The 72,089-nt window shown below is 38.0% G+C and overlaps 2 protein-coding genes across 2 annotated transcripts; both read right to left on the reverse strand.

The window, feature by feature from the left end:
• Positions 1-5,607: 5,607 nt before the first annotated feature.
• On the reverse strand, positions 5,608-8,342 carry LOC140239185 (uncharacterized). The gene is made up of 4 exons (XM_072319065.1): positions 8,253-8,342; positions 7,327-7,494; positions 6,400-6,567; positions 5,608-5,829 (listed from the first exon to the last, which is right to left on the reverse strand). The coding sequence occupies exons 1-4, from the start codon at positions 8,340-8,342 to the stop codon at positions 5,608-5,610; spliced, it is 648 nt and encodes a 215-aa protein (XP_072175166.1).
• A 1,339-nt stretch (positions 8,343-9,681) lies between these two features.
• LOC140239186 (uncharacterized) lies at positions 9,682-33,368 on the reverse strand. The gene is made up of 17 exons (XM_072319066.1): positions 33,279-33,368; positions 32,130-32,297; positions 31,020-31,187; positions 29,908-30,075; positions 28,221-28,388; positions 27,289-27,456; positions 26,324-26,497; positions 25,086-25,253; positions 24,160-24,327; positions 23,215-23,382; positions 22,283-22,450; positions 15,152-15,319; positions 14,210-14,377; positions 12,738-12,905; positions 11,611-11,721; positions 10,468-10,635; positions 9,682-9,693 (listed from the first exon to the last, which is right to left on the reverse strand). Exons 1-17 carry the CDS (start codon positions 33,366-33,368, stop codon positions 9,682-9,684), a joined length of 2,571 nt encoding a protein of 856 aa, XP_072175167.1.
• Positions 33,369-72,089: the final 38,721 nt, after the last annotated feature.

The raw sequence follows: 72,089 nt of genomic DNA on the forward strand, positions 1-72,089 counted from the left end.
ATCATAAGAAATAGGGCAATAAGTTTTATTAACCAGGGAAACAATAGTATGCATTACATAAATTTGGCGAATTATCACACGAATTGTCGACTTAATAAAAACGAGAATACATGTAATTGACAACTTATAGGCCCTACTATATCTCCAGAGATGAACTTTAAACAGCAAGGCACATACCAGGGAAAGAAAGTTATGATTATTTGAATGAATTCATTAATGAGGCCAATTAATAACCGTTGTAAAAGTACACACTCGCATACAGAGGTTTCAAGTTCGATTATTATGATCATTGTATTAGCTCATAGATAAAGTATTATAAATTCTGCGTGATCGTTCGTTGGAATTATTTTTTTTCAGCGCGATTTGTGCGTCACATCAATCACCACTTCATGAAATGGAGGGCATGTATCAAACGAAACTCGCTGGTCATGCAATCGATAGCCTTGGTCAGCTCACTATTATTGCGTAATTCTAAAGCCCTCACCGCTTGACCGCCGCGCGCACCATGCTTTGTTTTGTCTTCAATGGGGTCAAGAGCAATGCCTCATTAGCATACACCCTAGAAACGGAGGTGGAGTCTCAATCGGGCAAGAACAATAGGTGCGAAACGCAACGCAAAGGCGAGCGTTCGAAAAAAATGTAACCAAAAAAATTGTCTCAGAAAAACTGTGATTTGGGACACTTGTACTCATTTTTACACGCTGAAATTTTCTGTACAAACAGATAAAACATCAAGGAATCAAAATCCGTATAAAAAAATTTCGACCCGAGCACTGCTTCCCCTTCATTTGCGGCTCATTACGGGAAAACTCGCCGTGCGACTTATGACTCATTTTGTCGGAGCGCCACACACGTGATGCGCTCCGTCGGAATGAGTCAAAAGTCGCAAAAAATGAGATCGTAGTTATGCCTATATGTGAATTCTACAGACACTAAGCTTTACACTGATATGTAATACAACTCATTTGGACATCCCTATGGATCATAGAAACGAATACATGTATTATCTACGCTTATGATGTCAGTCCATTTTCTAAATAACGGAGAAAATCGCTCTTAAAGTTCGGGCTATGTTCAAGCTAACAACCTGTTTCTTTCACTATAGACGAAACAATACAACAGTCCTGCTTAGCGACGGCGTTTACGCTCAATCGCACGCACTACCGTATACGGCATAGCTTGGATGTGTAAGATGGCAAATGACCCAATCGCAGGACAGGTCTATCATTAACTATTCTAACCAATACGGCAGCCCGAATGTGAACTGAAGTGCGTTTGTGTCCGTGCCGCTGCCGCCGCATGAATGAGTCGGTAAGCGTTGTGTGTCGGCTGCGGTGACTTAGTTGCCGCAAGTTTGTAACTCACAAACAATAGGAAACAGTAGAAAGAAAGAAAGAAAGAAAGGCACGCAATGCGTATTACAACAAGCGTCTTTTAGCGAGGGCCTTGATCGCTTCCATTCTCCTCCCATATTGTTGTCAGTGGAAACTAAAGGACATGCGTTTAGCAAGTACCTATAGTCCATGGGCCAAGACCCGAAAAATGGGTTGTTGGTACCACTCGAGGTGGCAAAACCTTTTTGGTGTCATTTTGTTTGTCGGACATAGATACGCTTATCAAGCTATGATAGCATTTCCAAATGAGTAGCTTAGTCATAATAAATGAATTTTAACCAATTTGGTTTCGTTTTTATATCCCTATACTTCTGAATCGAAACTAACCGCTATACAAAGAAGAGCACTGCCTTCTGTATGTCCACAGGTGTTCTGTTGTAAACGCGATGCGCTTAGTCTTTATTCAAGGCAGCGAAGGGAATATCCAAAGGGTTATGATGTCCACAGCTGTCACGCGGTGCAATGCGCTTAGTCTTTATCTAGAACAATGTACCGTTATCATATCTAAAGTTCCTAATAAAAGGGATTATCTATACTGTTTTTATACCACCCTCTCAACAAATACATCAATTATAAACAAAAATCACTCTGTTCATTTACAACATTATCAATTATAATGTATTGTAGTGTACCGGTACATTGTTTTTGCATAATATTTCATTGTTTGAATGGAAATAAAGCGACATTGGAATGGTATTAGCGTTTTCACCGTAGCGTTTTCAGCGGAAAATGATAAATAATTGCTTTGTTGTTGTTGTTTTTAGATAAAGGGATATACACTGTTTTATAAGCTTTGGATATTCCCTTCGCCGTCTTGAATATTAGACTAAGCGCCGTGGATATCATAACCCTTGGATATTCCCTTCGCTGCCTTGAATAAAGACTAAGCGCACCGCGTTTACAACAGAACACCTGTGAACATACAGAAGACAGTACTCTTCTTTGTATAGCGGTTGGTCTCGATTCAGAAGTAGAGGGATATAACAACGAGACCAAATTGGTTTAAAATTAATTTACTATGACTAAGCTACTCATTTGGAAATGCTATCATAGCTTGATAGGCATATCTATGCCCGACAAACAAAATGACACCAAAAAGGTATTGCCACCTCAGATGGTACCAATATCTGGCCTGGCCCATGGACTACTAGAGTGAATAGAACCTGAGAACCCATTGTAGGCGGGGATACAAAAGACAGCATCAATAGAGGTAGTTAATGAAGTTAATTAACGATAGTCGTCTTTTCAGATCGTGTTCTTTGCGTGTACTAAAACCCTCTAATAATGCACATGGTGTAATGTTGCAGAGCATCAACGACTGCTTTCGTGCCTGCTCTGCTGCAGCTGTATACAGCCGTAACATTCTGAATTCCCGCCATATTAGGCACATTTCCCTTATAGGCGTTGCGTCTACATTATCTATCGCTTTTATCGCGCTTGCCAAAGCTGCACACAATTTATACTATACGTATCAGAAGCAAATGTTGATGTATAGGCCTAACAGCTTCATGTTGGTTTTTTTTTATAATTATGATTGTATCATATTAATTTGAAATTATAGTGCTTCTTATTCTCGGTCACTTTTATGATACCATAGCATATAAAGAACCATTAACTTGTAGCTTAAACCTATCTTTATTTTTGTTTATTATTATTATTTTTTTTATTTTTTTTTACAGAACACCACATTTACAGTTGCAATCTTTCTGCATTTGAGAAGTTGAGTATAGACCGATAGTCATATTTACAATTATATTCGGAATTAATGCTTTAAAGGCCGTCGTCGTATCGTTTTGTATTCACAAATCTTATACTGAAATAAGTGATTGCTTGATTACTTTCGGGTAAAGGAACCACCGGAAAAGGAACGCATTTATCTGTTTATTTTTTTTTCTTAACGAACCTAAGCTAATAGCGAACCATATGAATTGTGTGATCTATGAACCTTCAGAATAATCAATAACCCCCCCCCCCCAACAAAAGGAAGCATTTCGTAGTGCGTCTCAGTACTCCTGTGTTTGTTTTTAAGGATGTGGCTTCTCTTTATGATTGCGATTGATGTTCAACTATTTCTTTCCCGCAAGCTTGAAAAAGAAGAAGCTAAAATTCAGGCAAGGAGACGAGTTTTCTTCCATAAGATACAATCATTAAGACATACATTTATTCCCAAAAGTTGTGTGATTGCTTATGCGCTAAAGAATTTTGCCCATTATATGCATCAGGCACTAAACAAAACAGTTGAAATCTACTGAAAATTGAACTTCGTTTCCTTTCATCTTTTTTTTTTTTTTTTGGTTTGTAATTTCATTTCCATTTCAAGCGGGGATAGACGACTAGAAATTAGTTTGTCTATACTGGTGGGAGACATTAGTGTTCCAGTACATACTCCGCATTTAAACAGTTGTCATATTTTCGTAGTCATAATCAGATAATGGACACGTGATATATCATAAAAATGAAAATACAAAACAACGAACACGTCATATGTACAAACATTATTAGCTTCAATGAATTATACTTACCTGAAATATTCTGCATAAAAAAAAAACACGTGTGCCAATTAAACAATATCAAATTAAACAATATCATAGAATTAATAGAACACACAGCGATATCATGCACGGCAGATCAAATCAAGTTCAGTTGGTGAGAAAGCTCATTGAAGTTATAAAGTTGACTTATTTACGTTTTCCTTTCTATTTATGAAAACAGAATTACATTGTATATCTATTGAAGCGGATTGTCTCTGTTGCAAACTATTGCCAAAGATGGCATTGTTAATCTTCTGAGCAAATCCGAATCCTTAAAGTACTGTAATTTTTGCTTGAATTGATAATGTAATAACCCATATGACTTTATAAAGGACTCGCAAATTTAAAGTTTCAAACCGAATACTAAAACATTACATTGTACACGGTCTATTTCAAAAAATCATTTGAATGCGTTGTGTTAGCATTTAATAGCATCAATCTGCCTTTTATTTTCCGTACGTAAAGCGCACAAAAACGTAACCGACATTACCAAATACAGTGGAATGCCTTGTACGGCGTGATATTATCATTAGAAGTATATCCCATTCCTTTTACTTTTCTTTGCTTGAAGCAGTAGTCAAACCATGTGTCATTTTCGAAGCGACATCACTTGGGAATTAGAATGTATGAAGATGATCGTTACTCGTGTATTTCGCGCTATTATTATAGCATTTGCATTTTCCAACTGTTATTGACAGTATTTTGTTACTGTATGCTTACGATTACGAATGTCGGTTATCAATTCAAAAGACTAGTTCATCAATCGAACAATAAAGGTAATAGTTGTGTTGAAAGTAGTTCGGTACAAGTTCAAAACGCAATCGAAGTCGTCGTCACAGGGTGAACTAATAGCTCTCTAAAAAACTTGTTTAGGCCGTAAAGATTGGCGTATGCAATCTTTGTAGAAAGTTTTGACTGAGGCCATCTTTTGAGTATTTTGAGAAATTATATGAAGATTTTTTTTTAAATTATGTAAAGAATTAGTTTGATTTTGACTATGAGAATAAAAAGGCGCGGTTACCTCAATCATGTCGTAGTTCGATTAGGCATGATGGGTAAAGTGAATTCATGACTTGTTGAGAGAGAGAGAGAGAAGAGAGAGAGAGAGAGAGAGAGAGAGAGGCCAAGCAAGAGGCAATAGGCTACTTGTTCATAATGCCCACCGACAGACACAAACAAGGTATATCACAGCTAGTAGACGCTTATAATTGACCATGTCAGTTACGCTGGGGTCGCTCATAACACACAAAGGGCCTCCATGGAACACGTCAATTTCTATATGTGGGACAGTACAATATTTTCGCGATTTCGTGCCGAGTAAAGGAATGATATCCTTATGATTTCTGCTGGCGCGCGCTGCTGACCCATCAAATCATCACGTTACACCTTAGGTATCATCTTATAGCTGGATAATAATTTTCCTTTTACATGGTATGCGTTCGTTAGTGCCCTACAATGAAAAAGAAGACTCTTTGGGGAATTTTAGACGAGTATGTGAACCCATTATTTCCGGGACATCGGTAATGAATTAGCCATGCACGAAGTCGATGACCTTTCATGTCGCTCTTGGAAAATTTAAACAATATTGCATTCAGGTTTTAACCTTAACCTGTCAAATAAAAAAAAAAAAAATCATGTGAAAACGTAATTCAGTGATCATGATCTGCGGGGTCAACTCGAGGTCACCCGTGCGAGAACTTGGATATTCTACTAGACGGGGTTTTTCGGCTTGCCGACTGACTGGCAATAAGCAAGCAAGGGTTTGAAGCTCCTTGGCGCAAGTAACAAGCCTTTCGTATTGTCGGGAATCGTCTCATTTCACGCTTGCGCTGAAACTGTCGGCCGGGGAATGGCGCATGGACTCGCACGCGGTATACACCTGATACACACGTACCGTGTAAGCACTGCGGGAACCAGGGAGGTGAGATGGGATCATGCGGGAACCAAGCACTGGCGGCACGGGGCCGTGCGAAATCGCACCCAAAAGCCGCACGGGTCCGTGCGCCCGACCCGCACGGGACCGTGCGCCAGACCCGCACGGGTCCGTGCGACAGCGTGCGAGGGAGTATGGATCCGCACGCAGGCGTGCGGATCTGCACGGGGGCGTGCAGATCCGCACGGAGGTGCACGACTACGCACGGGTGCGTACAGGGGCGCACGGAGCCATACGCTCCCGTGCGAGATCGCACGAACCTGCACGCAGCCGCACGAAGCGACCCCGTGCGCAGTGCGTGCGGGAGTAACATAACATAATGGTCTGACTGTACATATCTAGTACTTTCCTAAGACTATGTAATATGGCAATGCATTTAGAGAAACAAATTATTCTTTATAATCCAACAGGGCGAAAACATCGTTTTGCATCTCAGTAATGTCTGTGTTTGTTCTTTTGTTTGTTTGTTTTTTGTGTGTGGGTGTTTTATATTGCAGAAATATTTCCCAGTCATTGGAAATCAAGCAAAGAAAGAACATACCTTTGCTCCTGCTGCTGATGTATCAAGGCCAAGAAAGAAATCGTCTGCTATATTGACATCGAAAAGCTCTAACGTCTCAAGGTTTGGCATGGTGCAGATACTCTTGGCGTAAGCCTTTGATGCAGCAGGGGAGATGTCAGGTCCAGCACGGTGTGTTATTGATTTAAGCTTTGCCGCAAAATAAAAAAAAAAAGAAATACATCAATGATATGACCATTACAAAAAGATATGACCACATTACTCTGACAAGTTCTCCTATTCCCTCACTGGCTCCCCAAACATAAACGTATCAGCTTTAAAAATCCTCCTTATTGTTTGCAAGATATTGTAATAATCTTGCCCATCTTTTCTTAAAGATTTGATTTCCTTCTGCTCATCAACTTCAACCCGTTCTCTCCGTTCTTTCTCCACTCTCCACTTATCACGTGGCCCCCGAAACTATACCCGCAGCGGCTACGGCAATATGTTTTTTTTTTCTGTTATTTCCCTACCTTTGTGCAATAAACTTCCTATCTATATTCGTAATGTAAGTGTTCACAAGTTCAAATCATTGTTGGAAACTTATCTGTTTACTCAATTCTAATTTTGTTGTTGTTGTTATTGCTGCTGTTGTTAAATCATATGCACATAATGCTGTACTTTACCTCATTTTTTAAAAACATCAGTATTACGCACCATTCAAGGAATCAACTTTAGTGTCATTACTAATCTAGTATATACATATCTAGTACTTTCCTAAGACTATGTAATATGGCAATGCATTTAGAGAAACAAATTATTCTTTATAATCCAACAGGGCGAAAACATCGTTTTGCATCTCAGTAATGTCTGTGTTTGTTCTTTTGTTTGTTTGTTTTTTGTGTGTGGGTGTTTTATATTGCAGAAATATTTCCCAGTCATTGGAAATCAAGCAAAGAAAGAACATACCTTTGCTCCTGCTGCTGATGTATCAAGGCCAAAAAAGAAATCGTCTGCTATCTTGACATCGAAAAGCTCTAACGTCTCAAGGTTTGGCATGGTGCAGATACTCTTGGCGTAAGCCTTTGATGCAGCAGGGGAGATGTCAGGTCCAGCACGGTGTGTTATTGATTTAAGCTTTGCCGCAAAATAAAAAAAAAAGAAATACATTAATGATATGACCATTACAAAAAGATATGACCACATTACTCTGACAAGTTCTCCTATTCCCTCACTGGCTCCCCAAACATAAACGTATCAGCTTTAAAAATCCTCCTTATTGTTTGCAAGATATTGTAATAATCTTGCCCATCTTTTCTTAAAGATTTGATTTCCTTCTGCTCATCAACTTCAACCCGTTCTCTCCGTTCTTTCTCCACTCTCCACTTATCACGTGGCCCCCGAAACTATACCCGCAGCGGCTACGGCAATATGTTTTTTTTTTCTGTTATTTCCCTACCTTTGTGCAATAAACTTCCTATCTATATTCGTAATGTAAGTGTTCACAAGTTCAAATCATTGTTGGAAACTTATCTGTTTACTCAATTCTAATTTTGTTGTTGTTGTTATTGCTGCTGTTGTTAAATCATATGCACATAATGCTGTACTTTACCTCATTTTTTAAAAACATCAGTATTACGCACCATTCAAGGAATCAACTTTAGTGTCATTACTAATCTAGTATATACATATCTAGTGCTTTCCTAAGACTATGTAATATGGCAATGCATTTAGAGAAACAAATTATTCTTTATAATCCAACAGGGCGAAAACATCGTTTTGCATCTCAGTAATGTCTGTGTTTGTTCTTTTGTTTGTTTGTTTTTTGTGTGTGGGTGTTTTATATTGCAGAAATATTTCCCAGTCATTGGAAATCAAGCAAAGAAAGAACATACCTTTGCTCCTGCTGCTGATGTATCAAGGCCAAGAAAGAAATCGTCTGCTATCTTGACATCGAAAAGCTCTAACGTCTCAAGGTTTGGCATGGTGCAGATACTCTTGGCGTAAGTCTTTGATGCAGCAGGGGAGATGTCAGGTCCAGCACGGTGTGTTATTGATTGAAGCTTTGCCGCAAAATAAAAAAAAAGAATACATTAATGATATGACCATTACAAAAATATGACCACATAAATCCACTTCTCCAATTCCCTCAATGGCTCCCCATACATAAACGTATCAGCTTAAAAAATCCTCCTTATTGTGTACAAGATATGTAATAATCTTGCCCATCTTTTCTTAAAAATTTGATTTCCCTTCTGCTCATCCACTTCAACCCGTTCTCTCTCGTACCGTTCTTTCTCCACTCTCCAGTTATCACGTGGTCCCCGCACCTATACCCGCAGCGGCTACGGTAATATTGCTTTTTTTCTCTTATTTCCCCGTCTCTTTGCAATAAACTCCCTATCTACATTCGTAATGAAAGTGCTGACTAGTTCAAAATTAATCATTGCGGGTTTTCTTTCCATCCCTTTATCATCTCATTCGCATTACGTGATTGTGTCCCATATCAACCTATGTCATAAACGTATAAAGGTGAAAATTATAAACATGAAATACTTTGCTAAGACTATGTAACATGGAAAGAAAATAACTATTTTTTTTTTAGTCCAACACGGCGAAATATCGTATCTCAATCACGTGTTTATTTAGTTGTTCGATAGGGCTTTTTCTGGTATTTCCCCATCTCTTTGCAATAAACTCCCTATCTACATGAAGAGCTTGTTTGCAAAAACCGATAAGTCCATATTTGCCAAATGGAGATATTTGCGATTAAAGGTCAAGAAAAATAAAGAGAATAATAAGAAAAATGTTGCTTCTTTTGATTTAAAGAAAAATGTATTATTTTGTACTTTATGACAGAGATCGTACTTCAAAATCTTCAAAAATGAACTTATCGGTTTTTGCAAACAAACTCTTCATATATATTCGTAATGACAGTGTTGACAAGATCAAATTCTTGTTGAAAACTTATCTGTTAACTCAATCCTTATTTTGTTGTTGTTGTTGCTGCTGTTGTTATATTATACGCACATAATGCTGTACCTTAGCTCATTTTTTTCCCGGATCAATGCGCTTAGAAACATCAGTATTACGTACCATGTAAGGAATCAACTTTATTGCCATTTATAATACATGATACATTCATAAAGCGGATCAAAAACACATACTTCCATGTGCGCTGTATAATTCAGATAAACAATCAATATTATAGACATAATGATTAACACAAAAAAAGGTTATAAATATTCATCTTAATGATGGAAGACGGACAAAGCGGGTTTTCTTTATATCCCTTCATCATCTCATTCGCATTACGTGATTATGTCAGATATCAACCTGTCATATTATACGTAGAATGGTGAAAACGATAAACATGGTAATACTCTGCTAAGACTATGTAACATGGAAATAAACAGACTATTCTTTTTAGTTCAACACGCGGAAAACATTGTTTAAGTATCTCAATCACGTGTTTGTTTGTTTGTTTGTTTTGTGTTCCTGTTTTTTTTTTTTATTGCAGGAAGGTTTCCCATGCATTGAAAACCAAATGAAGAAGATACATATACCTTCGCTCCTGCTGCCGATGTACCATAGTCCCTGCACCTACCCGCAGCGACTACGGTGATAGGGCCTTTTCTGTTATTTCCCCATCTCTTTGCAATAAAATTCCTATCTATATTCGTAATTAAGTGTTCACAACTTCAAATCATTGTTGAAAACTTATCTGTTTACTCAATCCTAACTTTGCTGTTGTTGTTGTTGCTGCTGTTGTTATATCATATGCACATAATGCTGTACCTTAGCTCACTTTTTTTTCCCCCCGGATGAATGCCCTTAGAAACATCAGTATTACGCACCATATAAGAAATCAACTTTAGTGTCATTACATATCTATAGTATCTATTTATCTAGTACTTTCCTAAGACTGTGTAACACGGTAATGCATTTAGAGAGACAAACTATTCTTTATAATCCAACAGGGCGAAAACATTGTTTTGCATCTCAGTCATGCCTGTGTTTGTTCTTTTGTTTTTCTGTGTGTGTGTTTTTTTATATTGCAGAAATATTTCCCAGTCATGGGAAATCAATTAAAGCAAAGAAAGAACATACCTTTGCTCCTACTGCTGATGTATCAAGGGCAAAAAAGAAATTGTCTGCTATCTTGACATTGTGAAGCTGTAACCTCTGAAGGCTTGGCATGGTGCAGATACTCTTGGCGTAATTCTTTGATGCAGTGGGGGAGATGGCAGGTCCTTCCTTGTGTTGTATTGATTGAAGCTTTGTAGCAACATAAAGGAATACGTCCATATGACCATTAATAAATAAATATATAATAATCTTGCTCATATTTTCTTAAAGATTTGATTTCCTTCTGCTCATCCACTTCAACCCGTTCTCTCCGTTCTTCCTTCACTCTCTAGTTATCACGTGATCCCCGCATACCTATACCCGCAGCGGCTACATAATGGTGATAGGGCTTTTTCGGTTACTACAGTATTTCCCCATCTCTTTGCAATAAACTCCCTATCTATATTCGTAATGATGGTGTTGACCAAGTTTAAACCATTGTTGAAAACTTATCTGTTTACTCAATCCTAATTTTGTTATTGTTGTTGTTGATGTTGCTGTTATATCATATGCACATAATGCTGTATCTGTCCTCATTTTTTTTCTGTATTAATGCACTTATGTAGAAACCTCAATATTACGCGCTAAGGAATCAACTTAAGTGTCATCAATAATAAATGCTACATTCATAAAGCTTATAATAACGCATGCTTTTATGTGCGCTGTACAATGGAGATACAAAATATAAACAAACAAATGAATAACAAGTATAACAATCAATCTAATACATACAATAATTAACAAAAAGGGTTATGAATATTTATCTTCATGATGGAAAACGGGAAAAAAACGGGTTTTCTTTCCATCCCTTCATCATCTCATTTGCATTACGTGATCGTGTCCTATATCAACCTGTCATAAATGTAGAAAGGTGAAAACTATAAACATAAAATACTATGCTAAAACTATGCAACATGGAAAGAAACAAACTACTAGTATTCTTTTTAGTCCAACATGGCGAAAACATCGTTTAGTATCTCAATCACGTGTTTGTTTGCTTGCTTGCTTTTTTAATTGCAGGAAGGTTTCCCATGCATTGGAAACTAAATGAGGTAAAGAATTTACCTTCGCTCCTGCTGCTGATGTAACAAGGGCAAGAAAAAAAAAAACATCTGCTATTTTGACTTTGTATAGGTGTAACGTCTGAAGGTTTGGCATGGTGCAGATACTCTTGGGGTAGGACTCTGATACAACAGGGGACATGTCAGGTCCGCAAAGGTGTGTTATTGATTGAAGCTTTGCAGCAACAAAATATAAGGAATACATTAATGATATTCTTACAACAAGATATGACCACATTACTCCATGCAGTTCTCCAATCCCCCCACTGGCTCCCCATACATCAACGTATCAGCTTTAAAGTTCTGCTTATTGTTTACAAGACATGAAATAATCTTGCTCCATCTTTTCTTAAAGATTGATTTCCTTCTGCTCATCCACTTCAACCCGTTCTCTCCGTTCTTCCTCCAGTCTCCAGTTATCACGTGGCCCCCGCACCTATACCCGCAGCTGCTACATACGGTGATAGGGCTTTTTCGGTTACTACAGCATTTCCCCATCTCTTTGCAATAAACTCCCTATCTATATTCGTAATGATGGTGTTGACCAAGTTTAAACCATTGTTGAAAACTTATTTGTTTACTCAATCCTAATTTTGTTGTTCTTGTTGTTGCTATTGTTATACGTATGCACATGATGCTGGTACTTTATACTGGTACTTTATACCTCTTAGAAACGCCAGCATTACGCGCTATATAAGGAATCAACTTTAGTGTCATCAATAATAAATGCTACATTCATAAAGCGCATCAAAAACACACGCTTCTTTTATTATGCTCTGTACAATTCATATACAAGATACAAACAACCAAATGAATAACAAGTATAACAACCAATCTAATACATACAATAATTAACAAAAGGGGGTTATGAATATTCATCTTGATGATGGAAGACGGAAAAACAGGTTTTCTTTCTATTCCTTTATCATTTCATTCGCATTACATGATCGTGTCCTATATCCACCTGTCATAAACGTATAAAAGGTGAAAGCTATAAGCATGAAATACTTTGCCAAGACTATGTAACATGGAAAGAACCTTTCTTTCTCCAACACGGCGAAAACATCGTTTAGTGTCTTAATCATTGGTTTGTTTGTTTTTTTGTTTGTTTGTTTTTGTGTTGTTGTTTTTTTATTGCAGGAAGTTTTACCATGCACTGGAAACAAAATGAAGCAAAGAAGCTGCATATACCTTCGCTCCTGCTGCTGATGTAAAGAGGACAAGAAAGAAATCGTCTGCTATCTTCACATTGACAAGCTCTAACGTCTCAAGGTTTGGCATGGTGCAGACACTCTTGGCGTAGGACACTGATGCAGCAGGGGAGATGTCAGGTCCCTCCTGGTGTACTATTGATTGAAGCTTTGCAGCAACATAATATAATGAATACATTAATGATATGACCCTTACAAAAAGGTATGACCACATTACTCTAGTTCTCCAATTCCCTCACTGGCTCCCCATACATAAACGTATTAGCTTTAAAATCCTCCTTATTGTTTACAAGATATATAATAATCTTGCCCATCTTTTCTTAAAGATTGGATTTCCCTTCTGCTCATCCACTTCAACCCGTTCTCTCCGTTCTTCCTCCACTCTCCAGTTATCACGTGGTCCCCGCACCTATACCCGCAGTGGCTACGGTGATAGGGTTTTTTCTGTTATTTCCCCATATCTTTGCAATAAACTTCCTATCTTTATTCGTAATGAAAGTGCTGACAAGTTCAAAATTAATCATTGCGGGTTTTCTTTCCATCCCTTTATCATCTCATTCGCATTACATAATGGTGTCCCATATCAACCTGTCATAAACGTATACAAAGGTGAAAACTATAAACATTAAATACTTTGCTAAGACTATGTAACATGGAAAGAAACAAACTATTTTTTAGTCCAACACGGCGAAATATCGTTTAGTATCTCAATCACGTGTTTATTTAGTTGTTCGATAGGGCTTTTTCTGGTATTTCCCCATCTCTTTGCAATGAACTCCTTATCTGTACATATATATTCGTAATGACAGTGTTGACAAGTTCAAACCATTGTTGAAAACTTATCTGTTCACTCAATCCTTATTTTGTTGTTGTTGTTGCTGATGTTGTTATATCATACGCACATAATGCTGTACCTTAGCTCATTTTTTTTTCCCCCGGATCAATGCGCTTAGAAACATCAGTATTACGTACCATGTAAGGAATCAACTTTATTGTCATTTATAATACATGATACATTCATAAAGCGGATCAAAAACACATACTTCTATATGCGCTGTACAATTCAGACAAACAATCAATATAATAGACATAATAATTAACCAAAAAAAAAAAAAAAGGTTATAAATATTCATCTTAATGATGGAAGACGGACAAAGCGGGTTTTCTTTATATCCCTTCATCTCATTCGCATTACGTGATTGTGTCCCATATCAACCTGTCACATGCGTAGAAAGGTGAAAACGATAAACATGGTAATACTTTGCTAAGACGATGTAACATGGAAAGAAACAAACTATTCCTCTTAGTTCAACACGCCGAAAACATCGTTTACTATCTCAATCACGTGTTTGTTTGTTTGTTTGTTTGTTTGATTTGTGTTGTTTTTTTTTTTTATTGCAGGAAGGTTTACCATGCATTGGAAACCAAATGAAGCAAAGAAGATGCATATACCTTCGCTCCTGCTGCTGATGTACGGAGCGCAAGAAAGAAATCGTCTGCTATCTTCACATTGACAAGCTCTAACGTCTTAAGGTTTGGCATGGTGCAGATACTCTTGGCGTAAGACTCTGATGCAGCAGGGGAGATGTCAGGTCCCTCCTGGTGTACTATTGATTGAAGCTTTGCAGCAACATAATATAAGGAATACATTAATGATATGACCCTTACAGAAAGATATGACCACATTACTCTAGTTCTCCAATTCCCTCACTGGCTCCCCATACATAAACGTATTAGCTTTAAAATCATCCTTATTGTTTACAAAATCATTTTTTATGTAATAATCTTGTCCATCTTGTCTTAAAGATTTGATTTTCTTTCTGCTCATCCACTTCAACCCGTTCTCTCCTTTCTTCCTCCACTCTCCAGTTATCACGTGGTCCCTGCACCTACCCGCAGCGACTACGGTGATAGGGCTTTTTCTGTTATTTCCCCATCTCTTTGCAATAAACTTCCTATCTATATTCGTAATGTAAGTGTTCACAAGTTCAAACCATCGTTGAAAACTTATCTGTTTACTCAATCCTAACTTTGTTGTTGTTGTTGTTGTTGTTGCTGCTGCTGTTATATCATATGCACATAATGCTGTACCTTAGCTCATTTTTTTTTTCCGGATGAATGCCCTTAGAAACATCAGTATTACGCACCATACAAGAAATCAACTTTAGTGTCATTTCTTATCTAGTATCTACATATCTAGTACTTTCCTAAGACTGTGTAACATGGTAATGCATTTAGAGAAACAAACTATTCTTTATAATCCAACAGGGCGAAAACATCGTTTTGCATGTCAGTCATGCCTGTGTTTGTTCTTTTGTTTCTTTTTGTTTGTGTGTGTTTTATATTGCAGGAATATTTCCCAGTCATTGGAAATCAAGCAAAGAAAGAACAAACCTTTGCTCCTGCTGCTGATGTATCAAGGGCAAAAAAGAAATCGTCTGCTATCTTGACATTGACAAGCCTTAACGTCTCAAGGTTTGGCATGGTGCAGATACTCTTGGCGTAAGCCTCTGATGCAGCGGGGGAGATGGCAGGTCCTTCCCAGTGTTCTATTGATTGAAGCTTTGCAACAACATAATATGAGAAATACATTAATCATGACCATTACAAGAAGATATGATCACATTACTCCAGTTCTCCTATTCCCTCACTGGCTCACCAAACATAAACGTATCAGCTTTAAAAATCCTCCTTATTGTTTACAAGATATGTAATCATCTTGCCCATCTTTTCTTAAAGATTTGATTTCCCGTTTGTTCATCCACTTCAACCCGTTCTCTCCTTTCTTCCTCCACTCTCCAGTTATAATAATAATAATAATAATAAACCATTTTTATAGAGCGCAAATTACATTCAAGTCTCTAAGCGCTTTTAGAAATGAGAAAAGACAGATTATACATGTGTAAGAACACTCAATACAAAATAGAAAATTACATAGCAACTTAAAACACATCATTAAACAATTTACAGAACAATGGTTACTTTACAAACAAATGAGACTTCAATAAAGACTTGAACTGATCTAATGATGAACATTCTCTGATATCATTGGGGAGCTGATTCCAAAGTTGAGGCATTGAATATTGAAATGATCGTTGACCGCATGACTTAGTCGATACATTAACCGGTTTTAACAATTGTTTGGTGCTTGAGCCAAGTTGTCTGGAAGGTTGATATTCTTGGAGGAGCTGTTGCAAATAATGAGGAGCTAACTGATGTTGACATTTATATGCAATTACAAGTAACTTATAAACTAACCTATCTTTGACTGGCAACCAGCGCAACTGGTGTAATATTGAAGAAATAGAGTCATATGTGTGAGTTTGGGTAACCAATCTTGCAGCTGAATTTTGAATTCGCTGCAGTCTACCTAACATTGAATCTGACAAACCATATAACAATCCATTACAATTATCAATTCTACTCATTACAAAAGCATGTATAAGCCGTTCAGTCGCACATTGATAGAGATAACGTCTAATTGAACCAATTCTTTGTAGTCCAAATGACGCTGTACGACATATACTGTTAATATGATCAATCAAAGTCAGTTGATCATCAAAAAGAACCCCTAAATTGCGTGCACATCTAGCAGGACGAAGAATAAACTCATTGAAAGTTATCGGAGGAAGCAAACTCCTTTTCCTGAAACGTGAACATATATGAAGCAATTCAGTTTTTTCTTCATTGATTGAGAGGCTGTTTACTGAAGACCAATCAGCTATTGCACGCAAACATTCCTCCAGTTTTGGAATAATCATTGGCCAATCCCCTTGTTTTCCTGTAGCATACAGTTGAATATCATCTCATGGGCGTCACCACGTCGGGTGCGTTGGGTGCGAACGCACCCCCCTTCAGACCCCCCCCCCAAAAAAAACCAAACAAACAAAAAACCAAAAAAAAAAGAACCCCAAAAACAAACAAACAAACAAACAAACAAACAAACAAACAAACAAACCTTAAGTCTGCGAGCGAGCTCAACGCCGGACCCTAAGTAATTATGATTTTTTTTTTAATCTACTTTTCTTTTCTTTTTTTTTGCATCGGGGACAAAAAAAAGAAAAAGAAAAGAAAACCGTGGGCAAAAACAATTCGCACCCCTGGTTCTGGCAGCACTGATTTTATACATATCTACTAGTACAAGTGTATTCTATACAGTGTTTAGATAGATTTTGGACATCCTTCCAATGCTTGGTCACTTCGACGCCACCTCGCTGGTCATACCTCCCCCCAGTCATGAACATAAACCGACACCCTTGACTACCAGTGACGGATCCAGGGGGAGGGGCCCACCGGGCGTCCCCCCCCCCGCCCCCTCTTCATTTCCAAAGCGAAAAAGTATAGCTACAAATGACAGTTTTTGGATTGTAAAATGTTCAAATTTTCAAGCTCGCTCGCTCCGCTCGCTCGCATTTAAATTCTCCTGATATTGCTGCATACCAGTAATTGCCAGCAGTTGCGCCCGGCGCGCCCCCCTTAATTTCGAAAGCACAAAAGATATAGCTTCAAACGGCAGTTTTTGGACTGCAAAATGTCAAATTTTTCAAGCTCGCTCGCATTTAATCTTTATGCAATTCCCCTGATGTTACTGCCAGTAATTGTCTGCAGTTGCGACCGGTGCGCCCCCCTAATTTCCAAAGCGAAAAAATATAGCTACAAACGGCAGTTTTCCTACTGTAAAATGTCAAAAATTTTCAAGCTCGCTCGCACTGAATCGTTATGCAATTCACCTGATGTTGCTACCAGTAAAATCCAGCAGTTGCGCCCGGTGGCATGCGCTCCATCCCACCCCCTTTAATTTCCAAAGCGAAAAAATATGGCTAAGAACGGCAGTTTTTGTATTGTAAAATGTAAAATTTTCAAGCTCGCTCGCATTTAATCGTTATGCAATTCACCTGATGTTGCTGTCAGTAATTGCCGGCAGTTCCACCCGGTGCGCCCCCTCCCATAATTTCCAAAGCGAAAAAAATATGGCTAAGAACGGCAGTTTTGGGATTGTAAAATGTAACATTTTTAAGCTCGCTCTCTTCGCTCGCTCGCATGTAATCGTTATGCAATTCACCTGATGTTGCTGCCAGTAATTGCCAGCAGTTGCGCCCGGGTGCATGCGCTCCATCCCCCCTTAATTTCCAAAGCGAAAAAGTATGGCTAAGAACTGCAGTTTTTGGACTGTAAAATGTAAAAATTTCAAGCTCGCTCGCATCTAATCGTTATGCAATTCACCTGATGTTGCTGCCAGTAATTGCCAGCAGTTCCGCCCGGTGCGCCCCCCTCCCTTGATTTCCAAAGCGAAAAAATATGGCTAAGAACGGCAGCTTTTGGACTGTAACATGTAAAATAATCGTTATGCTCTCCTTATATTGCTGCCAGTAATTGCTAGGAGTTGCGCCCGATGCGCCCCCTTAAATTCGAAAGCGAAAGCGAAAATTTTTTTTTTTTTTTTTTTTTTTTTTTTTTTTTTTACTGTAAAATGTCAAAATATTCGAGCTCGCTCGCTCCGCTCGCTCGCATTAATTGTTATGCCTTTCTCCTGATGTTGCTGCCAGTAATTGCCGGCAGTTGCGCCCGGTGCGCCCTCCCCCTTTTATTTTCAAGGCGAACAAATATAGCTCCAAATGGTAGTTTTTTTACTGTGAAATGTCAAAATTTTCAAGCTCGCTCTCTTCGCTTACTCGCATTTAATCGTTATGCCATTCACCTGATATTGCTGCCAGTAATTGCCAGCAGTTGCGCTCGGTGCCCCCCCCCTTAATTTCCAAAGCAAAAAAAAAAAAAAAAAAAAAAAATATGGCTTCAAACGGCAGTTTTTGGACTGTAAACTGTCTAAATTTTCAAGCTCGCTCGCTCCACTCGCTCGCATGTAAGCCATTCTCCCGATATTGCTGCCAGTAATTTGTCGTTTCACACCGTCATTCCATAATTTGTTTATAGGGAGACAACCCCCTCCCACAACCTCCCCCCCCCCCCCCTTGTTTGTTCCGCTTGTTCTGGCTCGGTCGCGTTCATGACATCAGTGTAAGAATTATTATTAGAAGTTTATTTGAATTACACCATTTATAGGCAAATTGTTCAATAACAATTTACTTCAAAATGCACTGATACCTGAATCAAGTGGGACTGTTTCAAGTCGATAAAACACGCAAAATACCTGCATCAAATTGCACCATTTACAACATCAAAATGCAAAAAGTGCTCACCGTGGGAGGGGGACACTCCCTCCCACATCCTCCCCCTCGCTCACTCCTCTCGCTCTTGCTTGGCCGCGTTCATGATATTCAGTGTAAATATTAAAACAGGAAGTTTATTTGGATGATACTATTCTATAGGCAAGTTGTTCGATAATTATCTACATCAAAATATGCTGCTTTACTTTAAACAAATGGGACTGTTTCAAGTCGATAAAACAAGCAAAACACGCATCAAATCCCCCCTCGGTCTCTCGCTCGGGCTCGGTCGCGTTTATGACATCAGTGTAAGAATCAATACAAGAAGTTTATTGAAATGATATAGTTTATAGGCACATTGTTCAACAACAACTTCCAACAAAATGTACTGCTACCTTAAACAAGTGGGACTGTTTCAAGTCGATAAAAACACGCAAAAGGCCTGCATCAAATTGCACCATTTACAACATCAAAATGCAAAAAGTTCTCACCGAGGGAGGGGGGGGGGGACAACAGACATTTTCACACCCTCCCCCCCCCCCTTGCTCGCTCCCCCGCATACTAACAGCCCCCCCCCCCAAAAAAAAAAAAAAAAAAAAAAAAAAAAAAAAAAAAAAAAAAAAGAAAGATGAAATCCTAGCTACGCCGGTGCCCTTTCCCCGCTTGGTTTCCCTCAAAAACAGTCAAGGTCTAGGGATTGAGAGCTTCCTGTATTCCAAATGTCTGTCCAAAAACAAAAAAAAAAAAAATCTCGTTACATTAGGGTCGAAACGCACCCCCCTTGAAAAAAAGCTGGTGACGCCCCTGCATCTGCATAGATTGCATGACCAAAACCAAAGTAAGTTATCAAATCTTCCACTGGTGATACATACATAGTGAACAGAATCGGCCCCAGCACTGAGCCCTGCGGAACTCCATATCGAAGCAAGCAGCTGCTGCTGCTGGTCGACGTCTGCCCGTCGATGACGACAGACTGAGAGCGATTAGTGACGTAAGATTCGAGCCACTGAAGTGCTGTGTCACGAAAACCAAATCTGATATGAAGCCGATGGATTAAGGTGTCGTGACATATCGTGTCAAATGCCGCAGAATAATCCAGCATTAAAAGAATAGCTTCTAGACCCTTATCGATAGTAAGAAGAAGATCATTGGACACCCCAAGTAAAGCTGTTTCCACACTGTGATTTCTACGATACGCAGATTGCATGCTGGCATTCAAGCTGTTTTCCTCGGTGTATGACTGTATCTGTAAAACAACTGCACGTTCAACGGTTTTAGACAGGAACTTCAGATTAGCAATTGGTCTGTAATTTTTCATGTCTTCAGCATCCAGGTTATTATTCTTTAAAAGCGGCTTCACATGGGCATGCTTGAAGACATCAGGATAAACACCTTGTTCAAATGACATGTTTATAACCCGAGCTATGATGGGAGCAAGCTCTTCTCTACACTTTTTCACGAGACATGTAGGGATGGGATCAAGTGCGCAGGTTGATGATGGGCTTCCCGATCTGCCTCGTTATCCATATGAAAATTGAAGTCTCCGGTAATGAGGAGTCGAGCCGGATCTGACACAAGCCGTTCCAGATATGATGAAAATTCCTGTATAAATAGTGAAGACGTCAGCTGATGACTCTGAGTTCTCTGAGGTCTGTACACAACTACCAGTCGAAAAGGAATTCTCCGAGGTCCAGAAATCGTAAGATCTATATGCTCAAAGATTCCCACTGCCCTTGATTAATATGATGAACTTTCAGACTCTTATGTATGCATACACCCACACCACCTCCATGTCGACCAATCCTGGGAATGTGTAGCAGTGTATGTGTGGGAAGAGTGGCCATTAGATCAGCTGTACAGATATTATCACGCTCATCTCCACACAGCCATGTTTCAGTAAGGGCAAGTATCTCCAATTTTTTTTAGAGATGATGAGATCACTTATGATACCAGTTTTGCCTTTTATGAAACGAGCATTCCACAATCCAACTTGGCATTTGGGATCATTGTCTCTAAGGCGCAAGTTTTGTTCATTGGTCAAACATCTTGACCGTCTACATCTGCCCCCTTTACGGCCTCGTCTGGTTTTTCTTACATGAATACCCAATGATCTGATAGTTACTAAAACTGTATCATTCACACCATAATTTCGGTAACGAAAATCCAACAATTCTTCACGCGAGTAGATTCTGTCTTTATGACAAGTACCTGTGGATTGTTGTGACCCGTGGCATGTGGAAGCATTATCACCCAAGCCTCCATTTCCAGACTCGGGCCCTGGGTTAGTTTTAACATCGCCAGATTTTAAAAGTTCAAGTTGAAAGGTGCAGTCACAGTTGCTGTAGTAAGGAATCCTCTTGCCATAAAAGGTATTGCTTCTCCTTACAGTAGCACAGAGAGAGTCTGAAATCTGAACAATGGGGGTGCTAAGTAGTATGAATGGTGTATCAAGCTGTTGTCCAGCAATGAATAGCTTGATGCTTGCTAAGAGGACAAGACAGCACAAAGCCCTCGCTGAAGTGAATGTTCCAGGCATAGTCAAGTTGGCTGAGATGGTATGCTTGGTGGTATGCTTGACTGACTGAGAGCCTCCTGTGCACAAAAATGGATGCAGCACTTACCCACTCAGCAGTACAGTTTCCATTTCCAATTTCCACATAGATCACCAAAACAGCAACATGTCATGGTCCAAAACTTGTCCTGCTGAATCCTTGACATTAGAATATAATGCCCTTCAGAAATGATCAGAAGATGAGTGTGAAGTTCAAGAATATTGAAGTGAAAAATGAGAGGGGGTGGAGAGCTGCTGTTACGCGCTCACCCACTTAAATGTAGTTATCACGTGGTCCCCGTACCTATACCCGCAGCGACTACGGTGATAGGGCTTTTTCTGTTATTTCCCTATCTCTTTGCAATAAACTTCCTATCTATATTCGTAATGGAAGTGTTCACAAGTTCAAATCATTGTTGGAAACTTATCTGTTTACTCAATTCTTATTTTGTTGTTGTTGTTGTTGTTGTTGCTGCTGCTGTTGTTAAATCATATGCACATAATGCTGTACCTTACCTCATTTTTACCCCGGATTATTGCGCCTAAAAACATCAGTATTACGCACTATACAAGGAATCAACTTTAGTGTCATTACTTATCTAGTATCTATTTATCTAGTACTTTCCTAAGACTATGTAACATGGTAATGCATTTAGAGAAACAAACTATTCTTTATAATCCAACAGGGCGAAAACATCGTTTTGCATGTCAGTCATGCCTTTGTTTGTTCTTTTGTTTTTGTGTGTGTGTGTGTTTTATATTGCAGAAATATTTCCCAGTCATTGGAAATCAAGCAAAGAAAGAACAAACCTTTGCTCCTGCTGCTGATGTATCAAGGGCAAAAAAGAAATCGTCTGCTATCTTCACATTGAAAAGCTTTAACGTCTCAAGGTTTGGCATGGTGCAGATACTCTTGGCGTAAGCCTCTGATGCAGCAGGGGAGATGGCAGGTCCCTCTTGGTGTGTTATTGATTGAAGCTTTGCAACAACATAATATGACGAATACATTAATCATGACCATTGCAAGAAGATATGACCACATTACTCCAGTTCTCCTATTCCCTCACTGGCTCCCCAAACACAAACATATCAGCTTTAAAAATCCTCCTTATTGTTTACAAGATATGTAATCATCTTGCCCATCTTTTCTTAAAGATTTGATTTCCCGTTTGTTCATCCACTTCAACCCGTTCTCTTCGTTCTTCCTCCACTCTCCAGTTATCACGTGGTCCCCGTACCTATACCCGCAGCGACTATATACGGTGATAGGGCTTTTTCTGTTATTTCCCTATCTCTTTGCAATAAACTTCCTATCTATATTCGTAATGGAAGTGTTCACAAGTTCAAATCATTGTTGGAAACTTATCTGTTTACTCAATTATTATTTTGTTGTTGTTGTTGTTGCTGCTGCTGTTCTTAAATCATATGCACATAATGCTGTACCTTACCTCATTTTTACCCCGGATTATTGCGCCTAAAAACATCAGTATTACGCACTATACAAGGAATCAACTTTAGTGTCATTACTTATCTAGTATCTATTTATCTAGTACTTTCCTAAGACTATGTAACATGGTAATGCATTTAGAGAAACAAACTATTCTTTATAATCCAACAGGGCGAAAACATCGTTTGGCATCTCAGTCATGCCTGTGTTTGTTCTTTTGTTTTTCTGTGTGTGTGTGTTTTATATTGCAGAAATATTTCCCAGTCATTGGAAATCAAGCAAAGAAAGAACAAACCTTTGCTCCTGCTGCTGATGTATCAAGGGCAAAAAAGAAATCGTCTGCTATCTTGACATTGACAAGTCTTAACGTCTCAAGGTTTGGCATGGTGCAGATACTCTTGGCGTAAGCCTCTGATGCAGCAGGGGAGGTGTCAGGTCCCTCTTGGTGTGTTATTGATTGAAGCTTTGCAACAACATAATATGACGAATACATTAATCATGACCATTGCCAGAAGATATGACCACATTACTCCAGTTCTCCTATTCCCTCACTGGCTCCCCAAACATAAACGTATCGGCTTTAGAAATCCACCTTATTGTTTGCAAGATTTGTAATAATCTTGCCCATCTTTTTCTTAAAAATATGATTTCCTTCAGCTCATCAACTTCAACCCGTTCTCTCCGTTCTTCCTCCACTCTCCAGTTATCACGTGGTCGCCGTACCTATACCCGCAGCGACTACGGTGATAGGGCTTTTTCTGTTATTTCCCTATCTCTTTGCAATAAACTTCCTATCTATATTCGTAATGGAAGTGTTGACCAAGTTCAAGTCATTGTTGGAAACTTATCTGTTTACTCAATTCTTATTGTTGTTGTTGTTGTTGTTGTAGTTGTTGTTGTTGTTGCTGCTGTTGTTAAATCATATGCACATAATGCTGTACCTTACCTCATTTTTACCCCGGATTATTGCGCCTAAAAACATCAGTATTACGCACTATACAAGGAATCAACTTTAGTGTCATTACTTATCTAGTATCTATTTATCTAGTACTTTCCTAAGACTATGTAACATGGTAATGCATTTAGAGAAACAAACTATTCTTTATAATCCAACAGGGCGAAAACATCGTTTGGCATCTCAGTCATGCCTGTGTTTGTTCTTTTGTTTTTCTGTGTGTGTGTGTTTTATATTGCAGAAATATTTCCCAGTCATTGGAAATCAAGCAAAGAAAGAACAAACCTTTGCTCCTGCTGCTGATGTATCAAGGGCAAAAAAGAAATCGTCTGCTATCTTGACATTGACAAGTCTTAACGTCTCAAGGTTTGGCATGGTGCAGATACTCTTGGCGTAAGCCTCTGATGCAGCAGGGGAGGTGTCAGGTCCCTCTTGGTGTGTTATTGATTGAAGCTTTGCAACAACATAATATGACGAATACATTAATCATGACCATTGCAAGAAGATATGACCACATTACTCCAGTTCTCCTATTCCCTCACTGGCTCCCCAAACATAAACGTATCGGCTTTAGAAATCCACCTTATTGTTTGCAAGATTTGTAATAATCTTGCCCATCTTTTTCTTAAAAATATGATTTCCTTCAGCTCATCAACTTCAACCCGTTCTCTCCGTTCTTCCTCCACTCTCCAGTTATCACGTGGTCCCCGTACCTATACCCGCAGCGACTACGGTGATAGGGCTTTTTCTGTTATTTCCCTATCTCTTTGCAATAAACTTCCTATCTATATTCGTAATGTAAGTACTCACAAGTTCAAATCATTGTTGGAAACTTATCTGTTTACTCAATTATTATTTTTGTTGTTGTTGTTGTTGTTGCTATTGTTACCATATGCACATAATGCTGTACCTTAGCTCATTTTTTCCCCGGATTATTGTGCCTAAAAACATCAGTATTACGCACCATACAAGGAATGAACTTTAGTGTTATTACTAATCTAGTATCTACTTATCTAGTACTTTCCTAAGACTATGTAATATGGCAATGCATTTAGAGAAACAAATTATTCTTTGTAATCCAACAGGGCGATAACATCGTTTTGCATCTCAGTCATGCATGTGTTTGTTCTTTCGGGTTTTTTTTTTTGTGTGTGTTTTATATTGCAGAAATATTTCCCAGTCATTGGAAATCAAGCAAAGAAAGAACAAACCTTTGCTCCTGCTGCTGATGTATCAAGGGCAAAAAAGAAATCGTCTGCTATCTTGACATCGTAAAGCTGTAACGTCTCAAGGTTTGGCATGGTGCAGATACTCATGGCGTAAGCGTCTGATGCAGCAGGGGAGATCGCAGGTCCAGCACGGTGTGTTATTGATTGAAGCTTTGCAACAACATAATATGAGGAATACATTAATGATATGACCATTAGAAAAATATATGACCACATTACTCCAGTTCTCCAATCCCCCCAATGGCTCCCCACACATACACGTATCAGCTTTAAAATCCTCCTTATTGTTTACTAGATACATGTATGTAATAATCTTGCCCATCTTTTCTTAAAGATTGATTTTCTTCTGCTCATCCACTTCAATCCGTTCTCCGCGTTCTTCCTCCAGTCTCCAGTTATCACGTGGTCCCCGCGCCTCTATTCGAAGCGGCTACGGTGATAGGGCTTGTTACTTGTTATTTCCCCATCTCTTTGCAAAAAAAAAACAAAACAAAAAAAAACAAAAAAAAACATACAAACAAACAAACAAACCAACAAACAAATAAAAAACTCCCTATCTATATTCGTAATTAAACTGTTGACCAAGTTCAAATCATTGTTGAAAACTTATCTGATTATTCAATCATAATTTTGTTTTTCGTGTTGTTGCTATTGTTATATAGTATGCACATGATGCTGGTACTTTATACCTCATATCTTTAGGGATTAAAGCCCTTAGAAACGTCAGCATTACGCGCTATATAAGGAATCAACTTTAGTGTCATCAATAATAAATGCTACATTCACAAAGTTTATCATAACGCATGCTTTTATGTGCGCTGTACAATGGAGATACAAAATATAAACAAACAAATGAATAACAAGTATAACAATCAATCTAATACATACAATGATTACCAAAAAGGGGTTATGAATATTCATCTTGATGATGGAAGACGGAAAAACAGGTTTTCTTTTCATCCCTTCATCATCTCATTCGCATTACGTGATTGTGTCCCATATCAACCTATCATAAACCTATAAAGGTGAAAACTATACACATGAAATACTTTGCTAAGACTATGTAACATGGAAAGAAACAGATTTTTCTTTTTAGCTCAACACGGCGAAAATATTGGTTAGTATCTCAATTACGAGTTTGTTTATTTGTTTGTTTGTTTTTATTGCAGGAAGGTTTCCCATGCATTGGAAACCAAATAAAGCAAAGAAGATGCATATACCTTTGCTCCAGGATCTGTTGCCGATGTAACAAGGGCAAGAAAGAAATCGTCTGCTATCTTGACATCGTAAAGCTGTAACGTCTCAAGGTTTGGCATGGTGCAGATACTCTTGGCGTAAGCCTCTGATGCAGCAGGGGAGATGTCAGGTCCAGCACGGTGTGTTATTGATTGAAGCTTTGCCGCAAAATATAAAAAAGGAATACATTAATGATATGACCATTACAAAAAGATATGACCACATTACTCTGACCAGTTCTCCTATTCCCTCACTGGCTCCCCAAACATAAACGTATCAGCTTTAAAAATCCTCCTTATTGTTTGCAAGATATGTAATAATCTTGCCCATCTTTTCTTAAAAATTTGACTTCCTTCTGCTCATCAACTTCAACCCGTTCTCTCCGTTCTTTCTCCACTCTCCAGTTATCACGTGGCCCCCGCAACTATACCCGCAGCGGCTACGGCAATATGGCCTTTTTTTTTTTTTTTTTTTTTCTGTTATCTCCCTACCTCTGTGCAGTAAACTTCCTATCTATATTTGTAATGTAAGTGTTCACAAGTTCAAACTATTGTTGGAAACTTCTCTGTTTACTCAATTCTAATTTCGTTGTTGTTATTGCTGCTGTTGTTAAATCATATATGCACATAATGCTGTACCTTACCTCATTTTTCCCCGGATTATTGCGCTTAAAAACATCAGTATTACGCACCATACAAGGAATGAACTTTAGTGTCATTACTAATCTAGTATATACATATCTAGTACTTTCCTAAGACTATGTAATATGGCAATGCATTTAGAGAAACAAATTATTCTTTATAATCCAACAGGGCGAAAACATCGTTTTGCATCTCAGTCATGCCTGTGTTTGTTCTTTTGTTGTTGTTGTTGTTGTTTTTTTGTGTGGGTGTTTTATATTGCAGAAATATTTCCCAGTCATTGGAAATCAAGCAAAGAAAGAACATACCTTTGCTCCTGCTGCTGATGTATCAAGGCCAAGAAAGAAATCGTCTGCTATCTTGACATCGAAAAGCTCTAACGTCTCAAGGTTTGGCATGGTGCAGATACTCTTGGCGTAAGCCTCTGATGCAGCAGGGGAGATGTCAGGTCCAGCATGGTGTGTTATTGATTGAAGCTTTGCCGCAAAATAAAAAAGGAATACATTAATGATATGACCATTACAAAAATATGACCACATAAATCCCCTTCTCCAATTCCCACACTGGCTCCCCAAACATAAACGTATCAGCTTTAAAAATCCTCCTTATTGTTTGCGAGATATGTAATAGTCTTGCCCATCTTTTCTTAAAGATTTGATTTCCTTCTGCTCATCCACTTCAACCCGTTCTCTCCGTTCTTTCTCCACTCTCCCGTTATCACGTGGCCCCCGCAACTATACCCGTAGCGGCTACGGCAATATGTTTTTTTTTTTTCCTGTTATTTCCCTACCTCTGTGCAATAAACTTCCTATCTATATTCGTAATGGAAGTGTTCACAAGTTTAAACCATTGTTGGAAACTTATCTGTTTACTCAATATTAATTTTGTTGTTGTTATTGCTGCTGTTGTTAAATCATATGCATATAATGCTGTACCTTACCTCATTTTTACCCCGGATTAGTGCGCTTAAAAACATCAGTATAACGCACCATACAAGGAATCAACTTTAGTGTCATTACTAATCTGGTATATATCTAGTACTTTCCTAAGACTATGTAATATGGCAATGCATTTAGAGAAACAAATTATTCTTTATAATCCGACAGGGCGAAAACATCGTTTTGCATCTCAGTCATGCCTGTGTTTGTTCTTTTGTTGTTGTTTTTTTTTGTGTGTGTGGGTGTTTTATATTGCAGAAATATTTCCCAGTCATTGGAAATCAAGCAAAGAAAGAACATACCTTCGCTCCTGCTGCTGATGTATCAAGGGCAAAAAAGAAATCGTCTGCTATCTTGACATTGACAAGTCTTAACGTCTCAAGGTTTGGCATGGTGCAGATACTCTTGGCGTAAGCCTCTGATGCAGCAGCGGAGATGTCAGGTCCAGCACGGTGTGTTATTGATTGAAGCTTTGCCGCAAAATAAAAAAAAGGAATACATTAATGATATGACCATTACAAAAATATGACCACATAAATCCACTTCTCCAATTCCCTCAATGGCTCCCCATACATAAACGTATCAGCTTTAAAAATCCTCCGTATTGCGTACAAGATATGTAATAATCTTGCCCATCTTTTCTTAAAAATGTGATTTCCCTTCTGCTCATCCACTTCAACCCGTTCTCTCCGTTTTTTCTCCACTCTCCAGTTATCACGTGGTCCCCGCACCTATACCCGCAGCGGCTACGGTAATATTGCTTTTTTTCTCTTATTTCCCCGTCTCTTTGCAATAAACTCCCTATCTACATTCGTAATGAAAGTGCTGACTAGTTCAAAATTAATCATTGCGGGTTTTCTTTCCATCCCTTTATCATCTCATTCGCATTACGTGATTGTGTCCCATATCAACCTGCCATAAACGTATGAAGGTGAAAACTATAAACATGAAATACTTTGCTAAAACTATGTAACATGGAAAGAAAATAACTTTTTTTTTTTTTTGGTCCAACACGGCGAAATATCGTTTAGTATCTCAATCACGTGTTTATTTAGTTGTTCGATAGGGCTTTTTCTGGTATTTCCCCGTCTCTTTGCAATAAACTCCCTATTTACATATGAAGAGTTTGTTTGTAAAACCCGATAAGTCCATATTTGCCAAATGGAGATATTTGCGATTAAAGGTCAAGAAAAATAAAGAGAATAATAAGAAAAATGTTGCTTCTTTTGACCATAACTTCACAAGTGTACCTTTATATGTAGTGACCAACGGTTATGACAGAGATCGTACTTCAAAATCTTCAAAAATGGACTTATCAACACGCCGAAAACATTGTTTAGTATCTCAATCACGTGTTTGTTTGTTTTGTGTTCCTGTTTTTGTTTTAATTGCAGGAAAGTTTCCCATGCATTGAAAACCAAATGAAGCAAGAAGATACATAATACCTTCGCTCCTGCTGCCGATGTACCATAGTCCCTGCACCTACCCGCAGCGACTACGGTGATAGGGCTTTTTCTGTTATTTCCCCATCTCTTTGCGATAAACTTCCTATCTATATTCGTAATGTAAGTGTTCACAAGTTCAAACTATTGTTGAAAACTTATCTGTTTACTCAATCCTAACTTTGTTTTTGTTGTTGCTGCTGCGGCTGTTGTTATATCATATGCACATAATGCTGTACCTTAGCTCACTTTTTTTTTCCTCGGATGAATGCCCTTAGAAACATCAGTATTACGCACCATATAAGAAATCAACTTTAGTGTCATTACTTATCTATAGTATCTATTTATCTAGTACTTTCCTAAGACTGTGTAACATGGTAATGCATTTAGAGAAACAAACTATTCTTTATAATCCAACAGGGCGAAAACATTGTTTTGCATCTCAGTCATGCCTGCGTTTGCTCTTTTGTTTTTCTGTGTGTGTGTTTTATATTGCAGAAATATTTCCCAGTCATTGGAAATCAATTAAAGCAAAGAAAGAACATACCTTTGCTCCTACTGCTGATGTATCAAGGGCAAAAAAGAAATCGACTGCTATCTTGACATCCTCTAGCTCTAACCTCTGAAGGTTTGGCATGGTGCAGATACTCTTGGCGTAAGCCTCTGATGCAGAAGGGGAGATGGCAGGTCCCTTCCTGTGTATTATTGATTGAAGCTTTGCAGCAACAAAATATAAGGAATACATTATTGATATGACCATTAATAAATATATATACATATATATATAATAATAATCTTGCTCATATTTTATGAAAGATTTGATTTCCTTCTGCTCATCCACTTCAACCCGTTCTCTCCGTTCTTCCTTCACTCTCCAGTTATCACGTGATCCCCGCATACCTATACTCGCAGCGGCTACATATGGTGATAGGGCTTTTTCGGTTACTACAGTATTTCCCCATCTCTTTGCAATAAACTCCCTATCTATATTCGTAATGATGGTGTTGACCAAGTTTAAACCATTGTTGAAAACTTATCTGTTTACTCAATCCTAATTATGTTATTGCTGTTGTTGATGTTGCTGTTATATCATATGCACATAATGCTGTATCTGTCCTCATTTTTTTTTCTGGATTAATGCACTTAGAAACATCAATATTACGCGCTAAGGAATCAACTTTAGTGTCATCAATAATAAATGCTACATTCATAAACTTATGATAACGCATGCTTTTATGTGTGCTGTACAATGGAGATACAAGATACAAACAAACAAATGAATAACAAGTATAACAACCAATCTAATACATACAATAATTAACAAAAAGGGGTTATGAATATTCATCTTGATGATGGATACGGAAAAACAGGTTTTCTTTCCATTCCTTTATCATTTCATTCGCATTACATGATCGTGTCCTATATCAACCTGTCATAAACGTATAAAAGGTGAAAACTATAAGCATGAAATAGTTTGCTAAGACTATGTAACATGGAAAGAACCTTTCTTTCTCCAACACGGCGAAAACATCGTTTAGTGTTTCAATCATCGGTTTGTTTGTTTGTTTGTTTGTTTGTTTTTGTGTTGTTGTTTTTTTTTTATTGCAGGAAGGTTTACCATGCACTGGAAACAAAATTAAGCAAAGAAGATGTATATACCTTCGCTCCTGCTGCCGATGTACAGAGGGCAAGAAAGAAATCGTCTGCTATCTTGACAACTTCAAGCTTTAACGTCTGAAGGTTTGGCATGGTGCAGATACTCTTGGCGTAAGCCTCTGATGCAGCAGGGGACATGTCATTTCTTTCCCAGTGTGTTATTGATTGAAGCTTTGCAGCAACATAAAAAGGAATACATTATTGATATCACCATTAAAAAATATTACTAAATAATCTTGCTCATATTTTCTTAAAGATATGATTTCCTTCTGGTCATCCACTTCAACCCGTTCTCTCCGTTCTTCCTTCACTCTCTAGTTATCACGTGATCCCCGCACCTATACCCGCAGCTGCTACATACGGTGATAGGGCTTTTTCGGTTACTACAGTATTTCCCCATCTCTTTGCAATAAACTCCCTATCTATATTCGTAATGATGGCGTTGACCAAGTTCAAACCATTGTTGAAAATTTATCTGTTTACTCAATCCTAATGCTGTTATTGTTGTTGTTGTTGCTGCTGTTATATCATGCACATTATGCTGTATCTTACCTCATTTTGTACGGATTAATTCACTTAGAATCATCAGTATTACGCGCTATATAAGGAATCAACTTTATTGTCGTTAATAATAAATGCTACATTTCATAAAGCGCATCAAAACACATGCTTCTTTATGCGCTGTACAATTCAGATACAAAATACAAACAAACAAATATGAATGACAAGTGTAACAATCAATGTAATACATTCAATAATTAACATAAATGGGTTATGAATATCTATCTTCATAATGGAAAACGAAAAAAAAAACAAAAAAACGGGTTTTCTTTCTTTCCCTTCATCATCTCATTTGCATTACATGAACTTGTCCTGAATCAACATGTCATAAATTTAGAAAGGTGAAAAGTATAAACATAAAATACTATGCTAAAACTATGCAAAATTGAAAGAAACAAACTATTCTTTTTAGTCCGACACGGCGAAAATATCGTTTAGTATCTCAATCATCTGTTTGTTTGTTTGTTTGTTTGTTTGTTTTTGTGTTGTTGTTTTTTTCAGGAAGATTTACCATGCATTGAAAACCAAATGAAGCAAAGTAGAAAGATATACCTTCGATCCTGCTGCTGATCTACAAAGGGCAAAAAAGAAATCGTCTGCTATGTTGACATTCAGAAGCTCTAACGTCTGAAGGTTTGGCATGGTGCAGATACTCTTGGCGTAAGCCTCTGATGTAGCAGGGGAGATGGCAGGTCCGCAAATGTGTATTATTGATTGAAGCTTTGCAGCAAAATAATATAAGGAATACATTGTTGATATGACCATTAATATATATATATATATATATATATATATATATATATATATATAATAATAATAATAATAATAATAATCTTGCTCATATTTTCTTAAAGATTTGATTTCCTTCTGCTCATCCACTTCAACCCGTTCTCTCCGTTCTTCCTTCACTCTCCAGTTATCACGTGATCCCCGCACCTATACCCGCAGCGGCTACATACGGTGATAGGGCTTTTTTGGTTACTACAGTATTTCCCCATCTCTTTGCAATAAACTCCCCATCTATATTCGTAATGGAAGTGTTGACCAAGTTCAAGCCATTGTTGAAAACTTATCTGTTTACTCAATCCTAATTATGTTATTGTTGTTATTGTTGTTGCTGTTATATCATGTGCACATAATGCTTTATCTGTCCTCATTTCTTTTTCCGGATTAATGCACTTAGAAACATCAGTATTACGCGCTAAGGAATCAACTTTAGATTCATCAATAATAAATGCTACATTCATAAAGCTTATGATACCGCATGCTTTTATGTGTGCTGTACAATGGAGATACAAAATATAAACAAACAAATGAAAAACAAGTATAACACTCAATCTAATACATACAATAATTAACAAAAAGGGTTATGAATATTTATCTTCATGATGAAAAACGGAAAACACGAGTTTTCTTTCCATCCCTTCATCATCTCATTTGCATTACGTGATCGTGTCTTATATCAACCTGTCATAAATGTAGAAAGGTGAAAACTATAAACATAAAATACTATGCTAAAACTATGCAAAATTGAAAACAACAAACTATTCTTTTTAGTCCGACACGGCGAAAATATCGTTTAGTATCTCAATCATCTATTTGTTTGTTTGTTTGTTTGTTTGTTTTTGTGTTGTTGTTTTTTTATTGCAGGAAGATTTACCATGCATTGAAAACCAAATGAAGCAAAGAAGAAAGATATACCTTTGATCGTGCTGCTGATGTACAAAGGGCAAAAAAGAAATCGTCTGTTATCTTGATATTGTGAAGCTCTAACGTCTGAAGGTTTGGCATGGTGCAGATACTCTTGGCGTAAGCCTTTGATGCAGCAGGGGAGATTTCAGGTCCATGACGCTGTGCTATTGATTGAAGCTTGGCAGCAACATAATATAAGGAATAAATTATTGATATGATCATTAAAAAATATGTATATAATAATCTTGCTCATATTTTCTTAAAGATTTGATTTCCTTCTGGTCATCCACTTCAACCTGTTCTCTCCGTTCTTCCTTCACTCTCCAGTTATTACGTGATCCCCGCACCTATACCCGCAGCGGCTACATACGGTGATAGGGCTTTTTCGGTTACTACAGTATTTCCCCATCTCTTTGCAAAAACTCCCTATCTATATTCCTAATGAAAGTGTTGACCGACTTCAAACCATTATTGAAAACTTATCTGTTTACTCAATCCTAATTGTGTTATTGTTGTTGTTGTTGTTGCTGTTATATCATGTGCACATAATGCTGTATCTGTCCTCATTTCTTTTTCCGGATTAATGCACTTAGAAACATCAGTATTACGCGCTAAGGAATCAAATTTAGTGTCATCAATAATAAATGGTACATTCAAAAAGCTTATTATAGCGCATGCTTTTGTGTGCGCTGTGCAATGGAGATTCAAAATATAAACAAACAAATGAATAACAAGTTTAACAATCAATCTAATACATACAATAATTAACAAAACGGGTTATAAAAATTTATCTTCATGATGGAAAAAGAAAAAAAAAACGGGTTTTCTTTCCATCCCTTCATCATCTCATTTGCATTACGTGATCGTGTCCTATATCAACCTGTCATAAATGTAGAAAGGTGAAAAGTATAAACATAGAATACTATGCTAAAACTATGCAAAATTGAAAGAAACAAACTATTCTTTTTAGTCCGACACGGCGAAAATATCGTTTAGTATCTCAATCATCTGTTTGTTTGTTTTTGTGTTGTTGTTTTTTTATTGCAGGAAGATTTACCATACATTGAAAACCAAATGAAGCAAAGAAGATATATATACCTTCAATCGTGCTGCTGATGTACAAAGGGGAAAAAAGAAATCGTCTGCTATCTTGACATCCTCTAGCCTTAACCTCTGAAGGTTTGGCATGGTGCAGATACTCTTGGCGTAAGCCTCTGATGCAGCAGGGGAGATGTCAGGTCCTTCCCAGTGTTCGATTGATTGAAGCTTTGCAGCAACATAATATAAGGAATAAATTATTGATATGACCATTACAAAAAAAAAATATATATATATAATAATCTTGCTCATATTTTCTTAAAGATTTGATTTCCTTCTGCTCATCAACTTCAACCCGTTCTCTCCGTTCTTCCTTCACTCTCCAGTTATCACGTGATCCCCGCACCTATACCCGCAGCGGCTACATACGGTGATAGGGCTTTTTCGGTTACTACATCATTTCCCCATCTCTTTGCAATAAACTCCCTATCTATATTCGTAATGGAAGTGTTGACCAAGTTCAAACCATTGTTGCAAACTAATCAGTTTACTCAATCCTAATTTTGTTATTTTTTTTTTTTTTGCTGTTATATCATAATATGATATAACAGCAATGCATTATGCACATAATGCTGTATCTGTCCTCATTTTTTTTTTTTCCGGATTAATGCACTTAGAACCATCAGTATTACGCGCTAAGGAATCAAGTTTAGTGTCATCAATAATAAATGCTACATTCATAAAGCTTATCATAACGCGTGCTTTTAGGTGCGCTGTAGAATGGAGATACAAAATATAAACAAACAAATGAATAACAAGTATAACAATCAATCTAATAATACAATAATTAAAAAAAGAGTTATGAATATTTATCTTCATGATGGAAAACGGAAAAAAACGGGTTTTCTTTCCATCCCTTCATCATCTCATTTGCATTACGTGATAGTGTCCTATGTCAACCTGTCATAAATGTAGAAAGGTGAAAACTATAAACATAAAATACTTTGCTAAAACTATGTAACATGGAAAGAAACAAACTATTCTTTTTAGTCCAACATGGCGAAAACATCGTTTAGTATCTCAATCACGTGTTTGTTTGTTTGCTTGCTTTTTTAATTACAGGAAGGTTTCCCATGTATTGGAAACTAAATGAAGTAAAGAAGTTACCTTCGCCCCTGCTGCTGATGTAACAAGGGCAAGAAGAAAAAAACATCTGCCATTTTGACTTTGTAAAGGTGTAACGTCTAAGGTTTGGCACGGTGCAGATAGTCTTGGGGTTGGACTCGATACAACATGCAGGGGAGATGTCAGGTCCGCAAAGGTGTGTTATTGATTGAAGCTTTGCAGCAACAACATTTAAGGAATACATTAATGATATGACCCTTACAACAAGATATGACCACATTACTCCATGCAGTTCTCCAATCCCCCTATTTCCTCCCCATACATCAACGTATCACCTCATTGTTGAAAACCTATCTGTTTATTCAATCCTAATTTTGTTGTTCTTGTTGTTGCTATTGGTATATCATATGTACATGATGCTGGTACTTTATACCTCATTTCTTTCGGAATTAAAGCCCTTACAAACGTCAGCATTACGCGCTATATAAGGAATCAACTTTAGTGTCATCAATAATAAATGCTACATTCATAAGCGCATCAAAAACACATGCTTCTTTTATCATGCGCTGTAAAATTCATATACAAGATACAAACAAACAATGAATAACAAGTTTAATAACCAATCTAATACATACAATAATTAACAAAAAAAAGGATTATGAATATTCATCTTGATGATGGAAGACGGAAAAAACAGTTTTTCTTTCCATTCCTTTATCATTTCATTCGCATTACGTGATCGTGTCCCATATCAACCTGTCATAAACGTATAAAGGTGAAAACTATATCTAAACCATGAAATACTTTGCTAAGACTATGTAACATGAGAAGAAACAGACTATTCTTTTTAGTCCAACACGGCGAAAACATCGTTTAGTATCTCAATCATCTGTTTGTTTGTTTGTTTTTGTGTTGTTGTTTTGTTTTTTTATTGTAGGAAGGTTTACCATGCATTGAAAACCAAATGAAGCAAAGAAGATACATATACCTTCGATCCTGCTGCTGATGTACAGAGGGCAAAAAAGAAATCGTCTGCTATCTCGATATCGTGAAGCTCTAACGTCTGAAGGTTTGGCATGGTGCAGATACTCTTGGCGTAAGCCTTTGATGCAGCGGGGGAGATGGCATCTCCAAAACGGTGTGCTATTGATTGAAGCTTTGCAGCAACATAATATAAGGAATACATTATTGATATGACCATTAAGATATATGTATATAATAATCTTGCTCATATTTTCTTAAAGATTTGATTTCCTTCTGCTCATCCACTTCAACCCGTTCTCTCCGTTCTTCCTTCACTCTCCAGTTATCATGTGATCCCCGCACCTATACCCGCAGCGGCTACATACGGTGATAAGGGCTTTTTCGGTTACTACAGTATTTCCCCATCTCTTTGCAATAAACTCCCTATCTATATTCGTAAATGGAAGTGTTGACCAAGTTCAAACCATTATTGAAAACTTATCTGTTTACTCAATCCTAATGTTGTTATTGTTGTTATTGTTGTTGTTATTGTTGTTGTTGTTGTTGTTGTTGTTGTTGCTGTTATATCATATGAACATACTGCTGTATCTGTCCTCATTTTTTTTTCCGGATTAATGCACCATCAGTATTACGCGCTAAGGAATCAGCTTTAGTGTCATCAATAGTAAATGCTACATTCAAAAGCTTATCATAACGCATGCTTTTATGTGCGCTGTACAATGGAAATAAGAGAATATAAACAAAAAAAATAATGAATAACAAGTATAACAATCAATCTAATACATACAATAATTAACCAAAAGGGCTATGAATATTTATCTTCATGAAGGAAAACGGAAAAAACGGGTTTTCTTTCCATCCCTTCATCATCTCATTTGCATTACGTGATCGTGTCCTATATCAACCTGTCATAAATGTAGAAAGGTGAAAACTACACATGAAATAATATGCTAAAACTATGCAACATGGAAAGAAACAAACTATTATTTTTAGTCCAACATGGCGAAAACATCGTTTAGTATCTCAATCACGTGTTTGTTTGTTTGCTTTTTGTATTGCAGGAAGGTTTCCCATGCATTGGAAACTAAATGAGGCAAAGAAGATACCTTCGCTCCTGCTGCTGATGTAACAAGGGCAAGAAAAAAAAAATCTGCTATTTTTGACTTTGTATAGGTGTAACGTCTGAAGGTTTGGCATGGTGCAGATACTCTTGGGGTAGGACTCTGATACAGAAGGGGAGATGTCAGGTCCGTAAAGTTGTGCTATTGATTGAAGCTTTGCTGCAACAAAATATAAGAAATAAAAAAAAAAAGTGATTGAGATACTAAACGATATTTTCGCCGGGTTGGACTTCAAAGAATAGTTTGTTTCTTTTCATGTTACATAGTCTTAGCAAAGCATTTCATGTTTATCGTTTTCAACTTTATACGTATATGACAGGTTGATATGGGACACAATCACTTAAAGTGAATGAGATGATGAAGGGATGGAAAGAAAACCCTCTTTTTTCGTTTTCCATGATTAAGATAAATATTTGTAACCCCTTATTGTAATACTTGTTATTCATTTGTTTGAATTTTGTACCTGAATTGTACAGCGCATATAGAAGCATGTGTTTTTTTAAGCGGTTTATGAATGTAGCATTTATTATTGATGAAACTAAAGTCGATTCCTTATATAGCGCGTAATGCTGACGTTTATAAGCGCATTAATCCGGAGGAAAAAATGAGGTAAGAAACAGCATCATGTGCATATGATATAACAATAGCAACAACAAAATCAACACGAGACATGAAAACTCGTCACATTGAGGACGAGTTAGGTGATACGCTTGTGGTCATCAGATGACGGTCATCTGTGATCGACAAAGAAAAGAATGTGATATAGGCACCTTGAAGTTATATTGAGCGTGCATGCGAAACCGTTTCTGTAACCACTCGGCCACGGGTCATCCACGGAAATGGTAAGACAAAAAAAAAAAAAAAACAATGTATAGATATAACAGGGGGAAAGTCAATGCCCACTCAACTAACGTGGCCTGGTGAACATCTATTGCATTGCTAGACGGAGAAGCGGCCCTGTAACGACTGAGGTCACTATGCCATTTCTGGCAACTTGGGAAAAATACGTCCCGCAGACATAAAACCTATAATCGGCTGGTTTTGATACCTTGCTTTTAATCACAATTTTCAGTGTAATGACGTCATCAAATTACAAAGCAATGACATCGTCTTGAAAGACAATTGTTCAAAGTACAACACCCTCAGTCGTCGTCATTACATACTATGATCGGTTTGACAAAGTCAACCTGCAAAATGTTGCTGCAGTCGAAGCAATGTGGTCTCCAACACACAAAAAAGAGGGATATGGCGTGTGTGTGTGTCTGTGTGTGTGTGTATAGGTGCGTTTATATACGAACGTGATTTCTACATGGACGAATATGTAATACAAAATTGAAGAAAAAAAAGTAAAATAAAAAAAAAATGTTTCGTGATCTTGTGGGGTTTGAACCCGCAATCTCACGTCTCTGAGACGGCGCCTTTAACCACTCGGCCATACGTCTCGACGAGAAAATATGGGGAACGTAAACTTATGTATGTGAAAGATACATGGGGAATCGTTTTGTCCACATTCCATTTTCATTTTCAGTTTTAAACTGCAAAATTGTCAATCTGATGAGGAGATTTAAAAGAATAAAATGCATGATTACTGCAGCTTATTGTCTCAGCTACAACATATTAAAGTTTCAGAGGAAATGAAGCAAAATCAGCTCAGATAAAGGTGCTTAAACGTTGTTAAGTCAATTGATGCTTTTAAAAAAAATCACCTCCCATAGACAATACACGTAAACTTGTCCGATTTTGCGTGTTTACCTTTAATCACAATTTAAGGTATGATGACGTCATCAAATATCAAAAGCATGGCATGGACTTAAAAGGCAAATGTTCAAAGTACAACATATCTGAATTTGGGATAATATTGAGCTTAAACAACAGAGATACGAGCAAATGAATGTCAGAAACAGTACCTTAAAAAAATTAATTCCACTTTTTTGATTTCAGATGACGATATGATGACGTCATATTGTAATTATGGAAATAATGATACTTGAAACGTTATTTTCAATTCATATGCTTTTGTAATATGCAATAAAAACATAGGGTCACCTGACGTTTTAAAGAGCTATGGCGAAATAAACAAAGACATGTTTTTTCACTATATTTGCACATAGATGCGCACGCGAAATTTCAACTTTGACGCCAGTGCATTGCTTTGTTATTTGTCAAAATCGATCAGAAATCAATGGATATTGTTACTCAAAGTATCAGGAATCCAGATCAGTCAAAAAATGTGCATTTTCATGTTACTGACGCGCTGTGCGCGCGAAAATGCGCGGACGGACGCGCACGCGCAAAATTGTTTGAAACGCTTAAAATTGTCTGAAACTTCGAGATTTCCCATTGGAAAGTTGTTTTGAGCCTTTTAAATGTTTGACGCGCGCTTACGCGTCCTAGATGACGTCCTAGGTAATTAGCATCAGAGAAAGAAAGATAGAGCGTGACCTGAACTTTACGTCCACAAAAACTGATACAGAAAGGACCTTTAGTTATGAAGTTATGATCGATCATGTAACATGGTCCGAAAATCACAAAATGGCGCCTAGATGACGTCATAGATACGTTACTGTCATGAAAACCTTATTGTGGCTAGATATTGTCATGAGACATGTTGACTGAAAATGTCATGTTACTCCGTAATGTCATTCTTGAGATATTGACGACACAAAATAGGCCAGAAAGAAAGAAGAACGAGACATGAAAACTCGTCACATTGAGGACGAGTTAGGTGATACGCTTGTGGTCATCAGATGACAGTCATCTGTGATCGACAAAGAAAAGAATGTGATATAGGCACCTTGAAGTTATATTGAGCGTGCATGCGAAACCGTTTCGTAACCACTCGGCCACGGGTCATCCACGGAAATGGTAAGACAAAAAAAAAAAACAACAACAATGTATAGATATAACAGGGGGAAAGTCAATGCCCACTCAACTAACGTGGCCGTGTGAACATCTATTGCATTGCTAGACGGAAAAGCGGCCTTGTAACGACTGAGGTCGCTATGCCATTTCTGGCAACTTGGGAAAAATACGTCCCGCAGACATAAAACCTATAATCGGCTGGTTTTGATACCTTGCCTTTAATCACAATTTTCAGTGTAATGACGTCATCAAATTACAAAACAATGACATGGTCTTGAAAGACAATTGTTCAAAGTACAACACCTCAGTCGTCGTCATTACATACTATGATCGGTTTGACAAAGTCAACCTGCAAAATTTGCTGCAGTCGAAGCAATGTGGTCTCCAACACACAAAAAAGAGGGATATGGCGTGTGTGTGTGTCTCTGTGTGTGTATAGGTGCGTTTATATACGAACGTGATTTCTACATGAACGAATATGTAATACAAAACTGAAGAAAAAAAAACAGTAAAGTAGCTAAGTATTTTGTTTCGTGATCTTGTGGGATTCGAACCCGCAACCTCACGTCTCTGAGACGTCGCCTTTAACCACTCGGCCACACGTCTCGACGGGAAAATATGGGGAACGTTATGGACTTGAAAGACATTTGTTCAATGTATAACACATTCATCGTACGTTGTCAGTTTGCTATTGACATGACGATCTATCACACGAATATGAGGCAGGCACTAGTACCTGTATGAAATTATTATAGGCATGGTTATCAAATTGCCTTAAAATTTCCTTATAATTGCCTTATTTTTACACACAGTTATGCTATCCCTTTAAACTCGTCACAGTTTAATTAGAATCATTAACATCATACATTAGTACCATATTCAGTTCCATAGCTGATTACGTTTGCTAATCAATTAAGATTAATTGTCTAGAATGTGTCATATGGCCAACCTGTATACACACGTATATACACACACACAATGTTAAATGTATGTATCAAACATCTGTAACACAACTTTGAACTAACTGTAGGAATTATCGCTGCACTTATCATCCATACTTTTTATCACTATCTGAAACTCCACAAAAACCACTAATTGACAAATAATCATCAATACAGAAGACTGAATACCTTTTTTACAATGTATAGCTTGTTACATGTATAAATCAGCACAAAGTAACCACGACTACATTGTGTTACTAAATTGATATGAACAAATTTCATGTTGTTACAATATACTATATCAGTTTGAAAAGCCCAGCCTCCAAAACTATGATTTTGAAGCAATCGAAGTAATGCAGTCTCCAACGCAAAACAAAGGTATACTGTGTGAGTGTGTGCGTACAGGTGTGTTTACATGGAAACGTGATTTCTACATGGACGAAGGTGTAGTACTCCATTGAAGAAAAAAAAAAGTAAAAAAAAAATATTATTTTCTTTCGTGCTCTTGTGAGGATCGAACCCGTACGTGTGTGCAACCTCATGATTTCTGACACCACGCCTCTAACCGCTCGGCCATTCGTCTCAACGAGAAAATTAGAGGAACGTAAACTTATGTACGTGAAAGATGAATCAGGAATCGTTTCGTCCGCATTCCATTCTCATTTTCAGTTTTAAATTGCACAATTGTCAACCTCATGAGGATATTTCAAAGAATAAAATGCATGATTACTGCAGATTATTGTCACAGCTACAACATACTTAAGTTTCAGAGGAAATGAAGCAAAATCAGCTGAGATAAAGGTGCTTAAACGTTGTCAAGTCAATGCATGGTTTCTAAAAAAAATCACCTCCCATAGACATAACACGTAAACTTGTCCGATTTTGCGTCTTTACCTTTAAACACAATTTAAAGCATGATGACGTCATCAAATTTCAAAACTATGACATGGACTTGAAAGGCAAATGTTCAAAGTACAACATATCTGAATTTGGGATAATATTGAGCTTAAACAACAGAGATACGAGCAAATGAATGTCAGAAACAGTACCTTAAAAAATTTAATTCCACTTTTTTTATTTCAGGTGATGATATGATGACGTCATAATGTATTCATGGAGATATTGATGCTTGAAACGTTATTTCCAATTCATATGTTTTTGTAATATGCAATAAAAACATAGGGTAACCAGACGTTTTAAAGAGCTATGGCGAAATAAACAAAGACATGTTTTTCGCTATATTTGCACATAGACGCGCACACGAAATTTCAACTTTGCCGCCAACGCATTCCTTTGTTATAGGTCAAAATTGATCGGAAATCAATGGATATTGTTGCTTAATGTATCAGGAATCCAAATCTGTCAAAAAATGTGCATTTTCATGTTGCTTACGCGCACTACGCGCGAAAATGTGCGGACGGACGCGAACGCGCGAAACGCTTAAAATTGTCTGAAACTTCGAGATTTCCCATTGGTAAGTTGTTTTGAGCCTTTTAAAAGTTTGACGCGCGCGTACGCGCGCGTAATAATGTCCTAGGTAATTAGCATTAAAATGTAAGATAGAGCGTGACCTGAACTTAATGTCCACCGAAAATGATACAGAAATTACCTTTATTTATGAAGTGATGATCGATCATGTAACATGGTCCGAAAATCACAAAATGGCGCCTAGATGACGTCATAGACATGTTACTGTCATGAAAACCTTATTGTGGCTAGATATTGTCATGAGACATGTTCCCTGAAAATGTCATGTCATTCTGTAATGTCACTCTTGAGATATTGATGACACAAAATTGTCCAGAAAGAAAGAAGAACGAGACATGAAAACTCGTCACATTGAGGACGAGTTAGGTGATACGCTTGTGGTCATCAGATGACAGTCATCTGTGATCGACAAAGAAAAGAATGTAATATAGGCACCTTAAAGTTATATTGAGCGTGCTTGCGAAACCGTTTTTGTAACCACTCGGCCACGGGTCATCCACGGAAATGGTAAGACAAAAAAAAAAAAAAAACAATGTATAGATATAACAGGGGGAAAGTCAATGCCCACTCAACTAACGTGGCCGTGTGAACATCTATTGCATTGCTAGACGGAAAAGCGGCCTTGTAACGACTGAGGTCGCTATGCCATTTCTGGCAACTTGGAAAAAATACGTCCCGCAGACATAAAACCTATAATCGGCTGGTTTTGATACCTTGCCTTTAATCATAATTTTCAGTGTAATGACGTCATCAAATTAATAAACAATGACATCGTCTTGAAAGACAATTGTTCAAAGGACAACACCTCAGTCGTCGTCATTACATACTATGATCGGTTTGACAAAGTCAACCTGCAAAAGTTTGCTGCAGTCGAAGCAATGTGGTCTCCAACACACAAAAAAGAGGGATATGGCGTGTGTGTGTGTCTGTGTGTGTGTATAGGTGCGTTTATATACGAACGTGATTTCTACACGGACGAATATGTAATACAAAGTTGAGGAAAAAAACAGTAAATAGCTAAGTATTTTGTTTCGTGATCTTGTGGGGTTCGAACCCGCAACCTCACGTCTCTGAGACGTCGCCTTTAACCACTCGGCCATACGTCTCGACAAGAAAAGATGAGGAACATTATGGACTTGAAAGACAGTTGTTCAATATATAACACATTCATCGTACGTTGTCAGTTTGCTATTGACATGACAATATATCACACAAATATGAGGCAGGTATTAGTACCTGTATGAAATTATTATAGGCATGGTTATCAAATTCCCCTAAAATTTCCTTATAATTGCCTTATTTTTACACACAGTTATGCTATCCCTTTAAACTCGTCACAGTTTAATTAGAATCATTAACATCATACATTAGTACCATATTCAGTTCCATAGCTGATCACGTTTGCTAATTAAGATTAATTGTCTAGAATGTGTCATATGGCCAACCTGTATACACACGTATACACACACACACACACAATGCTAAATGTATGTATCAAACATCTGTAACACAACTTTGAACTTACTGTAGGAATTATCGCTGCACTTATCATTCATACTTTTTATCACTATCTGAAACTCCACAAAAACCACTAATTGACAAATAATCATCAATACAGAAGACTGACTTAAAGGAATAATGCAAATACCTTTTTTACAATGTATAGCTTGTTACATGTGTAAATAAGCACAAAGTAACCACGACTACATTGTGTTACTGAATTGATATGAACAAATTTCATTTTGTTACAATATACTATATCAGTTTGAAAAGCCCAGCCTGCAAAATTTTGCAGCAGTCGAAGTAATGCAGTCTCCAACGCAAAACAAAGGTATACTGTGTGAGTGTGTGCGTATAGGTGTGTTTACATGCAAACGTGTTTTCTACATGGACGAAGGTGTAGTACTCCATTGAAGAAAAAAAAAGTAAAAAAAAAAAAAATAATTATTTTCTTTCGTGCTCTTGTGAGGATCGAACCCGTAGGTGTGCAACCTCATGGTTTCTGAGACGACGCCTCTAACCGCTCGGCCATTCGTCCCAATTTATCTTTGCAACTGTATATTGATCGAATCCACGCTGCCACTTGTGAGAAGTTGAATAGCGCCATCACAAGTCAACCAGTCACGACAGTATTATTATACATTTAAGTTTCGCACTCGGTCTTCAGGACAGCCGTGTGGCGTAATCGCTTAGCGCGCTGAGTGTTCATAATGCCATACCGGAAGGAGAGAAGTTCGACTCCCGCAGGATTTTTCCCGTTTTTTCTTTTTCTTTTTTTTTTCGGCAATTCAGCTTTACTCCGATGTCATTTATCATATTATTTTATTAAGTGTACGTAACCCGTGAACACGGCTGCTCTATTTCCCTTGTTTTGTATTGGAGTTTGGACATTGGGTTTGCTTTATTAATTTTGTCACACTTAATGTTGTAAATTGCCCCTTGTTACAGTGTCCCGCTTGCCACCTTTCGTTTGCTCTTTCCTTTTCTCTTCATTGGCTCTTGTTATATTGTAACAGGATAGGTAGGAACATGTACGTCTAGATAACTGGCAGGAATGGGAGCTGAATTGATTAATTCTAGTCCAGGTGTATGGCGTCTCGCTCATCTCTTTGAAATTTCAGGTTGTCATAAATGGAAGGCATCACTGTTTAGTAGTAGTAATGAACCTTTTCATGTTGTAAATGATATAAAGATATGAATTTCACATCCAATCTTCGGGACAGCCGTGTGGCTTTATAGTCGCTTAGCGCGCTCCATGGTCATTGTGCACTACCTTCGAGACCCGCAGGACGCTATTATTTTTTTTTCTCTCTCTAACTCAACTGGAGCACGAATGGCAACTGAATAGATTAACTCTAGGCCAGGTGTATGGCGTCTCGCTCATCTCTTTGAAATTCCAGGTTGTTATTGTTTGACCCAAGAACGGAATTGTACACAGGTTTTATGTTGCTATAGAGGTATCTTGTGCCACATGAGTAGAAGGCATCACTGTTTAGTAGTAGTAATGAACCTTTTCTTGTCCCTCCATGTCAATTATAGTGTGTTTAAAGGGGTTGTGTGTCTATCTGCTAAAGAAAAGGAAAAACTTATTTTCGTCATGGCTGTTTCTCTATACGTAGCCGTAGGTGAGGAGTGTTGTTGGTATCTGAGCAGTGAACAACAGAGCATCAGGCTAAAATCCCCCTTAGTTATACGCGCTAAGCGTTCAATTTGATATCATCTTTATTTATGTAGTCAATCACTGCTAATGAAGTTACAGAATTATGTTATGACACATTGCACTGAAAGTTTGTAAAGCAAAGTTTATGGACAAGGCAAGCAATTGTACATGAATAATACCATTGATTTCAGAGGGAAATTATGGTATACCTAAATGTAAGGGTATCATTGCTTTGGAATTGCTGAGACAATATCTTGGCACGAGGGCTTCCACTTCTAATAACTGATCCCTTTGAAGATGTGTCGGTCACGGGTGATCGTCATGATTCATCTTTCACGTAGAAGCTTCCGTTCCACACTCTTCGTTCGAGAAGACTTACCATCATACTTCAAATTGTGATTAAAGGTAAAGACTCAAAATCAGACAAGTTGACGTGTTATGTCTATGGGAGGTGATTTTTTTTTTAACCATGCATTGACTTGACAACGTTTAAGCACCTTTATCTCAGCTGATTTTGCTCCATTTCCTCTGAAACTTATGTATGTGGTAGCTGAGACAATAAGCTGCAGTGATCATGCATTTTATTTTTTTTCAAATCTCCTCGTCAGGTTGATAATTTTGCAGCTAAAAACTGAAAATGAGAATGGAATGTGGACCAAACGATTCCTGAATCATCTTTCACATATAAGCTTACGTTCCTCATATTTTCTCGTCAGGACGTACATGGCCGAGAGGATAAAGGCGACGTCACAAGAGACGTGAGGTTGCACACGTACGGGCTCGAACCCCATAAGAGCACGAAACAAAATACGTATATCTTTTTTTTATGGAGTATTCACCTTCGTCCATGTAGAAAGCACGTTTTCATGTAAACGTACACACACACAGGCACACACACATACACACACACACACACACAATATCCCTTTGTTTTGTGTTGGAGACCACATTGCTTTGACTGGCAACTTGGACTTGAAATTACAAAGTGAAGATGACTCTTAAAAGACAGCATGGCCATGCTTGATTTTTTTTAACAATATGAAGACCTATTGGTAAATATTCATTCACATATCATTTCCAATCAACTTACTTGGACACGGTGACACCACACGAAATTTTCAATTGGTTGCATGACAGAAACAATTTCATCTGAATTATGTAGGACTGTATAAAGAATTGGACTTCACGAATATTTCTCAATATTTCTTCAAGTCGCAACTTAACATTATTTTCGCTGTCGATCACTGAAAATGAGAATGGAATCTGGTCGAAACGATTCCCGATTTATCTTTGCAACTGTATATTGATCGAATCCTCGCGGCCACTCGTGGGAAGTTGAATAGCGCTATCAGTCACTTTACGTATATCGCCAAAAAACTGAATATCAATGTAAATTTGTGTTGTGTATAGCATACATAGATAGATTTAAGTTTCGCACAGGATCTTCGGATCTTCCGTGTGGCAGAATCGCTTAGCACGCTGCGTGTTTATAATGCCCGACCGGAAGGAGAGAAGTTAATCGAGTCCCGCAAGACTTTTTCCTTTTATTTCTTTTTTCTTTTTTTTCAGCAGTTCAGCTTCACACTGATGTCATGAACACAGCTACTCTATTTCCCTTGTTTTGTATTGGAGTTTGGAGGTTGGGTTTGCTTCATTAATTTTGTCACACGTAATGTTGTAAATTGCCCCTTGAAACAGTGCCCCGCTTGCCACCATTCGTTTTCTCTTTCCTTTTCTCTTCATTTGTTCTTGTTATACTGTAGCAGGATATTTAGGAACGTGTACATTTACATAACTAACAGGAATGGGAACTGAATTAATTAACTCTAGTCCAGGTGCATGGCGTCTCGCTGATCTCTTTGGAATTCCAGGTTGTTATTGTTTGACCAAATAACGGAGTTAAAGACAGGCAGGGAAGGAAGTGACTTGATATTGCTTCATAATGAGGAATTTTGGGCAACACCTTTCCAAGCGTAGTGATTATGACGGGGTTCTCTGTCGTTTATTTTCGTCATGGCTGTTTCACTAGTTTAGCCATAGGTGACATATGTTGTTGGCATTTGGGAGAATAGAACAGATCAGTACCAAACTGGAATAGCCCTATAAGTAATGTGGTAAGCGTTCAATTTTTTGCATTATCTTTCTTCTTCAAAGTCAGTCACTACTGATCGAAATACACAATAATATGACACGTTCCATTGGTAGTTTAGGAAAAGGGAGTTAATGCACGATGCAATGATAAATGTGCTACCATTGATTTTAGAGACGTCGTTGTGGTGTGGTACTGGTGATGGTAAGGGAACCATAGATTGCTTTTAAAGTAATGAGACAATCATTGGACCTTTGCATCAAGACCGTATTCCCATCTAGAATATAATGCATGTTCGTGCGGAGTTTTTTTTTTTTTTTAATCCTGACGTGGACATTTTCTTTTCCTTGTTTTTAATTTAAGAATGTTATATCTAAATTTGTTTCTTTCCCCTAACATTTTTTTTTGTTGGATATAAAGTTGGACGTTCCGTGACCGAGTAAAAGAGCAGCGATTTAGTTACAGTTTCAATGCATCTTGTTTACCATCTTCTCTGACATTAAATTGATTGTTTTTAGATTTGACATTTGTCTGTCTATAAAGCAATTTGCCTGTTTATGCTCATAAAACACTGCTATAACAACTAATACATTTGCTTCACTTGTCACACGCAATGATGTGGATTGCAGTTGTGCATGCATTTTTTCTTTTGCTACCTCTCGTTTTTCTCTCCCCTTTTCCCTCATTTTGGATTTGTTATACTGCAGATGGGAATGATTACAATGACATAACCCAACTTGAAGTAGGAATGAGAACTGAATAAATTAACTCTAGGCCAGGTGTATATAGCGTCTCGCTCATCTCTTTGAAATTTCAGGTTGTCATTGTTCGATCAACGGAGTTGAAGACAGGCTTTATGTTGCTATAGAGGTATCTCGCTCCACATGAATGGAATGCATACGCTGTTTAGTATTAGTAATGAACTTTTTCATGTCCATCCCTGCCAATAAAAGTGTGTTTGATGGGGTTTTGTGTCATTGTGCCTATGAGAAAGCAAAGTTTTATTTTCGCCATGGCTGTTTCTCTATGCGTAGCCGTGGGTGATGGGTGTTGTTGGCATCTGGCCAGTAAAGAACCGAGTATTATGCTATAATACCCCCCTCCCCCGGTTAGGTTCTAAGCGTTCAATACGGTGATATATCTTTCTTCTTTATTATGTCAATCACTGCTGATGGAATTACAGAATTATGTTATGACACGTTTCACTCAAAGCTTAAAAAACAAAGTATATGCACGATACAAGTAATGGTGCATGAGTCCTATAGGCCATTGATTTTAGATGAGAAATTATGACATGCCTATAGTAGGATTGTCATTGATTAGGAATTAATGAAACGATTAAGCACACCTTCCACTTCTAACTGTCCCCTATGAATGTGTGTCGATCATGTGAGATCGTCATAAATTATCATTCACGTATAAGCTTACGTTCGAAGTGTACTCTTAGTTGGAGGAGACCTATAGTTACATGGTTAAAGGCGATGTCTCTTTCGCTGGAGCCGTACGTTTGGCCCGTTTTTCTTTTGCCCTTTTCTCTTTAATTGAGATATCACTTTCGTCCAGGTATAAATCACATTCTCATGTAAACAGACTCACTTGCTCTATATCCCTTGTTTTGTATCGGAGGCTTCATTGGATTTACTGCTTGTAAATCTCACAGGCTTGTATATAGCTGTAAGAGCTCTTTGAACTGATCACTATGATAGCAAGATGAGAGGGAGTCATATTGGTTATGTAAATAATGGTCAAAGGTCATATTTTAAAAGGCCACTGTTAAAGCCAGGGTGGTTATAAACACTTAATTGTCATGTTTTATTTGTACGTGCCGAGGATCACTTGGATCCCGTTTACAGTGCGAGGTTCGGCCGCGGCTCGGCCGCGCCGAGACCGCCTTCATTTCGGTGTAAACGCGCAAAAGGCCAAATGCGGGGCCAAAATGGCCTCGCATTAGGCCACGCTAATGTGGTCTCGGCCGCGGCTGAGCCGCGGTCGCGCCCGGCCTTTTTCTCAGTGTAAACGCAAACTGGGCTAAATGCGCGGCCAATTTTATTGTGGCTTCCAAACACTCGCCTGTACTATTTCGCTATTCAGGATATTAACCACTTCAACGTCGAAAACTAGTATAGTTTAAGGTGGTTTTGTCCTGCAAAGGATTTTCTCCTTCGGCAAAGGCCTTTGCCCGAACGACGACTTCGTCGCCACGGAATTCAGTTGCCAAAGGATCTGAAAACCAGACAATACCAAATTGCGTTTGTTTACAAGTAGAGCGCCACTACGACAAAATATTGAAAGGTTTGAATCAAAAGCGCGGCCGAGCCCGGCAGTGTAAATGGACTAAATTGCGGGGCTCGGCCGCGCAATTGAGGCTCAAAAAGTCCTTAAATCGACTTAGTCGTACACGCACAGAATTTCCACATAGTTTGTGTGACAGAAAAACAAATGTGATCTGAATAATAAATGTAGGCCCCCAAAATAGTTCAACTAAGTATCTCATTATAACTTCAAGGTGCTATATTACATTCTTTTCTTTGTCGATCACGGATGACCGACATCTGATGACCCCAAGCGTATCACCTAACTCGTCTTCAGTGTGACGAGTTTCATATCTCGTTTTTTTTTTATTCTTCTTTCTTTCTGGACAATTCTGTGTCGTCAATATCTCAAGAATGACATTACGAAATAACATGACATGTTCAGTCAACATGTCTCATGACAAAATCTAGCCACAATAAGGTTTTCATGACAGTAACATATCTATGACGTCATCTAGGCGCCATTTTGTGATTTTCGGACCTTGTCACATGATCGATCATAACTTCATAACTAGATGTCATTTCTGTATCATTTTCGGTGGACATGAAGTTCAGGTCACGCTCTATCTTACTTTTTAACGCTAGTTACACAGGTCATCATTACGCGCGCGTAAACGCGCGTCAAAATTTTAAAAGGCTCAAAACGACTTCCCAATGGGAAATCTCGAAGTTTCAGACAATTTTAAGCGTTTCAAACATTTTCTCGCGTGCGCGTCCGTCCGCGCAATTTCGCGCGCAGAGCCCGTAAGCAACATGAAAATGCAATTTTATTGACTGATTTGGATTCCTTATACTTTGAGTAACAATATCCATTGATTTCCGATCGATTTCGACCTATAACAAAGGAATGCACTGGCGTCAAAGTTGAAATTCCGCGTGCGCGTCTTTCTGCAAATATAGTGAAAAAACATGTCTTTGTTTATTTCGCCATAGCTCTTTAAATCGTCCGTTGACCCTATATTTCTATTGCATATTACAAAAGTATATGAATTGTAAATAACATTCCAAGTATCAATATTGCCAGGAAAACGCGATGACGTCATCATATCGTCATTTTAAATAAAAAAAGTGGAATTGATTTTTTGAGGTACTGTTTCAGACATTCATTTGCTCGTATCTCTGTTGTTTAAGCTCAATATTATCCCAAATTCAGATATGTTGTACTTTGAACATTTGCCTCTCAAGTCCATGTGATGGTTTTGAAATATGATGACGTCATCATACTAGAAATTGTGATTAAAGGTAAAGACTCAAAATCAGACAAGTTTACGTGTTATGTCTATGGGAGGTGATTTTTTTTTAAACCATGCATTGACTTGACAACGTTTAAGCACCTTTACCTCATCTGATTTTGCTCCATTTCCTCTGAAACATACGTATGTTGTAGCTGAGACAATAAGCTTTAGTAATCATGCATTTTATGTTTTCAAATCTCCTCATCAGGTTGATAATTTTGTAGTTTAAAACTGAAAATGAGAATACAATCTGTACAGAACGATTCCCAATTTTTCTTTGCAACTGTATATTGATCGAATCCACGCTGCCACTTGTGAGAAGTTGAATAGCGCCATCACAAGTCAACACATTCACGACAGTAAGTTTCGCACTCAATCTTCAGGACAGCCGTGTGGCATAATCGCTTAGCGCGCTGGGTGTTCATAACGCCTTACCGGAAGGTGAGAAGTTCGACTCCCGCAGGACTTTTTTCCGTTCTTTCTTTTTCTCTCTCTTTTTTTTTTTTTTTTTTTTTGGCAGTTCAGCTTTACTCCGATGTCATTTTTCGTATTACATCAAATGTACGTAACTCGTGAACACGGCTGCTCTATTTCCCTTGTTTTGTATTGGAGTTTGGAGTTTGGGTTTGCTTCATTAATTTTGTCACACTTAATGTTGTAAATTGCCCCTTGTTACAGTGTCCCGCTTGCCACATTTGGTTTGCTCTTTCCTTTTCTCTTCATTGGTTATTGTTATACTGTAACAGGATAGGTAGGAACATGTACGTTTAAATAACTTGCAGGAATGGGAGCTGAATTGAATAACTCTGTTCCAGGTGTATGGCGTCTCGCTCATCTCTTTGAAATTCCAGGTTGTTAATGTTTGAGCCAATAACGAAGTTGTAGACAGATTTTATGTTGCTATAGAGGTATTTTGTGCCACATGAGTGGAAGGCATCACTGTTTAGTAGTAGTAATGAACTTTTTCATGTTGTAAATGGTATAAAGATATAAATTTCGCATCCAATCTTCGGGACAGCCGTGTGGCTTTATAGTCGCTTAGCGCGCTGCATGGTCATTATGTACTACCTTAGGACGAGATGTTCGAGACCCGCAGGACGCTATCATTTTTTTTTCTCTCTCTTTCTTTGTTTTTCTTTTGGCAGTTCAGCTTTATTCCGATCGGCGATGTCATTTATCGTATTATCTTATCAAGTATACTACCCCACGACACACAGTCACTCAAGTTCCCCCCCCCTTTTTTTTTTGTCGGAGGCTGGAGGTTGGATTTGCTTCATTTATCATACGTATTGTTTAAATTGCCCTTGGTACAGTGCCCCACTTGCCACCTTTCCTTTTCTCTTTCCTTTTCTCTACGTTTGTTCCTGTTACACTGTCACAAGACAGGTCGGAAAATAACTTACATAACTCAACTGGAGCAGGAATGGCAACTGAATGAATTAACTCTAGGCCAGGTGTATGGCGTCTCGCTCATCTCTTTGAAATTCCAGGTTGTTATTGTTTGACCCAATAACGGAGTTGAAGACAGGTTTTATGTTGCCATAGAGGTATCTTGTGCCACATGAGTAGAAGGCATCACTGTTTAGTAGTAGTAATGAACTTTTTCATGTCCCTCCATGTCAATTATAGTGTGTTTAAAGGGGTTGTGTGTCTATCTGCCAAAGAAAAGGAAAAACTTTTATTTTCGTCACGGCTGTTTCTCTATACGTATAGCCGTAGGTGATGAGTGTTGTTGGTATCTGAGCAGTGAAGAACAGAGCATCAGGCTAAAATCCCCCTTAGTTATACGCGCTAAGCGTTCAATTTGATATATCTTTATTTATGTAGTCAATCACTGCTAATGGAGTTACAGAATTATGTTATGACACCTTTCACTGAAAGTTTGTAAAGCAAAGTTTATGGACAAGGCAAGCAATTGTACATGAATAATACCAATGATTTCAGAGGGAAATTATGGTATACCTAAATGTAAGATTATCATTGCTTTGGAATTGCTGAGACAATATCTTGGCACGAGGGCTTCCACTTCTAATAACTGATCCCTTTGAAGATGTGTCGGTCACGGGTGATCGTCATGATTCATCTTTCACGTAGAAGCTTCCATTCCACACTCTTAGTTCGAGAAGACTTACCATCATACTTCAAATTGTGATTAAAGGTAAAGACTCAAAATCAGACAAGTTGATGTGTTATGTCTATGGGAGGTGATTTTTTTTTTTAAACCATGCATTGACTTGACAACGTTTAAGCACTTTTATCTCAGCTGATTTTGCTCCATTTCCTCTGAAACTTAAGTATGTGGTAGCTCAGACAATAAGCTGCAGTAATCATGCATTTTATTTTTTCAAATCTCCTCATCAGGTTGATAATTTTGCAGCTAAAAACTGAAAATGAGAATGGAATGTGGACCAAACGATTCCTGAATCATCTTTCACATATAAGCTTACGTTCCTCATATTTTCTCGTCAAGACGTACATGGCCGAGAGGATAAAGGCGACGTCTCAGAGATGTGAGGGTGCACACGTACGGGTTCGAACCCCATAAGAGCACGAAACAAAATACTTATATCTTTAACTTTTTTTCTATATCTTTTCACTCCGTTTGTTTTTGTTATACTGCAGATGGGAATGATAACATTAGCATAATCCAACTTGAAGTAGGAATGAAAATTGAATTAATTAACTCTAGGCCAGGTGTATAGCGTCTCGCTCATCTCTTTGAAATTTTAGGTTGTCATTGTTCGACCAACGGAGTTGTAGACAGGCTTTATGTTGCTATAGGGTATCTCGCACCATATGAGTGGAATGCATATGCTGCTTAGTATTAGTAATGAACTTTTTCTTGTCACTCCCTGCCAATATTATAGTGTGTTTGAAGGGGTTGTGTGTCGTTCTGCCAAAGACCCCGTTTACAGTGCGAGGCTCGGCCGCGGCTCGGCCGCGGCCGTGCCCAGCCCCGCTTCAGTGTAAACGCGCAAAAGGCCAAATGCGAGGCCAAAATTGGCCTCGCATTTGGCCTCGCTCTGGAGGTGGTCTCGGCCGCGGCCGAGCCCGGCCTTTTCTTGGTGTAAACGCAAACTGGGCCAAATGCGCGGCCAATTGCGCGGCCAATTTTAGTCTGGCTTCCAAACCCTCAGCCTGTATCTTTCCCTATTCAGGATATTAATCCCCTCAACGTCGAAAACTGGTATAGTTTAAGGTGGTTTTGTCATGCAAAGGATTCTTTCTTTTGGCAAAGGCCTTGCCCGAACGGCGACTTCGTCGCCACAGAATTCAGTTGGCAAAGGGTCTGAAAACCAGACAATACCAAATTGCATTTGTTTACAAGCAGAGCGCCACTACGACAAAATATTGAAAGGTTTGAATTAAAAGCGCGGCCGAGCCCAGCAGTGTAAACGGACAAAATTGCGAGGCTCGGCCGCGCAATTGAGGCCGGCCTCGGCCGCGGCCGAGCCGCGGCCGAGCCGCGGCCGAGCCCAGCCCCGCACTGTAAACGGGGTCATGGAAAAGGCAAAACTTTTATTTTCAGCATGGCTGTTTCTCTATACGTAGCCGTAGGTGATGAGTGCTGTTGGCATCTGGGCAGTGAAGAACAGAATATCAGGCTAAAATCTCCCTGGGTTATACGTGCTAAGCGTTCAATTTGATATATCTTTCTTTATATAGTCAATCACTGCAAACGGAGTTGCAGAATTATTTTTTGAATCGTCTCACTGAAAGTTTGTAAAGCAAAATTTATGGAATATGAAGCAATGGTGCATGATTAATACCATTGATTTCAGAGGCGAAATTATGATATGCCTCAGGTGCTAATCCAGGGAAGACCGCAACCGGCGCACGCCCCCCCCCCCTTTATTTTTTGTTGAAACAAAAGAAATGAAAAGGAAAAAATGGGGGAGGGGTGCGTGCGCCCCCCTTTAATTTTGTAAACGCGCCCCCTCTTTACGGAATTCCTGGATCCGCCCCTGTGCCTAAATGTAAGGGTGACATTGCTTTCGAATTGCTGAGACAATGTGCTTGGCACTCCTTCCACTTCTAATTATCCCTTTTGAAGATGTGTCGGTCACGGTTGATCGTCATGATTCATCTTTTACGTAGAAGCTTGCGTTCCACAATCTTGGTTCGAGGAGACTTACCGTTTAGTTACGTGGTTAGAAGCGATGTCTCTTTCTTTATTTTGATAGAGGTAATACCGCTTTCGTCCAGGTACAATTCACATTGTCATGTAAACAAACACACACTCTACTTATTTTTGTTTTGTATTGGACGCTTCATCGCTTTTACTGCTGGAAAATTTCACAGGCTTATCGCTGTAAGGGCTTTCATTATTTTTCTTTTTTCTTAGGCAGTTCAGCTTCACTCCGATGTCATTTATTTTACTATTTCATCAAGTATACACACCCCACCAACATAAACACGCAATTTCCCTTGTTTTGTATCAGAGGTTAGAGTGTTTCTATTGCTCATGGGAATTTTTGGTTATCGCCAAATAACAATTCATTTAGCTGAACATAGATACTCAAGCAGCAGAGCCCTTAAAATGGGTCAGTAAGTAGTTACAATATGTATAGCACCATATTTCGTCCAGGTATAAACCTCATTGTCATGTAAAGACACACATACTGTACTGTAATATGATGTAACAGGATAGGTAGGAATGTGGACGTTTACATAACTAGCAGGAATCGGTACTGAATTGCTGAACTCTATAGTTCAGGTGTATGGCGTCTCGCTCATCTCTTTGAAATTCCAAGTTGTTATTGTTTGACCTAATAACGGAGTTGTAGACAGGTAGGAAAGGAATGGGCTTTATGTGGCTTCAGTACGAGGTATTTCGTGCTACAATATGCCAAGTTTGGTGCTTATGACGGGGTTCTATGTCCTTTGTTTTCGTCATGGCTCTTTCATTAGTATCCGTAGGTGATAATTATGTATTGTTGGCATCTGGGGCAGTAGAACAGATCAGTATCAAACTGGAATCACCCTGAGTAATGAGGTAAGCATTCAATTTGATACATTATAATTTCTTCTTTAAAGTCAATCACTATTGATCGAAATACACAATATTATAATATGGCACGTTCGACTGGTAGTTTAGGAAAACGGAAGTTAATGCACCATGAAATCACATGTGCATGAGTGCTGCCATTGATTTCAGAGACGTCATTGTTGCGTGGTAATGGTGGTGGTGGTAAAGGAATCATTGCTTTTAAATCAATGAGACAACCATCAATACCATGCGTGTTCTTGCGGACACGTTTGTTATCCTGATGCGAACATATTTCCTTTTTCGTTTCCTTTTATAAAAAAATGGTTATATCTAAAGTTGTTTCTTTCCCTTAACATATGTGTGTGTGTGTGTGTGTGTGTGTGTGTGTGTGTGTGTGTGTGTCTGTGTGTGTTGTGCGTGTGTTTGTGTGGATGTTCCTAGGCAGAGTGGTAGACCAGCGATTTACGCTACGGTTTACTGCATTTTTAATTGTAAGTTAGTTTCTTCTCTGACATTAAGTTGATGGTTTTTAAATTAGACATTGCCTATTTGTCAGTCTATGCTTAAGACTATGCTCCACTTGTATCATGCAAGGATATAAATTGCAGTTGCGCAGTTTTGCTCTTCCCACTTCTTTTTTCCCTTTCCTCTACTTTTGTTTAAGTTATACTGCAGATGTGAATGTTTCTACTAACATAATCCAACTTGAGTATTTGGAATGAAAACTGAATTGATTAACTCTAGGCCAGGTGTATAGCGTCTCGCTCATTTCTTTGAAATTTCAGGTCGTTATTGCTCGTCTATCGGAGTTGTAGACTGGCTATCTGTTGCTATAGAGGCATCTCGTGCCACATGAGTGGAAGGTATACACTGTTTAGTATTAGTTAAGAGCTCTTTCATGACACACACAGCAAAGTACAGTGTGTTTGAAGGGGTTGTGTGTCATTCTGCCTATAAAAAAGCAAATCTTTATTTTCACCATGGCTGCTTCTCTATTCGTAGCCATGGGTGATGGGTGTTGTTGGCATCTTGGCAGTAAAGAATCGAGTATAATGCTATAATCCCCCTGGTTAGGTTCTAGGCGTTCAATTTGATATATCTTTCTTCTTTACTATGTTAATCACTGCTGATGGTATTACAGAATTATGTTACGACACGTTTTACTCATAGCTTACAAAGCAAAGTTTATGCACTATACAAGTAATGGTGCATGAGTCCTATACCATTGATTTTAGATGCGAAATTATGGTATGCCTGTATGTAGGGGTGTCATTGATTAGGAATTAATGAGACGATTAAGCACTCCTTCCACTTCTAATTGTCCCCTTTGAATGTGTGTCTATCACGTGGGATCGTCAAATAAATTATCATTCACGTATTAGCTTACGTTCACTACTCTTGGTTGGAGGAGACCTACAGTTACATAGTTAAAGACGCCGTCTCTTTCGCAGGAGCCGTACGTTTTGGCACGTGAAATTTTAGAATAACCTTATAGGATGATAAGCAAGAATAGTTGAAGAGTTTGTTTGCAAAAACCGATAAGACCATATTTGCCAAATGGAGATATTTGCGATTAAAGGTAAAGAAAAATAAGGAGGATAGTAAAGTTTTTACTTCTTCTGACCATTACTTCAAAAATGTACCTTTACTATGTAGTGACCAATATATCATTTAAAAGGTATTATTTTGTACTCTATGACAGAGACCGTATGTTGCGACACGGATTGTCGCCCCTACACGGATTGTCGCCTCCTGCTCGGGGCGACAATCCGTGACGGGCGCTGGCGGCAAGGATTGTCGCCCCCTACACGGATTGTCGCCTGGCGACAATCCGTGACGCTTGTGCAGTTCCCAGTTTTTGACCTCGAAGGCGACAATCCGTGTTGGCAAAAAAATTGTTGCGGCACGGATTGTCGCCCTGGGCTCGGGGTAGTTCCTCCGGTGTTAAGCTTTGGTGGGATGGGTATGACTGGTAAGTTATGCGTATGTGTGTGTGTGTGTGTGTGTGTGTATTGTGAGCTGCATGATATGTGATGTGTATGATTTGTTGTGTGTGTGTGTGTGTGTGTGTGTGTGTGTGTGTTTGTGTGTGTGTTTGGAGTATAATAATACAATATGTAGAAACTGTGCATGTGTGGTGGTTACATAGTGGTAGTGGTTTGTTTGTCTGTGTGTATACGTGTGCCTGTATGCTTACGTGTGTATGTGGAATATAGTGGCGCTACTGTGGCAATACAAACGCCTTCAGAGTGTATGAGCACGTGTTTAAAGAATTCACACCAGCGTTGATCTAAAAATAGTATGGGTGTGTCAACCAAATATCAGCGGTGAGGCGGGCTAGGCGAGAGAGAGACCGAGAGAAAATACATACGAGGGAGGTAGCCTCCCCAAATGTTATTTGTCTTTGTTCATTTTTCACTGCAGTCATTTTCTTCCATCAGTCTTATAAACTAGAACGTCCATACCACTATTCTTTGTCCCAGAATAGGTTTGGCATGCTTTATGCATGAGCGAATAATTTCCACACGCCGTAAACAATTTGTCAATCGTTACTTGATTTTAGCACAAACGAACTGCCATTGCACACCGCTAATACACACGTAATACAAACAAACACCAACAAACACTCAAACAAACCTCATAATGCAAACAAACCAACTCAACACTTTTTTCCTTGATATTTATTGATTTCATTCAAATCATTCATAAATCGACCCATTCTGGGTGCAACATGAAAAAAAAAAAGTTACAAATGGCAATTCGAAACAAAAGCAAATCCATGTGTCAATTTATACCACAAATAATCTCACTTCAACATAGATAACTCGATTATAGACCAACCCTACTAATAAATTCTTCACGAGAAAGTTTTGACATGTATAGGGCCCTACCAAACCTAATTCCTTGAATATATTGGTTTGGATCATGTAACACCTTCTTGCTTAAAAGGGCATATACATTAAAAAAAAAATACACACACACACACAATATATTACACAAATCTAGAATGAAATCAGTCATAAAAAAACCCTACCACCCCCTCCCCTCCCAAACCGAAACAAATCTAGGGCCTGCATCTATTCTAAATATCAAATCCTATATACCAACATCCTTCATACCATTTATAACTATCCTTCTTCAAATCCAATCCCCAACCCACCAACCCCTGATTAAACAATACCTAAATCATCCCACACCCACATTCACGGACCCAAATACACACACACACGAAGGCTCGTTATTCCGAACTTTCGTTTTTTTCCGAGGCTTCATTTATCCGAAACACACAATTCCCTATACCTAGTGGTTCGTTGATCCAAAAATGAAATTCGGAATAACGAACCTGATCGGAATAATGACCCTTCGGACGAATGACCCTTCGGACGAATGAGCCTTCGGACGAATGAGCCTTCAGAATAACAAACTTTTGCAATAACGAAATGTAACCCCCTTCCCACATACCGACGCACACCCGAACCGATACCACATCCTTCCTGATGAAACGATTTCCCAATGTTGATAAATAAGACATAATGGACCGTATGCAGAAAAGCAGCATCCGCCCGCACGCAAGCTCCACTCCGAATTCATATACAAATCTGCCAAACAAACTCATCAAATTCAAAGCTGCTGATAAAATCAATATTAATGTTTATGCCAGCAACAGCTTACTAGGTATCCCTCCCCACGCGCAGCTAAAAAAACACATACGCAAAACACTGACATAATAAACGCATTCTTCCATCACACACACACACATACACACACACACACACGCACACGCACAAACGGACACTAAATTATGTGCACGCGCACATACACACTTCCTTGAAACCTCACCTTGACTTTTTACATGGCATGTTTGCATGGATGTAGCCATGTAAGTTATGTGTTAGTATTTCAATGATTATGTCCAGAACGATATTACCCAGCAAAATGTGCTTCGAGGGCGGGCGACAATCCGTGCCGCCAGCCCCCTACACGGATTGTCGCCAGGCGACAATCCGTGTAGGGGGCGACAATCCGTGCCGCCAACGCCCATCACGGATTGTCGCCCCGAGCAGGAGGCGACAATCCGTGTAGGGGCGACAATCCGTGTCGCAACAACCGTACTTCAAAGTCGTCAAAAATGGACTTATCGGGTTTTTTTTTCGGAACAAACTCTTCAGTTTTTCTTTTGCCCTTTTTTCTTCAATTGAGGTAATGCCATTTGATATTCGTCCAGGTATAAATCACATTCTCATGTAAACAGACACACGGGAGGCTTCATTGCTTGTACTGCTGGTAAATCTCACAGGCTTGTATATAGCTGTAAGAGCTCTCTGAACTGACCAATTATGGTAACAAGATTAGAGGGAATCATATTGGTTATGTGAATAAGTGTCAAAGGTGATGTTTTAAAAGGCCAATGTTAATACCAAGATGATTATTAAAACACTCGTCATGTTTAATTTGTTCGTGTAGAGGATCACTGGATGAATACACTGTAGCCCTATGTACTCAAAAGCCTGTAAATCGACTTAGTCGCACACGCACAGAATTTCCACTTAGTTTGTGTGACAGAAAAAAAAATGATCTGAATAATGTAGGTCCAAAAAAAGTTCAACTAAATATCTCAATACAACTTCAAGGTGCTATATCACATTCTTTTCTTTGTCGATCACAGATGACCGACATCTGATGACCCCAGCGTATCACCTAACTCGTCCTCACGGTGACGAGTTTCATATCTCGTTTTTTATTCTTCTTTCTTTCTGGACAATTTTGTGTCGTCAATATCTCAACAATGACATTACGGAATGACATGACATTTTCAGTCAACATGTCTCATAACAATATCTAGCCACAATAAGGTTTTCATGACAGTAACATATCTATGACGTCATTTAGGCGCCATTTTGTGATTTTCGGACCTTGTCACATGATCGATCATAACTTCATAACTAGATGTAATTTCTGCGTCATTTTCGGTGGACATGAAGTTCAGGTCACGCTCTATCTTACTTTTTAACGCTAGTTACCCAGGTCTTCATTACGCGCGCGTTCGCGCGCGTCAAAATTTTAAAAGGCTCAAAACGACTTCCCAATGGGAAATCTCGAAGTTTCAGACAATTTTAAGCGTTTCAAACATTTTCTCGCGTGCGCGTCCGTCCGCGCAATTTCGCGCGCAGAGGGCGTAACCAACATGAAAATGCAATTTTTTTTGACTGATTTGGATTCCTGATACTTTGAGTAACAATATCCACTGATTTCCGATCGATGTTGACCTATAACATAGGAATGCGCTGGCGTCAAAGTTGAAATTTCGTGTGCGCGTCTATGTGGAAATATAGCGAAAAACATGTCTTTGTTTATTTCGCAATAGCTCTTTAAAAAGTCCGTTGACCCTATGTTTTTATTGCATATTACAAAAGCATATGAATTGGAAATAACGTTTCAAGTATCAATATTTCCCGAAATACATTATGACGTCATCATATCATCATCTGAAATCAAAAAAGTGGAATTAATTTTTTTGAGGTACTGTTTCTAACATTCATTTGCTCGTATCTCTGTTGTTTAAGCTCAATATTATCCCAAATTCACATATGTTGTACTTTTAACATTTGCCTTTCAAGTCCATGTCATGGTTTTGAAATTTGATGACGTTATCATACTTTAAATTGTGATTAAAAGTAAAGATGCAAAATCGGACAAGTTTACGTGTTATGTCTATGGGAAGTGATTTTTTTTTTAAACCATCCATTGACTTGACAACGTTTAAGCACCTTTATCTCAGCTGATTTTGCTTCATTTCCTCTGAAATTTAAGTATGTTGTAGCTGAGACAATAAGCTGCAGTAATCATGCATTTTGTTCTTTGAAATCTTCTCATGAGGTTGACAATTTTGCAGTTTAAAACTGAAAATGAGAATGGAATGTGGACGAATCGATTCCTGATTCATCTTTCACATACATAAGTTTACGTTCCTCATATTTTCTCGTCGAGACGTATGGCCGAGTGGTTAAAGGCGCCGTCTCAGAGACGTGAGGATGCACTCGTGCGGGTTCGAACCCCACAAGATCACGAAACAAAATACCTAGCTATTTTACTTTTTTTTTTCTTCAATGGTGTATTACACATTCGTCCATGTAGAAATTACGTTCGTATATAAACGCACCTATACACACACACACACACACACACACACACACAATTATATCCCTCTGTTTTGTGTTGGAGACCACATTGCTTCGACTGCTGCAGAATGTTGCATCCTGACTCTGTCATGTATGTAATGACGACAACGGAGGTGTTGTACTTTGAGCAATTGTCTTTCAAGTCCATGTCATTGTTTTGTACTTTGATGACGTCATCACACTGAAAATTGTGATTAAAGGCAAGGTATCAAAATCAGCCGATTATAGGTTTTATGTCTGCGGGACGTATTTTTCCGAAATTGCCAGAAATGGCACAGCGACCTCAGTCGTTACAAGGCCGCATTTCCTTCTAGCAATGCAATACATGTTCACGCGGCCACAATTGTTGAGTGGGCATTGACTTTTTCCCCCTGTAATATCTATACATTTTTTTTCGGCCTTACCGTTTCCGTGGATGTCCCGTGGCCGAGTGGTTAGAGAAACCGTTTTGCATGCACGCTCAATATAACTTCAAGGTGCCTATATCACATTCTTTTCTTTGTCGATCACAGATGACCGACATCTGATGACCCCAGGCGTATCACCTAACTCGTCAGTGTGACGAGTTTCATGTCTCGTTACGAATATAGATAGGGAGTTTGTTGTTGTTGTTGTTGTTTTTTGGCAGAGAGATGGGGAAATAACCGATATAAGGAATACACTAATTATATGACCCTTTCAGAAATATATGACCACATAAACTCACTTCTTCAATTCCCTCACTAATTAACTGTGTTCTATTGATTGGAGCTTTGCATCAATATATACATTAATGATATGACCAAGGAATACAATAATGATATGACCATTACAACCACCATAATCACCCTAACTATGTGATCTGCCAAGTTATATGAAAACGGTACAAGTATAAAGATTCATGCGCAGTTTTGATGCACATTAATTTAACTAACCATCGATACATAATACCGTTGAAATAAATGATTCGTAAATTTCCCGGCAAAGTTTGTACATTTCCCGTCAAAACTGAATGTTTTTACAGTTTCCGTCGATGCCATTTCCAAAATTTGTACATTTCCCGGGGAGGCGTTTGTTCATTTCCCTCCCGTTGTACAAATCTTCGTGTTTGTATAATACAAGGATCCACATGAATGAGGGCTACACACTAAATGGCAGAGGTATGAAAAAAAATCATTTTGTATCTCATTTTCATTATTCAGTTGTCACTGATAATACCGTTGTGAAAATATTAAAAACTAACATTTTATATTTTTCCAGAATTTTTGCAACATTTTCATCCGTATCTTTTACACACTGCCTCGTCCTCTTTTGTTGTTGTTGTTCTTTTTTTGGCAGTTAGCATTGACATGCGTAAATAAATAAATCAATAAAAATGAGCTGAAGTAAAAAGAAAACAAATTCGGCTAAAAAAAAAAAAATAGGCCTAGGGAGAAGAATGATATATTGTTTTTTCCCGAAAAGAAAATTCTCAGATAACTGAATAGAGGATATGGCAGAGACCTGTACACTTTTAGTGCTTTTTTTCCCTCCGGGGTTGGTATGATCTGTATATTGTGCTAGAAATGAACTTTAACCTGTCTACTTAGGTTTTTCTACAGAAAAAAAAAAATGGATAGCCGACGCTTACAGACCGTAGACAGTCAAATACAGATTCGATAATAGATTCGTAGACAGTAAAATACAATACCGCGTTTATGCACTCTAAATTCGCAACATTTTTTTTTTCTTTTCAAACGGATTAGATAGCATTATTTCACAACGTTCATGGGGCTCACAGGATAATAGGGTTACACATGCCAAAATCATCTGGTTTTACGGTTTTGTAATATAATAAAATAGAATATTCTGTAACTTTTCTTTTCATATCTCTCTCAACATAGGCCTAATATTTTCCATGATTATGAATAACACCTTAAAAGTTGATCTCAAGTGTATTGTAAAGAAAAAACTAGATATATCGCTACGGCGACTGATATGCCTCCGCCATAATGCATGGTTCTCCTAATAGGTCTATAGTACAATGTCTTGACAATGTGTGATGACAGTTTCACACAACTGGCAAAATATTAAAATGACAGGTTTGCCACAAATGTGCTGAATGTTCACTTTCCTAGAAATAGGTTCAATTGAATGAATGTTTAAAATGTTAGAGTGCAGGTATTTGGGGAACTGATGATTTTTACTTGACTTTTGATCCTTTTATAAGTTTATGCATTGAGTAATTTTCAAGGTATTGAGAAAAAGTATAATTTCAGTGTCAAATGGGAAAATAGCATTATCTAAACCTGGCCTTTGACCTTTGACCTCACAGTTCCAAAGAGAATCACTGTTAGGTTAAACATGCATATATGTACGTTTCATGGTAATACCTTGAGTTACTTTTGAGATATGGAGGAAAAAGTGCAATTCAGCGCTTTCACTTGACTTTGACCTTTTGACCTTTGACCTTTTGGAAAGAAACTTCCCACGGAATATATATTGGGTAATACATGCATACATCAAGTTAAAAAAAACCAACTTTTATGCATTGCATAAATATAAGGAAAGTAGTAATATTTTGAGGAGTTGACCTTGACCTTTGACCCCTGACCTTTGAACCATGACCCCAACTTCCCTAGATAATCACTGCCCATTGGAACAAGCATATAATATATGCTTGTTAGCATATTATGCTAAGTTCCATGAAGATACCTTGAACCATTTGCGAGATATGGAGAAAAACATTAATTTTCAACCTTTTTTCACAAAATAACCTGTGACCTTTGACCTTTGACCTTTGAACCCGTGACCCTAAAATCCAAACAAAGTATTATTCCCCCAGGATATACCCTCATACCAAGTTTGATGTAAAACCACCACACGGTTCTTGAGATATCGACAAAAACAAAACGGGACGGACGTACGTACGGACGTACGTACGGACGTGCGGACGTGCGGACGTACAGACGTACGGACGTACGGACGGATGGACGGACGGACGACCCGAAAATATAATGCCTCCGGCCACTTCGTTGGCGGAGGCATAAACAAGTTACGTCTTTGATATATATGCTGAGTTTTTTTTTTTTTTTTTTTTTTTGTCTGTTGCTGTACACGTCAGTTTTGTCAGTATATGAATTATTTAATTTTCAGTATCTTTTTTTTTTCTTGCATAAACACAGACGAAATGCATCAATATAGTTTAAAGGAATGAATTAATCATTAAGTCAGGGGGAGGGGGAGAAGGGAATTGGGGTAAAACAACATAACCTTGTGACTGTAGTTTTTTTGAACGCAAACTACATACCACATGGAATACCAAGGAGGCAAATCCTGAGATGGTCTAAGACCATGGAAGAACGAGTAATACATATCCCTTCTTTTCATGACAAAGCAAGCTTTACCGATTGTGAGCAAAATGACCTTGCATCACAAAACAAACAAAAAGTCACACATACACTGATTTTGTGTGAGGACTGAAAACATGTGAAATGGGTCAACCGAGCAGATCTTGACTTTTTCATATTTTCTGAAAGAGCAAGTCTTCTTCTACATTATGCTAAAATTTGGCATCATAAACGGGCAGAAAAGTGTGTGGTTTTTTTTTTTTTTTGCAAAGAGTGTGATTAAATGTGGCTTTAGATTATTCTTTTCATTTCTTAAAAACCTTGTACACACTCTTCACTTTCAACTCCTATAACTTTTGAAAGGATGATGCTATTATTTGGAAAGTTAAAATTAATTAAGGACGGAGTGTGATAAGGCATGCTTAATTTCAGTTTAATCTAATAATTTATTCGTTGCTGTTACTCCGGTGGTTTTCATCCTGGTTTTTTTTTTCCTATTCATCGCACAGCCAGCACGGCTTGGTAAAGATAAGCGCTTGAAAAGACACGGTACTTCAGAGTATCTTTTCTCAGGTCACACTTTTCTTGAGTGTGCGGTTTCTTTGCAATATTTAGATAGATTAGAAGAGTTCATTTGATTTGAGTTATATATCATTTTAAAGCTTAAAGTCCGCTCTTTCAGAATATGCTCTTAATTTCATGTCTGGCGATTTTCTGTTTGTTTTGTGATGCAGGGTAACAAACGATCCTCTAAGGTTGGAAAGCATGATTCTGAAATATTATACGTTTTTTCTCTTCTTTAATAAGGCCTCCATAAGGTTCCACTGTTTACACAGCACATGATTCTTCTAAAGTATACTTATGCATCAATCATCTTTGATCTTATAACTGTGTATCATCATCTCCTGAGTGGAATTAACTCAATTCTTACAAATTATTTCTACGCTGTTAAAATTAGAGAAAAAAAAAACTCATAATAATGTATCATACAAGCACTTTAATAGATTCATTCGAACCTTCTTACAGCAATCACAGCTTATGCCAAAATCGACAAAGAAAAGTAAAGAAAATAGTAATACTCTTTGAACAGATGATTCTAACCTTTGATTGTGAGGCCATAGACGCCATTCCTGTGTAGAACGCGTCATGCAGCTGGACGGCGTACAGCTCCATTGTTCTGAGATTGGATAGTGAGCAAATGCCTCTACCAGCAAGCAGAGCAGCAGAAGCAGGGCTATCGTCCTTGTCTGCTATACCACACTTATCTGAACGCTCCGATGCCTGATGATTGAAGGAGTAGAACATTAAGACATTCAGTTCTGCGTTTGTGTTACACTTGAAATGTGCAATAATCTGAACAGAAATGATGGAAAGAGGAATATTTGGTATTTTTCAGTAAAAATTGTGCTAACAACTTGCAGAGATATCAATTCTGAATGCATGGTCAGTTGAATGTCACAACTTGGGTATGCGATTGACATCCTCGTTTTCTTTGTGATCCGACCACTCATTGTGCGTTTGTGTATGTGTGTGTGAGGCTAACAAAATACAACAAATGAACTTTGACTGCAGGATTAAAACAGGTCACGAGAATTATAAAAATTAACGTATAATCATACCTCTCGTGAAAATAAAGCTATAATGATGTACCTAGCTGCTGTGTCTGTGGCATAACTGTAATATAGAAACGTAGTGATGTGTAGGAGAGGTGAACAATACTTACAAAGTAACCACACACCTGAAGTACATCGATCCATGGTCTGACATTGTGAAAAGCAATGGACAATGATGAAAGTGTGTTAAGATGAGGAATCAGAGGCTTGGCTACATCCAGACAATTGCATTGAAACGCGACATCAGTGACAAAAAACAGTTTGTTCTCATCCTCAACATTCAACATCTCACATAAGAAACCTAGGACAGCCGTTCCAACATCTAGGTCTTGTGCTGCAGTGAAGTAGAGGAGGTATCGATACCTCTGGTAGTCAACAATCAGCTGTTTTTTCAGCTGGTTGAACTCCTCCAGGTTGTTCTCATACAGCCATGCCAGATGTACTCCCGCTAGATACTCATGAAATAACTCGTGGGGAATTCGGTATTCAACCACAAGTTCTTTTTTTCTCTTGTTTTCCCTCTTTGAAACAAAACGCTTCTCTCTTGTGAGGACCCCAATATCACATGCCGTCTGTAAATCCATTTCACTTGCAGTGAGGTCTTTTTCTCTGAATACAAGTTCGTTACGAAGGAGACTATACAAAGCATCGTTGCCAAAATTCTGTAAACAGTCGTCACCTTGATCCAATTTCCTTTGTTGGTCTTCTTGGTCAGTCCCCTTACTAGCATAGTGCTCTTTAAGAAGGAGGATCAATTTTTCGAAGAGTTTGGAAAATGTCTTTAGTTCCTGAATCTCACTGCGGCTTCCTTCGTTCTGCCAGATGAAACAAAGCATGCTGCAGTAAATGGGGTAGGGTGCCATATTCTGTGCTACAAAGCTGTCCTCTGTCATCAATCTAATGAGGCTCTCTCTGGCCTCTTCATTGTTTTCGAAGAATTTCGAAATGTAGCAGGAAACATCACTTGGCTTGAAGCCCTCAATCTTAACAAATGTGTACTGCTTCTTCAATTTCTCATCGGATCTTATCCGATCAGCTTTCCACGGTCTAGTGGTAACAATAACTCTGGAATTTTTGAACTTCTCGCACTTGACCACTGCAGGGGTGGCATGCGTTTCTGTGGCATCTCTTGAAGCTTTTACGCTAATATCCTGACGGTACTCATCAAGACCGTCATAGAGAATCAGTACTTTCTGCTGGTTCTTTCGAATGTATTCGTCTAATTCACCCCAATTACAGTTCAGGTCATCAGACAAATTGTTCATGATGGAATGACTAAAGCATGTACTCTCCTCGATTTCCCTAAGATGAATTAGGAAAAGGAGATCAATGGTCTGCAGACATCTTCCCAAAGCCCAGTCAAGTGCAAGCTTAGCAAGGAAAGTTGTCTTGCCAACACCCGCTTCTCCACAAACTGCAATACGTTTGGGCATACCTCTTTCAGTGCCAATCTTTTCCAAGTGTTCAATGAAATTATCATAACTGATGTCCTTTTTTTCATCCTTCTTATCATTAAAGAACATCACTAAATTTGTGTAGATATCCTGCAGCTTCATTAATGATTCCGGAAAAAGCGGGGAAGTGCACACACTGCTGTACATGCTGACATAATATTTCTGTAGCTCCTCCTTGATTTGTGGAATCATGTCTTTTGTAGAGCCTTCACTGGCTGAGACTGAACTTGGTGAACCTGATGAATCTGAAAGAAGACAAATTTGGGATCATCAATACCAACAAACTCTGGAATGCACACTATGCAACAAGGATTCTTCTATGTTCACCAAATCATGGATCCGGCCATTTCATTATTACATAAAAAATAAAAAACAAAGCTAAAATTATTTGACTTCAAGGACGTCACATTGTTAACCACAGACCCTCTTCCGCAGCGCAGGGGGGGGGGGGGGGCGGCAGTGGGGTACACTTGCTATAATATAAATTGTTTCCATTCATTTTCTAACACCCATTGAACATTTGAAAACATTTTTTTGAAACATTTTTAAATCATGAATTTATCAAAGATAAATCTGTATTTATTATGGGAGATTTCAATATCAACATACTCAATGTGTATAATATTTCTTATGTAAGTGATTTTGTTAATTTGTTGTTTTCAGCCGGTGTGTATCCATTAGAAGATAAGCCTACCCGTATTCAAGGAAACTCTGCTTCTCTTATAGATAATATAATGACAAATGTTGTAAATAAATCTATTCATTCTGGAATTTTTTTGACTGATATGACAGATCATTTTCCAATTTATAGCATAATATATCCCTCATATGGTAAAGACACTGAAAAAGTAAACTTGTCCACATTTCGAGAGATCAACCCAATTAATATTTAGAAATTTAATAATATTTTACAGTCGATTGATTGGTCATTTGTATACAGTGAAAGTGATGCAAATGATGCATATAATGTTTTTCTTGAATTTTTCTGTGCGGGGTATGACAAATGTATTCCTAAGGTGAAAAAAAAGTAAACGGAAATGTATTATAAAGAAACCATGGGTTACATTTGCTATTTTGAAAGATATACGAAAGAAAAATCAGCTTTTTAAACGATATATGAAAAATCCGTCTAAAAAAAACAACAAAGTAATGTATCAAAAATGTCGTAATGAATTGAACTCGTGTTTACGTCGAGCGAAAAGATCTTATTATCATAAAAAAGTTTTCATATGTAAAGAATAACTTAAAAAGACATGGTCGTTAATAAATGATGTACTTGGATGTAAACAGAGTAAGCAAACTTTATGTAATTCATTTAAGATAGATGATAATATTATATACGACCCTGATATTATAGCAAATAATTTTAATGAATATTTTGTTGATATTGGTTTGAAAATGAATGAGAATTTTTCTGAAAATGAATATGCTTTCTCTGAATATATGAATACACCCATAAATGAAAGTTTGTTTTTGAAACCTGTAACAAAAAAGGAAATCCTGGATATATGTGCAGAAATAAGATCCGGGAAAAGTTCAGGATTTGATGATGTTGATGGTGAAGTAGTTAAAGGGGTAATCGATGCAATAATTGAACCATTAATTTATGTTTTGAATTTGTCTTTTTCTAACGGTATTGTACCTGATAAGTTGAAAATAGCCAAAGTGATTCCTGTTTTTAAAAAAAGGTGACTCTCAAGTTTTTAGTAATTATCGACCCATTTCAATTCTACCTTGTTTTTCTAAAATCCTCGAAAGAGTAATGTATAATAGATTTTATAAGTTTTTATTGTCCAAAAATGTTTTATATCCGAGTCAGTATGGTTTCCGGAAATGTTTTTCAACTGAAATGGCTATCACTGAAATACAAGACCGAATAATCAATAAAATAAATGTTAATAAAAGTGTAATAGGAATATTTATGCATCTTTCAAAGGCTTTCGATTCTCTTTCACATTTTATTTTATTAAAGAAATTAGAGTATTATGGTATTAGAGGTATTTGTTTGAAGTGGTTTGAGTCTTATCTCTCTGGTAGAATGCAATATACTGTTTTTGATTCTGTTTCTTCTGATTTTAAAACGATTTGCACCGGGGTCCCACAGGGGTCGATTTTAGGTCCTTTGCTTTTTTTGTTTTATATCAATGATATTGTTAATTCTTGCCCTGATTTTGATTTCATTTTGTATGCTGATGACACCACTATGCTTGCTTCACATAGTAATATAGATATTTTATATGATATTGTTAATAAAAATGTGTTTAAAATTGTGAAATTGTTTCAGTGCAACAAACTGTCATTAAATGTAGATAAAACTAATTATATGTTATTTCATAAGAAGAAGGGAAATGTGCAATTCACAAATGACATAAAAATATATGGAAAGCCAATAACTCGATGTAAATCAGTTCAGTTTTTAGGTATTATTCTGGATGAAGATATTGACTGGCGTGAACACATAGAAAATGTATGCAGAAAAGTTGCGCAGTTTGTAGGTGTTTTAAATCGTTTGAAGTTTGAATTGCCATCTTTTGTTTTATTTTCTCTTTACAATTCTTTTATATTGCCTCATTTGTTGTATTGTAATGTCGTATGGGGAAACACTTTTAATTCCAGACTTGATAAGTTATTCAAATTACAAAAGAAAGCAATTCGTAATGTTACAAAATCTCCATATTTAGCTCACACTTCTGAGTTATTTAAACGATTACATACACTTAAGCTGCACGATATAAATAAACTTCAAATAATTTCTTTCATGCAACGCTTCCACACAGATACACTCTCTCCTTACATCATTAATATGTTCATATTAAATTCAAATATACACACTCATAACACACGGAGCTGCAATAAAATTCATCAATGGAAATGTCCTAGTACAAAATTAAAAAAAAAACTCTTCGTCATACAGGACCAGT

This window comes from Diadema setosum, chromosome 15, assembly GCF_964275005.1.
Source record: "Diadema setosum chromosome 15, eeDiaSeto1, whole genome shotgun sequence".
Classification (NCBI taxonomy): Eukaryota; Metazoa; Echinodermata; class Echinoidea; order Diadematoida; family Diadematidae; genus Diadema; species Diadema setosum.

What these genes read in the sequence shown, in the direction of transcription:
- LOC140239185 (XM_072319065.1), bottom strand. Translation starts at nt 8,342, where the DNA reads ATGCCAAACCTTGAGACGTTAGAGCTTTTCGATGTCAAGATAGCAGAC. An exon ending in CATCAGCAGCAGGAGCAAAG is followed by an intron (nt 7,495 to 8,252) that starts GTATGTTCTTTC and finishes TTTGCGGCAAAG; the next exon opens with CTTAAATCAATAACACACCG. An exon ending in CATCAGCAGCAGGAGCAAAG is followed by an intron (nt 5,830 to 6,399) that starts GTATGTTCTTTC and finishes TGGTTCCCGCAG; the next exon opens with TGCTTACACGGTACGTGTGT.
- LOC140239186 (XM_072319066.1), bottom strand. Translation starts at nt 33,368, where the DNA reads ATGCCAAACCTTCAGACGTTAGAGCTTCACAATATCAAGATAACAGAC. An exon ending in CATCGGCAGCAGGAGCGAAG is followed by an intron (nt 30,076 to 31,019) that starts GTATATACATCT and finishes GTTGCTGCAAAG; the next exon opens with CTTCAATCAATAATACACAG. An exon ending in CATCAGCAGTAGGAGCAAAG is followed by an intron (nt 28,389 to 29,907) that starts GTATGTTCTTTC and finishes TTTGCGGCAAAG; the next exon opens with CTTCAATCAATAACACACCG.